Genomic DNA, 72,089 nt, shown 5'->3' on the forward strand with positions numbered 1-72,089 from the left:
TCTAAACTTAAGTATGGTTATAAGCTGTACATTGTATACATCCATTTACCTAAAAATCCCAAATCTTTCCAATATTCCCAAAGACATCTAATGCAATTTTATTGTAAAGCAGATTGTTCTGAAACATATTCACCACATAGTGCGGTTTATTTCAGAAGAGACACTGACTACGGATAATCAGCGCGTTGTCAAAATTAATCTGATAAACGTCATTTTAATGTTTCTTCATGAGTCTCAACACGGTTCACACCAATTACATACCGTTGGCTTTCTTTGAGTCACACACGCCTTACCATACCGTTGCCACACAACCTGCACAATTTATCTATTTCAGTACCAGCGTCACCGAATGAACAATTTATCTATTTCCGAGTGAACAACGACAGCTTCTTTCTCGTCAAGAATTGAATGTTTTTCATGTAAACAGGCCGAGTAGCCACACCTCATATTAAACCCGATTCATTTTGCTCAATCATTATTTAATGGCAAGCGATTTAAGAGTATCCAATGGGGTGTCTGGTTTCTAATAGTACCAAAATACACTCAACGAAGATTGAACGAAAAATTCTCTCGCTTTATTGCTGACAATCAAACTATAAGAACGGTAATGTTTATGACATGTCTGCAGTTTTCCCATGAAAGGGAGTATAACCACATTTGTTAGGTTCAGACATGCACCTGCTAACGGGTTTTATATTTAATACATTCTCATAGGAGTAAATTTCATGGCTGAGCTGAAAACAATTTGAAACGAAATTCATAACAAGAACGAGTTGATGTCAGAAAAGTGCTTAACATCCTCGCATTAATAACAAAATCAATCATGGTGTTTGAATGCAGACACCTTTAGTATTTATATCTGTTCAGCAAAAATGTAACATTTTAATGGTTTGATCTTGTGTAAATATATTTCAAGTTCACCAGCATTTAAAAATTCCAAGTGCTATAACAAATAATTTTAGGGTATATCGTAGGTTTCATTCCATAGTGGCGTAAGGATAGTTATGGTACTTTTCTAGATTAGCACATATGTTTTAGTGATGTTCTTTTTCATTTCGTCAGCAGTCAATTAGCTAATAAATTAATAATTAGTTTTCCATACTGACGTATAGCTCGTACTTACTGTTTTCAATTTGCCAATAATAATATGTCATTATTTCTTATATAAGTTATATAATGATAAAATTTATTTATTTTACTACAGAAATTTCACATCAAGTACAAAATATAAAGAATGTCTGATCTACATTTCTAGGCATTTCATCCATATCAATTTGTAAAAGCTCTTTAGCAAAGTCATAGTTCATTGAATTTACAACTGTATGACAAAACAGACGAACATTGAAACCTCTTGCACAATATTTGCAATTTAAAGAGAATTGGCCATTGCTCATTCTGACAATGACATAAAATTTGAAAAATATTGTAAGGAACCCTTAAAAGGGGTTGACTTTTAAAACCTACATTTTGGTCAAAAAAGTGCTTGGATAAGTAGTTTTCAACAGATTTCCATATTCGCCTTGCTATAACATTGAATTGCATTATCTGTTGACCTAGTGACGAAAAGTGTTTTAGGGGGAAGTGTTAGCTTTCGTTTGATACAAAAAATCACATTGGATGAAGGGAACACTTTTAAAAGGTTTCGACCAGAACCACTGCTTGTATCGAGAAACTGTGCGCATGATGGTTTATAAGAGAATCGTTTTTGTATAGAAACCTTTCCATATGAAACCCGATTTTCTCGAAAAGTTGTTTATTCTCGGTGACCCACTTTACGCCATTATGAAATGAAGCCGACGATATGACTGTTAAGAAATGAAACAACTCGTGAATGAAATGGAATTGAATAGATGGTCCCGATTTATGAGAAATCAGCGGAAATAAACCATATGAGCTAAATTGGTCACCATTATTGTATATTAAGCACGAAAAGCGTTCCTGTTAGGCTTAATATATTTTCATCGCTTATTTTACGCATTTAAATGAAATTCTATTTACAGTCGAGTTGCGATTTTCAGTTTTGCTATGCTCCTTATGCCTTCCTCGAGGTAGTAAATTAGATATTGTTTTTTCATTAGATCTTACAATAATGATATGTATAAAAAATTATACATTTTCAAACAGTAAATGGCGCAAAGGATCCCAGTTAGTATGAAAAAAATGAAAAAAATCACAAAAATTCGATTCTATATATATACTTTACTGCCTCGAGGAAGGCATGCACATAGATGAAATTGTTATAGTGACTGTAGGAAGTAAGATATATCATAACTACGTAATATTGATTCATCCAGATCAAAAATAACTTGATCAAATGTCAAGTTTGCATTTTTTCCATTTGTGACTTATTTTTATAGGTTATAAAAATAACTGACACATATTGAATTCAATATATGCGATGTGATCAAGCAAACCAGTCGGAAGTCGAATATATTGATTTTTAGATATAGCCACACAAAGACAATTATTTCTTTTGCTGCATAATGTTCTGGAAACACTTCAACTATTATTATCTCTGGAACTAAATGTTCACTTTCAATGGAGTTTTCAGCAAAATGTAGCTTTACAAATGCTCTATGCTAGTGGGGGTCAAAGAATGGTGATATTTCATTGATGCATTGATTATTAATGCAGTATGATCTCCTGAGCATTTTGAAAGCTTTTCCATCCAAATCGGCCAAAAATGTCTAGGTGACCTGCTTTGGTCCAAGTATTTGGACAAGGTGGTTTTTTGTGAAGGGGGGTTCTGAAAATATAAATATTTTCATCAATCAATCATTATGTACCTGATTTTGTTAAATCACCATCATCAAAACCATGACCATGGTCGAAAATGAGTTTGACTAATTATTCATGTAAAACGTCATTGAATGTATAAAGATCATCAGACCAAATACAGAGGGGTGTTTTTCAGAATATTTGATTTAACAGTAGAGGATCATGCACTTTAAAACGTGACTTAGATAGTGGCCCTCCTGATCGTCCACATTCAAATGAAAAGTTGGGTCCCCAAATTTGCTACGATATCCAGATTATCTTCAGATTATCTGGAAGAAGTGATCATTAATCAATATTCTGATGATGCTTATCGACCATGAAAAGCGAAACCGTCAAACTAATGAGTAAATTTTGGATTTGATTTGATGAAAATATTGATTTCCAGACTCCCAACAGACAACCACGCTGTCCAGATACCTGTTTTGGCCGGCACCTACTCATGTTGCGGCCGATTTGGATGAAAAGGGTGGCAAAATGCCCAAAAGATCATACGGCATCAAATAAGCGGGTTCCCTATGAAATATGAAATATCACCCTTCCTTAAAGGCTGTTTGACCTACCCCTATTTATACGATCATGTCAACAAATTGAATATGCCCGACTTCAGACTGATTGGCTTGATTACACCACATATTTTTAAAATTAACTCTTTTATTGTTAGTTGTTGTATTGATTCTTCATTTTCAGGCATTGAGAAGGAGTGAGAAGGATATCATATTTAATAGAGACGCCGACATGTGAATAATGTCTGTCATTTTACATAACGTGATCACCGTCATTGCTGCAATAACTGATGAAACAGTCATCGACAAAACAGCCAAAACTGATGACAGAACCTAGAAGTCCTAACTGCTATAGGCAAATTTGCAGTCCCTAGGGAAAATAGAGACATTCTAGAAAGTTATTAATACACATAATAATTATAATTTTGCAAACTAAACGTCAATAACTATTGCACACTTTTACGATTATTGATTAAGAGTAAATTCAAATATATCTGTTTTTGAATTAACATTGATTTTTCATCATGAATGTTTTAGCAACATTCAATGCTTTATCGGCAAGTTCATTATGATCAGCCAGAGCCCTCTTTTGTGGACTTAAAACTGTAAGATGCTGCAGCCTATTAAAGTAATAGAACAAATAGTCGCACAATGGAGATCGTCATATTCTTTCATATTGGGTATCAAATGTACTGAATGGTCAATGAAAAGGAAATACATTATGATGTATATACATGATTTAATACAGCGATGACCCAAGTCGTACTTTCGATTAAATGAAAATTGCCAACAACTTGGGATCAAAGAGCCAATTTATGAGGGTGAAAGGTTTATGAATAATCGTATTGTTGGCCTCAATTCGCATTTCTCGGGGAATTTCATTTATAGCAATGTGAAATCTTCTGCCCTATTTGATACAGGTTGTCTACGTACAAAATAATTACGTCTGTCTTTCTCCTTCTGAAAACACATGCCATGTACAGCTTTGAAGGCAATCAGTTTGCAGTTTTTGCTATAATTGAAAATTTTGACCTTTCATATTGAAGATATGGATTTTTTCTCAAAAGACCTAATTTTTTTGTGTGTTTTGGGAAAAAAATCCATATCGTCAATACGAAAGGTCAACATTTTCAATTGATTGTCGGCTTTTCATCCCACCTACATACACTTTAGGTAGAAATCATCAGATTTATAAAGTTTACTTCGAGTACTGTTTAATATCGAAAATATCAATTTTTAATGATTTGCCATAAAATGTGTATTACATTGCGAATTTCAAAAATCAAAATTATTTGATATCAGAAGGCCATTCTTCGTATTCAGAATGCAATTCGATATGTCTGATGTGCTCTAATGTCCCACAATAAATACTGTCCAAACGTTCATACCCCTACCATTAAATTGTACAATGCAATATGAACTGTGCATTGTGTCTTTTTAATAAGAGAACTTTCTATAAGCGAACATTTGTAATTATTGTAGTAAGTGACAACAGATACGTCGTATGTAACATACTTGACCGAAAACAGATTTTTGAGACAGATTGATGTTACTGCTCAAAATATTGAACCCGCTGATCAATAGTCTCATCCTTGAGACCAGATGAATTGTTCTCAACAGGGTTTTGTTATGACATTTTGAATTTGACCCCTGTATGAACTTTGATGACCGTTTCCCTTACAGCCCATATTTTGTTAAGCATAGAGCTATATACATTTGTGCCAATTTCTGTGCTTTTTAAGTAAAATGCACAATAGTATAAATTATGCTGCACCTTTTTGTAGTATTAAGGGTAGACGAGGTATTGTTGGTCGAAGCAACCTCAAACTCGATTTTCATTATCGAAATCAATATATTAGTAAAAATTAACACCTTGATGTTTTGCAAAAGTTCATTCTACAAATCGTATACTTTGCAAACTTGCTTAATTTATTGTTGTTAATTAGTTATGCACGTTTTACAAAAGTGTTGTTGTTTCGCCCTCTTTACAACGTAACTCAAGAACCGCAGTACCTATAAAAGTATATCTGTGATATTTTAATCCTTCTCCACGCTCTCTATGAATTATTGAGCAATGCAGTTTTTGCCAAAGCTCACTACCATTCGTAAGATGCTGTGAACTACCAAATCACAACAGTTTAAAATAATTAATAACCTTAAATAACACAAGACCCATCGTTTGTCGAATGTGCCATGCGACTTTTTCTTGTGAGGACAACTGTTGATGTATAGTAGGATCAAAATATGACACAGCTACCCCTAACCCCAAAAAAATTGCAACAGAAGCTTTTTTGGTATTTTCTTGCAGTATAAGGTCTAATGAATAACATATCAAAAGTTTACAAAAATTCAACTTGGGCGAGGGGTCCAACAGTGACGTAATCAAAATGGCCGCCAAAAGCTGGAAAAATACCAAATAATCTACTGATTTCATCCATTTTTCACTCGTTTTTGAGGGTTCCACTGCTGACAACCTTGTTCAGAAGTACATTACTGGATGTAGTAATGAATCTTTATAGTGTGGTATTAAGATTGATCGATTTTACAGCCATAATGAATTTCAAAATGGCCGCCAGTTTGGTATTTTAGCATATGAAATCAAATCAATTGTAACTTTATGTAAGGCGAAACTTAAAGCGTTGCATTTTCTAAAATAGCCAATATCCTTTGCACCCATATTCCCATCAAATTTTATATAGAGGTAGACATACGAACCAAATTAGCAGCAACAGCGAATTTCAAAATGGCCGCCATTTTGGTATGTTGGCTTATTGACTTAAATTATGCACGTATTGCAACTTGAAACTTAAAGCGACATAAATTCGAAAATAACCAACATATTTTCGAATATGTATGTTGTATTTAGTTATCATCATCATCTGAGAATAGTTCTTGATCCATGTTCTCACATTTAGCCTATGTGTGCACATGCTCCAGTGCAATTGAGTCCATTCTTTCTGCAGCTACATTTCATTGTGATGCATTCTGTAGAACAATTGCATCGAATCATCTTCAGCAATGATTCTGCCGCTGGACTTCTTTTCATCATGAATGGAACAAATTTGTCACCTTAAAGAATCCATCCCCAGTCAATTGGATGCATACCATCACTTTTACACTTCCGCTGCATGACCTATAAGATACATTCTCCTGGAGTAAAGCTTTGCCGCAGACTTCAAGTTCAAGTTTATGAGGTTGTGAGTGGAAGTCTTTCAGGTTCAACAAAGCTCTTTGCTGTGCATTTTTTGTGTGGAAAGAAACCGGTAGCGTAAGGATTCCAAATACTCTGATTGCTGACCATTAAACAGGGACGTCCACCATTGCTTTGCAGCCTTCACTTTATACATATTCTTGATCCATATTGGGAGTGCGAAATGCCTTGGAACAAACTTGTAATACAGGATGACCATTGATGATTTTGTTAAATACAGACTTGCCTACCCCAAATATTCTTGAAGTAGTGTCACAATCTGAAAACGCATGGGCAAACAACAAATCCGAACAAATGTCATAACTGAGTAAGCGCTTCGGATCTTGATATCATATACATATGGTTTATCATTGTCACACCGAAAGTACAAGTCCTTACAGTCCTTTTCTGCATAATGAAGAAGTAATACCAACAGATGTGTCTTCTCCAATTAGGGTTATTAACTTAAATGATGCCATTGCGACTGCTGCTTTCACTGTATCAATATCGGTATCAATATCAGATGACATCCTTCCTGTTCCATACAGTCCCTAATGTATCAATCAAAGACAACCGTGGCCTTGCCATAGTGATCAAATGTGAAAGATGTATAATTATCAGAAGATACCTCCATCAAGAACATAGTGATCACTCAGTCCTTGGAACTGTCTCAGGGGCATCACCCTCTGATAAGTGAGTCACATGCAAAACCGGTTCAAAGTAGGTAAACAAAATGGAAGGACCTGCTGACTTTTCATATAGCTACAAACGGAAGACTAGAGTCAAGACCCTTGCATCTGCACGGACTGTCAAGGTCACCGATGACCAAACCATTGATCCAGCTCTGTTCTTTCAAAAGTTTCTGGATTCCAGATAAAGCACCACTACTACAAGCCATACAGGGTCATGAGTCCTCATCAGAGGTTGATGGCCCTGAGGCAGTTCCAAGGACTGATCACTATGTTCTTGATGGAGATTCTATTTTACATCGCTTGAAGTGGACAGAAGGAAGCACCTATAGTTCCCTTGCTGATATTATTATACATATACGGTTGTCTTTGAGAGATACACTGGTGGACAAAACACAAAGGATAACACGAATCAGCGCCGCAAGAGTCGGGTTGCAAATAAGGTAGACATATCAGATACTGGCAATTTGCTGGCAAAAAAAAATGATCTGAACAAACAGACACTCATTAAACTAACTGGAGAGCGTATAAGGAGATGCATATGTTCCGAAGCGCTTACTCAGTGATGACATTTGTTCGGATGTGTTGTTTGCCCATGCGTTTTCAGGTTACAACACTACACTACTTCAAGAATATTTGGGGTAGGCATGAAGTCTGTATTGCACAACATTATCAATGGTGATCCTGTATTACAAGATTGTTCCAAGGCATTTTGCACTCCCAGTATGGATCAAGAATATATAAAAAGTGAAGGTTGCAAAGCAATGGTGTCCTTGTTTAATGGTCAGCAATCAGAGTCTTTGGAATCCTTATGCTACAGGTTTCTTTCCACACAAAAAATGCACAGCAAAGAGCTTTGTTTAACCTGAAAGACTTCCACTCACAACCTCTGCGGCAAAGCTTCACTCCAGGAGAATGTATCTATAGGTCATGCAGCGGATGTGTAAAAGTGATGGTATGCATCCAATTGACTGGGGATGGATTCTTTAAGGTGACAAATTTTTTCCATTCATGATAAAAAGAAGTCCAGCACGAGAACCATTGCTGAAGATGATTCCATGCAATTGTTCTACAGGATGCATCACAAAGAAATGTAGCTGCAGAAAGAATGGACTCAATTACACTGAAGTTTGTGGACACATAGGCTATGTGTAAGAATATGGATCAAGAATTATTCTGAGATGATGATGATGATGATGATGATGATGATGATGATGATGATGATGATGATGATGATGATGATGATGACAACTAATTCCAACATACATACAATGTGGTCGATGAATACTACTGCAAACAAAGGAATCGCATCGTCGTAAATATGGCTGTCAAATTGGTACATATGCCTACTTGAAAGTATAATATTAATGTTGGTTATTTTAGAATTTCTGTCGCTTTAAGTTTCAAGTTACAATACGTGCATAATTTAACTCAATTCGCCAACATACCAAAATGGCGGCCATTTTGAAATTCACTCTTGCTGCCAATTTGGTTTGTATGCCTACCTCTATATAATTTTGAATGGGAATATATGTGCAAAGGATATTGGCTATTTTAGAAAATCTAATGCCTTAAGTTTTGCCTTACAATTACGTGTATGATTTCACTTCATAAGCCAAAATACCAAAATGGCAGCCATTTTGAAATTAATTATGGCTGTCAAATTGCTTTATCTGAATACCACAATTTAAAGATTCATTACAACATCTAGTAATGTACTTCTGAACAAGGTTGTTACCAGTGGAACCCACAATAACGAGTGAACAATGGATAAAATTAGTTGATTAATGGGTATTTTTCCAGCTTTTGGCGGCCATTTTGATTACGTCACAGTTGGACCCCTCGCCCAAGTTGAATTTTTGTAAACTTTTGATATGTTATTTATTAGACACTATACTGCAAGAAAATACCAACAATCCTTCTGTTGCAAGTTTTTTGGGGTCATGTGGTAACTTTACTCTACTAGTAGGTATATCACCTCAAAAATAAGGGCAGCAGAAACACGTTATTTAATGTTTCTACATGAATGACCTTTATTAAAGCATCAAAATCAAAAACCGAATTGAAATCGGTCAATGCATTGTGACGTAGTGTCAATTTTAAGATGCTCATAAATGGAATGCAAATCTGCCACAAATTGCTATAATGACAAAATTGGCACATTTCGAGATTTTGAAGGTTTATTTGGACACTTGCTTGAAAAAGCAACGTTAATTTAAGTATCATAGGTTAATTGCCTATCTTTTTTAACTTCGTCAAAGAAAACAAAATTAAAAAATCTATCATTGAATAATTATAATAAATTAACCAAATATACTATTTTAGCAATTCCGGCCAATCTGCAGACAAATAAAAGTTGAAAAAATGACTAAGTTCAGCTAATTAATATGCAAAATTGATGCCAAAAGAAAACCGTACATGATATCAGGGTGCGGTTTTTCACAAACATATGTATACAAAGCTCTTTCAATTGATAACAAAAAATACACAAAAAGTAATCAATTATGCAAATTAGCTTATTACAGCTAATTATGTATTCATGATATTATTATGTAAATTAGGCATGAGTAATTTTGTTTTTTTTTCGATATTTAATGAAAGTCTTTTCATTCATCATGAATTTGTCAAGTATGAACCTGTTATGATGTTGAGTAAAGAATCTGCAGATAATTACTTTAATATAATACAAAAAATACAAACTTTGACATTTTGACGGTGTCTGGAATAATATTTTCATTTTTTCTGTAAATATGGTATGTGTCACCATTGCTCAAAGCCAAATCCGAAAAGTAAAAATAAAACATTCATTTGCAATGAGACTTTAAATTAACATTTTGTTATCTGGATTAACATGGGAAGAGAAACGGTAAAAGGAACAGCCCCTCAAAAAAAAACGAGTATACAAAAATGGTGTGGCCTTGGACACACACAATGGCTTAGAGCTATTGTGGTTTGGAATATTACTCCTTTAAACTCACTTAAAAAATGTTTTGTTTCAAATCGTTTTCCTCAAGTGTGCCATTCGTTGTCGACGGAAATAATTTACATGCTTAGAAAGATTAGTATTTCAGCTAAATGGTGGTAGATCTTGATTTTTCAAAAGGCCTATATTTATTGATTTATGAGGGATCTTCAACAATCCATAAAAACAGGTAGTAGCTCTTAAACGAAGCAATATTTATTTTTAAAAAACCGATGGTAGTCACAGAAAGGTTTCACACACCATATATCAAAAATTCAAACAATTGTGATAAATAGCACATATGAGGAAATTAATTTTTCGGCATGGATGTTTGCCAAAATTGAACAACTTTCATGCGCGCGCTTTTCAATTTACTGTTATGCTTGCATGCACAGTGTGGCAGAAGTATCGTGCAGCCACTGTGACATGCCTACTACTAGTACGCCCAAGTGTACGGGATACGTGCGTCTCACAGTTGGCAATATTTTATGTTATTAATCAAATTTATGATTAAGTTCTACACTGACTTCTTAAAACAGTCGAATCACATTTGAAGGGCGTCCGTTGACATACCTGGAACTGGAACCTGATTGGCAATATATGTACCCGCTCCATTCCCATTTCAATCCATTTTGCTAAAAATCAGAAAATATAATGCAGTAGCAGTAGGCTTACTAACCATATGGAATTCCTGATTAAAAACTGTAAAAACTGCGAGTGAATGACTCTATGAACTTACAGTGTCGTGTCTACAGAATGCAATCTGTGTGAAACATCTGCAATTATCGCTCAAAAACAATATGTTAACAATTCTAATCGATTTGTTCAAATATAGGTGAACACCAAACCGCACATAGACATGAACAGTGATGAAAGAAGACAGTGTTTTTTCTAGTCTGGTGCTTAAGGGGTGGGGTATGAACTGGGACATGAGAGCACCTAAGCCACATCATGTATTCTGAATACGGAGAACGTCCTTCTGATATTAAATAATTTAGATTTTTTGTAATTTGCCATATAATTTTATGGTAAATCATTAAAAATTAACATTTTTGTTATTTAACAGTCCTCTAGTGTTAAAGATATGAATTTCCCGTAAAAAACACCCTAACAAAATAGGTCTTTTTGTGAAAAAATATTTATCTTCAATATGAAAGGTCAAAATTTCCAATTGATTGTTGGCTTTTCATTCCAGCTACATACACTTTAAGTACATATCATTAGATTAATAAAGTTTACTTCGAGGACTGTTATATAAATATTAAACTATCAAATTTTAATAATTTGTCATAAAATTTGTATTATATCGCGGAATCAAAATCAAAATTATTTGATATCAGAAGGACATTCTTTGTATACAGAATGCAATTCGATATGTCTGATATGCTCTCATGTCCCACAAACGATACTGTCCAAACGCTCATACCAGAGTTACATTTTATGATAATAAGGGGTTACCACCATCTCAGTTTCCCTACCATCAGGCAACTCTCCTGAATTTCGGACACTAACTCTAAATAGATCCTAGTGACTTATTAACTGGCAATATTTCTCTTTTACACATTTCCATTATCTGAACATTTTGCACAATGATTAACAAATATTGACCCGGAGAATAATAACTCAAATAACAAGTATTATTTTCATGCACATATACTACATGCTGCTTTACATGGATCTGACCAAGGGTGTGGCGCAAACTGCACGTGAACTTTGATATAACATGTAAAAAGAGCTCCGAATAAAATGCAATGAAATCAACACCATTGTCTTCTGTAATCGTTTTCCATATTGCAATTTTCCCACTGATAACCTTAATATCACCATGAATACGATGGTGTTAGTAACTTGTACTAACGTGTCAAAAGAGAGATAGTGTATCTGACAACACTATTTGACAATTTGATAGACCCATTAACAAGTTTAAAATTGTTTGTCTTACGTCAGCTTAATAATTGTGAAAGTTGAATTAAGAAAGAAATGGGAATTCCCTTCATTGCATTCGAACTTTACTTGAACTGCCTTCATTTTCGCTTCTTTTTCTATATACCTAGAAAGACGATTTTTAAAATAGTAAAACACACCGTTTTCAGTAGCGTCCCAGCAAACACAAAACGTTTTCGACATCATTCGCAAAAGGTTATAAAAGGTTGTCAGAAAACGTTTAAATGTCGGGTTATATAAAGGGTACATTAATGGTATAAAACGTTTTTATAACATTAAATAACATTTGTTGGTAATGTACTGCACAGCAAACACAAATGTTTTACAGAAAACATTCAAATGTCGGGTTATATAAAGGGTATAAAAACGTTTTAATAACATTCCAAAAACATTTTTGTAAACTTGGTACAAATCATTCTAAACAGAATGTTATTTTGGGGTTGTAAAAATATTTTGCAAAAAATGTTTGCCCAAAATATTTACAATAACGTTTTTAAAATGTTTTCACGACCTTTATATAACCCGACATTTAAATGTTATTAAAACGTTTTGTAAAAAACATTTTAAGAACATTTTGTGCTTGCTGGGTGCAAATATTTTAACATAATGATACTTTTAAGTGTTGACAAAATATTTGGCCAAAAATGTTTGCAAAAATAGTTTACAATGACATTTCAAAAACATTTTAAAAATATTGTTGTAGTGTGTCTTCATACAAAACATTTTAAAACAGTATCATGACCTTTATATAACCCGACATTTTAATGTTATTAAAACGTTTTTACCTTAACCAAAACCCAAAATATAACTTATTTAAAAAGTTTTAAAAACGTTTTTGTGTTTGCTGGGGTGGCGATGGGGAAATTTGGAAGCTTCCCCGCTGTGAGAAATATTTCCCCCTCTTCCCCTGTTGATGCCGGCCACCCTAATATTTCTGTGGTTCTTGCACATACCCATATGAACAAAATTAACAACTATTATCGCCGGCAGAGATAAATTCTCGTCAGGTCAGATGATCGCCGTTATTGTTTCCTGATCTGCGCAGATCTCATCTGACTAGCAAGACGTCTGACCAACATTCAGAATTCATCTCTGTCGGTGCTGCATGATGACCCAGTAGCTGTGACAAAGTTGTAGATTATCACGATTTGACCGTCACAAGTTCGTAGTAATCGTATCGCTACTGCACAATGTACTATGAGCGCCAATTTCTCCAACATTAAAATATTTGGCACACAATTTAAGGACAAATACAGGGTGAGTCAAAAAAGTGCAATAGAGCAAAGAATCGATATTTATGTAAGAACCACTTTCAACTTTCCCATTATTGAAAGTCTCTATAAATGCAACTTTCAATAGTCACCTTCTGTGAAAAAAAAAAGAATCACAACTGAGGCAATCCATGTCAACTCCAGGGATGTGCACCGCAGCACCTCTTCAATGTTTTTCTTTTTCTGTGTGGTGCTAGATATTGGTGAGAAAGTAAAATCCTGAACATTTGAGCTTCATACTCTATTTCGTTATCCCGTGGTAGCAAGTTGAAATTTAGGGGGGTCAGCGTAAAAAATGTGTCGCTGTGCGAAAGACGATGTTTGGAGGGCCATAAATGTATAAAGGGAACCCATACAACTTTTAAAATATGTATCATGGGGTACTTCTTTGTGTAGAATTCAAATCTGCCATCAGCAAACTTGTAAGTCCTTTACTTAAAAAGATATAGGGCCCTCAAAATGCAACTTCATCCATACAGGACCAACTTCGGGGGGGGGGGTCAGAACTCCAAAAATACAAATAATGTTATTGTCCTTTGTTTGGTCAGTCAAAGCCCTTTGATGGTACATTACTCTTATCCCATAATTATTGAGCCTATTAGAATACTATTAGCTGAGATATTACCCATGCAAAACCCCAATTGTACATTTTGTGTACATTTTGACAAAACCAATGTCAGACATTATGACCCATCATCAACTTCAGGTATGTTGAAAATATGTCCTTGGACAACATTTCTGGGAGATATTGGCTTGGGGTCTCGATGGCTTTAACACATTAGTAAATAAAAATGGATTATTATCTCTGTTGTACTCTTTTGACTCATCCTGTATCTGCTTTCATCACTGTTTTTTTCACCTTGGTCGAGCTCATGTGGCCAGAGTTATATTAGAGTTATTGGTGAGAACGACCTTGACTCGCATTTTAACTCCGTTTGCTATGAGACTCAATACCGTGCAAGCACCCATAATATAGGCTACTGAATAAATAATAAGTTGATTAAATATGGGGGTTAACCCACTTTAGACACACTTTGGATAACAAAATTCAAGTTTAACTAACGTGATTGAGAATAAAGTATTGCATCATGTTGGAGAAATTATATAAATTGGACAAATTAGCGCAGTGATTTATAGTGCGCTACGCACAGACACAACGGTACCAAAAATATTCACTTTGGAGAACAAAAATGTACACATAAATTGCAGAAATTATTTAACTGCGTGCTCAAATATTTGCTTGGAATAGTACACTGTAATACTATGATATCACGGTGGGTGTTGTTTAATACCACCACTTCATCACGCAAGACCGACTGTTAGGCTATATAAATAAGAGAAGGCTTATCTTTACGCACACGACGTTATGGTAAGTATCGCGTATTGCCAGATCGTACACATTTTACCCTGACATCATGCTTTGGCTGATATCAATTCGTGCTGTTTAAGGTCCCGCCTATATAGTAATGATTGGCGGCCGAGTAAAAATTGGCATAAACAAAATATCTTAAATGTGTACGCCTATCTAAACGTTAGAGGCCAGAGTAATATGACATTTGGCCCTTTTTTCGCATATAACTCTAGTCTGGTTAACCGTACGTCACGGATTATGTGAAACTGTATTTTTCTGAATCCTTATGCTCAGACGAATAGTTCTTAACAAGATTAGTATTTGTTTTAATATTTTGAATTTGGTCAATTGGAAATAAATTAAATCGGGCTCTTAACCAAAAATTAAGCATATCAAGAGCAACATCTGTACCAAATTTTGGGCTTTTCAGGTGCATGCACAATAGGTTGGTATCCTGCAGCATTACATAGCACATGACCCATAAACCATTTCCCATCATGTACTATTCCTGGGGTAATGACGTAGTACATCAACCTCATAGATTTTTGCAAATGGTTATATTTTGAACAGCATAGTACAGTATAGATCACACTGAAGACACACACTGTATATCACTGCGTATCCCGTCATTAGATTTGCACCGTCATGTCTGTAAAATAAATCAAATTAGAGGAAACTTTTGTTCCTGGCAACACCACGTCAATAACGCCTAGAAATGTGTTTTGCCTCAGAAAGGTATTTGTCATCAGCGCCATTTAGCAGTGATTCTTTTTTTTCCGATGAAGGTACCACACGAATTAGTCATATTTTATCCATGTAATAAACATAGCTCTAAACTCCCGGGGAGATCATGTGTGTGTCGACACTCGGTAGACGGAATGCGGCGGAATTACCAACCCCTATTGCATGATGGGAAGTGATCGAAAAGATTTACAATCGTTTCTCAAATCAATTATTCTTCAAACTTCAGGCGAACAATGGTTTTTACAAATTGAACTGCATGTGTTTACGAAAGGTGTACGTTATACGTCCATCCCAATCGTTAAACGATAATGAAGAAGGGAAAACCCCCTTTAATATTTGACACATCTGTTTCATTGCACAATCACGTGAATATTATTGCAACATCATTCGGGTTTAAGGATAACGTTTGATACAGCAATCGCTTGCATAGTCGAACCAAATAAAGACGTTAGAATTGGTGCCTATAATGTCCTGAACAAACATGAAAAATAACAACGGGAGAGTTGCGGTAAGATAAATATGGACTTTTAGACAAGATCCCGGGGACAAGATACGGTTTATAATTATATTGGCTGTAACATAAACAAATTCCGTGTAATGCAAAGTCGTATTTACATTAATTTTGTGACGAATATTGTTTATTCGTCATAAAAAAAACGCGCATGTCTACGCCCAAACGACCTAAGCTGCTTGTAGATCTATCCTTTGCGGTCATTTTAGTGATAAAATTTGTTTGGTTTCTACAGTAAAATCCATGATTTTTATTTTGCTCTTGAAAAATTATTCCAAGAGGTATTGACTTTATTTGTTAGCTCAATAAGGCTCGATAAGGCGTTCGACTATGGTGCGATAGGTTGCGGGTTCGAACCCTGGCGGTGCCTAGTACGCTCTTGTGGAAAGATTGAGTTAGCTTGAAATTCCCCTGGACAAGGAACTTACTGCTAATTTGTCTCGTTGTAATCCGTACGAAACTCGGGGAGCTGATTCTGGTTGCGAAGGTTATTTGTGGAATGTCTAGGGTGTGCGCTCTTGAAGCAGCAAAGTCCCTGTATTGTTGTTTAATGGTTTGTGGAATGATGTGGGGCCGTAGTGGTCAGCGACATCCTGTAAAGTGCGCTGAGGCTTGTAGATCAACGTCTAGGCGTTGTGCCTGTGCGTAGCGCACTATAAATCACTGGTTGTTTTTTTTGGTTTTTTTAGTTAGTTAGTTAGTTAGGTTGAAATAGTCATTTGCTTTTATATTTAGTAGAAAATTCAGTGAAAATCCCATGGTAGTAGAATTTTTGTACATAGCGAGAATTCACCAAATTTGCTTGGACACGCTAATAATTATTACGACGTAATAGCGACATTATGCGGGTAGTGTTTGTACCACTGACCTGTATACATGGATAGCGAGCGGCGACCAAAAAGTGAAACTTGGCCGCCATATTTGTGAGGGCAAAAAAAATCACCTCACTGATGAGTAAAACAAAAAATTAATTAATGAAATTAATATTAAAATTGAAAAACAAAACAAAAACAAAAGCAAAAAAGCCCCCCCAAAAAAAAAAACCAAAACAATCGCTTCCACTAACCTTCTACCATATTGGTGAGGGAAAAAAGCCATAGTCAGTGGTTTCAATCGGCGACTATCCTATTACGTACGAGCCCTCTATCCATTTCACGCATTCCTACACCTCACTGGCAGCAATTACAGGGCCCCTAGACTTCCCCATAGTCCCCTTGCCCATTTTGCCTACTCTGGCTATTACATTTAAGTATAAAACGCTGATTTGTATTATTGTGTGTGCAATTGATAGATTTTCACATCTGATATTTTCAGTCACCGCTCTCCATCTGTTTGTTAGCTTCCCAAATGGACTACATACTTTGGGTTGCGGTTAAGATTCTTAACACGGGACTCTATGGAGAGTTAGGCCAATTTCTGGCCTAACTAAAATTGACCATGATGTAATGCATCTTTAAATGAATCTGGCTTGTGATTGGTCGCCCAATATATGGAATTCGCGGGACGTTTGTGGTGGCGCGAAAGTTAAACTCTCAGTGGTGCATGGACGTACATTTAGTGCGTTATGTACTACCATGCTTAGTACTTGCGGTTAAATTGGATTGATAAACAAGTGTGATTGACAGTGTGTTTTAGAGAACAAAGTCCCGAGGTAAATTTCTGCTTAAAATCCAATGTACATAGTCACTCAGGCTTTCGCCATCAATAAACTGGTAGATTCCAAAATCAGAATTGTTTAGTATTGAAGTGAGCCAATATAGTTATGCAAGATATGTTGCATTCAATAACTTTTATTGTCACAAATCATTTAATTATGTCAACTCTTAATGATTATTTTACTATTGAACTCTTTAATTTTAATAAACATCAGTATAATTTTTGAGTTCAACGGAATGCGTTCATCATGATTAATAATAACATATGTTTATCAATATTCGACTGTGGCATAGTCTACTGGGTACCCGTCGGCTATAATGCACCCAAAATGTGAAATGATTCGGCCTTGGTGGGAATCCCATCACCCGTTTTACACCTGCGGCGAAAACACACATAGACAAAATAATGATGAAAGTTTACAACACAGTAGAATTCCCTTCGGCAAAACACACAGCTTCTACATGGTCTATTGCCTTTTACGTGCGGAATTATCTCTATTGTATATATTATTCTATTAACCTTCCTCGTCCTTGCATCTTCTCTAGCCGTTCGGTGGCTTTTATTCGCACAACTGAGCGGTCAAAACACCAGTTTCGTGCAGCGGGGACCCAGTAATGGCCGACCAAATCCTGACCATGACTTGGCTCGCGAGATTCGTCTATACAATGGCACCAAATATAACGTTTCATGATGTATGTGACGTTCATAATTAAAAATTAGGCGGTTAACGTTGCAACAACCCTTACGCAGGACGCAGGTACGGCTTTCTTGCAATCTCGAAAGTGTTGAAAGCCTAAAAAATTTAAAAAAATTACTTTCTTGCATTCACATGACGAAATTACAATCGGATTTTTTTTGTAAGAAAAACAAACCACAAAACGCAAAGGCTTATGGGATTCATCGAAATAGTTTATTACCTAAACGTGTCGTGGGGAAAAGCTACTTCCTTTTAAGGGCGGGGCTATATTTATAATTGGTCAAAAACAACGAGCACGTGATTAACCTTGCACATAACCTTGTAATACGTACATATTTTTCAGCGAGTGGAGGGGGAGAACTTGATTAGCCCATGGATTATCTCATCATAAATATGCTGGTATCGGAGAACTCACATTATTCTTTATTATAATTTTGGCGCCAGCACATGAGGTTACTTACGATGTATTTCTTTACCAGAGCTGCTGTACTACTTGCCTTTCTAAATGTGTGTGAATCATCTCACTTTCGTGGAGGAATAATAACATGGAAACCGACCAGCAATCAAAATGTGGTAAAACTACTTTTGAAGCTTTAACACGTGGTCATGTGGTATTTACTTTTGTTTTATTTTAAGCAATTCAAACTTTATTGGTCTTCAGATCTTCTAAATCGTAACAGGTGGCTCACGTGGGGAATCAATATTTTTCAAAACTCATTCTGAGTTTTTAAATAGTTCTCTCTTCATCTCAAGTAATTCCATCCACAGCTATATCGTGCAATATCTACTCGTATAGGGCGCACAATTAACATGTCAATGTGGGAATTTTTCTTTTGAGGGGATATCCTTAGATCGAACCGTTTATCAAGGATATAGTCGAGGTTTTTTTTATTATATCCTGAAGTGGTACTGACGTATAGAAAAGTTCTTAAATAGTTCAACGTTTTTCGTTTCGCCAAAAGGTAAAAGGTCGCTATCGAGAATCGAAATCGCAAGTTTATTGTTTTTTGTTTTTTAAATAAAGGATGCTGCACTTTTTGGTTAAGTTTATTTTCTACCCTATGAAAGTTACTATACGGTTTGTTGTCATCCTTGTTATCTTAATCTTCATTCTTTTAAGGACCCGGTGCTTAATCTCGCCGATTACCTCTGCGTCGTCTCGCAGCATTTCGATGGCTCTACTGCGTCTTGCAGTTTCAAGCCGCAGCACGCCGATGAATTAATATAGTGTAGCCATATACCTGGTTGCGAATTCGCGAGCAGTTATGGGCATCGAGTTCGCAACATCTTGCCATCTTCTTGCTCTGCGGTTTGCCATTCATTACTCAAAACCTTTATATTAATGTTTATTGTAGTACGTACTTGAGTTTACTCACTTTGAGCAATTTGCGGATCAGTCGATATAATCCGGCAAAGAATCAACGCACTCAAGGACACTAATTTGTAAGGGTATTGTTGTCAAGTGTTATAAGCCGGTTGCGAGAAATGTAGGAGTTGGGCCGATCAAGCCGATGAACGGGTGACTGAACATGGCTTTTCATCGAGCAGACACATATTTTGTTGGTGCATATCGCAACAGTATTTTATTTCTCAGCATAGGCGCATCGGCTTGGGTCTGCGTCTTGGGTTGCGGGCACGCCGCAGACTTTATCGGCGAGATTAAGCACCCAGACCTAAGTTGATTCGATCTCGTTTTGAACAATTTTAAGCATATCACTTTATCAGAAAATCTTTATTCAAAAGAATGAAAGATATTGTCAGATCACTTTGGCAACAGAAAACTGCATTTAAATACCTTATAACTTTAAACTATAAATGTTTGAAATTTTGTGGAAAGAAAAAACGTTTGACATTTTTTCACATTTTTTGGATAGTGTTATTATACTTCTACGCCACTCAAATTTGGTACACTCACCGGAGCACTTTCATCGGGTCAACTGCAGCGGGTGTTATTGCTGTGAAGATTTGTTGTTGCAATTAAATCCGCCGGTTGACCCAATGAAAGCGCTCCGGTGAGTGTACAAACGTTGTGTAGCGTAGAAGTATAATTTTACTTTCTAACACCAATTTTGTTTTTAAAAAGTAATTTTGTTTTCATTTGATTAATGACATTAATAAAAATGCCGTACAACGATAAAGTAACCACATATCCACCATGTTGGCATACAAATATTCAAATTTGGGAATATTTTCGAACATGTTCCTGAAAATACCGAAGGCCATGAATTCGGCCCGAACATGCTGAAAATGTGGAACAAATGTTAACATGTGTATTTGTAACTGTCTTTCATGTTCTGCATATAATTCAATTTCGACAAAAAGTGTATTTAATTCCTTTTGGAAACAAGCTTTTCAAATGTGAAATTCTATCCCGAAGCACGCTATTTTGTATTAATATGTGTAATGTTATGCGTTGAGCATGGTGCATTTAGAATTGCCCTTCTAAAGTAATGGACCAGTGAAATCGGAATAAATACATAAACACATTTAATTACCAGGCTTACTTAATTATTTGAGTATTAATATGTTCCATTCTTCCCCTTTTTATTTATTTTTTTCAGATTGAGATTTCTTACCGGATGTCTTGGAGAAGATCATTTTCCTCATCATATTATTGTGATTCCCATACTATAGCACATAATCACCTGATTGGTGCTGGATACTTGTACAACAAACAAAGCAGTGCAAACATCTGTAGTTTGACATTTTACTGCACAGACTACAGTGTACAGGAAGATTGGACGACTGGGGTTAACAAGTTCTATTATGATACGAGTACTACATCTTTGACATCATTTGATATGTAGTGAGTGTTAAAAATTCAAAAAAATTCATAATTGTAAATTTTCATGAACATATTTGGAATCAGAATGCAAAATACATTAAAATGAATACAAATAAGCCTAGAATTGGTTCAGTGGTTCGTAAGATAGCTCTTGATATTTTGAGAAAATATATCAAAATTTGGACTTTCTATGTTGAAGCATCTGGCTAGCACGCAGAGCATTAAAGAATGAACATACAATATGATACTCGGACCCAGTAGCGTGCGCAGGTTTTCACAAGTCGAGGAGCACGGATCTCGATACCCCCCTCTGTTCTAAAATTCGCTCGCCGTAATAGCTAATTCCTTATTTTTCCGCCGATTGCGTGCATCCCCCCCTCTGACTTTTTGACAAAACTGGGAGGCACGTGCCCTCACCCCCCTGAACTGCAATCTCTAATACTAATATGTGACCATATTACGGTACGTACCGAAATGATGGTTCGTTTGTAAATCGTTCGATTCGTTTCTGTGGTTCCAGAGAAACGGGTGATTATGTAAAGCATGTCACACTGCAGTTCATTTCCAAGTTTGTCCATAAACAAGTTCATACTCGCTCATGCTTAATTCAGTAGTTGAAGGGTGCTGAATTAGTTTTGTTGTGCTGTGCACGGGAAAACCTGACGAACTACGCATCGCCCACTAGCACATTTCGAAGCATAGGTCTTCTTTCGAGGTTAGTCGACGTAATAGAGATAGTAGTAAAACATTTGAAATCAAGCGTCTTTTAATGCCCTTTAGATATTCCATCATACTATATTTATAATATTCTATATAAAATTAACAAGCTTTTATGCAGCCAAACATGTCACCTCTCCCATTTATACAATACTCATTGTATTTTTATGGGAAGTTGAAAGGTGGAACTCTGATAAAAAAATGCTGGACAATACTAATACTCACAAGTTGGGCAATTTACAGCTACGAAGCTTTATAACCCATTGGCCAGTCGGGATCACGCGAAGGCGGCTGTGCAAGAAAGATGAAGAACCTGACCACTGCCCCATGAAACTAAAGTAACCAATGTTTTAATTCCAGTTTTAGCTCATGTTGCTGGATTTCCATCAACAACGGTGGCGGTAGTTGGAGCTTAGAGGCATCCGTCGATCTAACTCGCAGGAGCGATACTGGTCTGATCAATTCTTCACCAATTACGGCTATGACACCGATAATTCGTGTTCAGTACGGATGCAATTATAATCTTCATATACCAAGTAAGAGAACAAAATTATATTAAGGTATTTTGTATTTGTTTTGACCTTTACGTCAAATAATACATTAAAACAGGTTGGCTCTCTTGATGTAAAATGGAAATATAAAACTGACAAAGCTAAATTGACTATAATCAACTTAAGTATTTCTTGGCCAAACTGGAACACTGTGAACGCTAGTGGGTCCGCGATATACACACGCGAATATAGCGCGGTACAGAAGAAAGTATACACGCGCCTTACACTGCGTACACGCTTATACACTACATGGACACAACGCGAATGTTCCAGTTTGACCAAGAAATACTTAATTTGATCATAAGACAAAACTTTAATAATTGAGTCTTTATCAAACTTATTTGTCTTTCTCTCTAGTTCTCCATCCAGTCAACTCTCAATCTCCATCTCCCCTACCCTCTCTTCATCCCTCCTCCCCTCCCTCACTTCGTCCCTTCTAAATTATTTCTTGCTTGAAGTGTGCCTAGCCTCTCTCTCTCTGCTTGCTTGCTAAACTTCCTATGCCATTCATCTTTAATATATTATGATGTGTAATCGATCAGCTTTGTTAATTGAGATATTAAACTTGGTAGTACTTAATCCGGTATTTGCCGTGGACAGTGTACTTCGGTTATAGCCTATATATTAATGCGCTTTTATAAATGCACACGTGACCCTCAGCGCTGCCATAACAGCTTATAGACAGTAAGTCTCGAAGTGACCTATACATTTGAATGCAAAGGCGGAACAACGTGAGACTGCTGTGCAGCAACATTGTCTAATTTGTTCAACTTTGTGTAAATACGTTCAAAATGTTGTTTTTGATAACATATTAAAGATTCGGAATTGCAAAATAAGTAATAATTTTGCAATTCAATTAATACTTAAAGTTGACGATATTTATCTACAAAGTTCCTATCCCTTTCTGTATGCATGAGGATTAGCCACGCTTGTTGGTCTTGGTATGTCGTCCCCATGGGTCACGTGCGTATTTATAAAAGCGCAGATATAATCGAAACACACTGGTGGACATAATAATCCACTTAGCCGCCACAATGTTGATGTTCATACACATTATGTAATTCCAAAAAACAAAACATGGGTGTTGTTTCCAAATTCAGTAGTATAGCCGCATCACACTGGCTTGTTTGGCATACATGTGCAAACACGTGCCTGTTCTACGCTTATTTTTGCCAAATGTATTGGTGTTTATATTTACTTTAATGATGTTGTTTTTAAGTCTTTAAGAGACCTTGTGTATAAAAATCAAAGATGTGGTGGCAGACTTCAAAAAATCGATTTTCTTTATACATTGCACATGGTTAGACATTGAGTCAACATGTATAAATTTGGTTAAAATTTTACCTCTTCATCTATGGTTACCATGGTAACGGCCAAAATATGAATTGACCCAATTTTCACTATTTTTACCCTTTTCACAACTGGAAAAATGCTTAAATATTAGGTCATATTTCTGTATGAAGAACGTGAATTAAAATAATCTTCTCCCATACAATGAAGTATCCATCCTTGTCCTTTCCAAAAATGAAGTAAACAAAACAATTAATTATTTCAATATGGTAGATACCATTTTGTAAAATAGGAGTGTTTTTCATTAATTTAATTATGAAAAAAATGATCTTTTTAAAAATGACGTAACCTCCAAAGTGGTGCTTTTTTTAAATTATTTTTTGCAGGGTAGGTAGATAAGGTATTGGTCTACATATCTATAGAAAAAAAAGTTCTGGTAATTGTTTTACTGGAGAGCAGTGTTGCCAGAAACTTTGAACTTTTTAGGATTGTTGACATTATAAGGTAGTGTGGAAAAATATGGATTTTGAGCATTTACTTTCACTGAAAATCCTGATTAGGGTTGATAATGTACCAAAAGAAATTGGCATCAATACACCGTAAAGTGAGACACGATTTGATAATATTTTAATGACAGTGTTGCCAGAAAAACGTCTCTCAGTGAAGCTGTTGCTCATCTTGTTATTACCTATCATACAGCTATGCTGAAAAACAGCCAAATAGACCAGGTTAAAAATGAGGTCCCACACATGAAAGGAGAAACTGAGGAACAAGAATGTATAAGGTAAAAATCCTGTATCAGTCCTGAAAACTTTCCTGTGAGGGCGCTTTTTTTTCAAAATGGCTGCCAAAATCCAATGAAAAGCTATTATGCTCTTAAAATAGGCGGATAAAAGATAGAATTTGTTAGATTATGGATTTGTATTTATGAAAGTAATGTATAAATAAGTCGGTATATTAATAAGAAGGTACCAGGAGGTAACAGTTGGGGACGCTTTTCAAAATGGCCACCAAAATTCAAAGAAAAGCATTATACGGTTACCATAGTCAATTATGAGGTATAATTGACCAGATTTTGGTTTAAGTATTGATGACAGTAATGTAGCGCTAAATTAAGATTTCAATAGGTAGCTACCAGGAGGTCACAGTTGAGGACGCTTTTCAAAATGGCTGCCAAATCCAATGAAAAGCTTATATATATATGGTACACCGTCACTTAAGAGGCATAATTGAACTGAATTTGGATTAATATTTATCAAAGTACAGTATAATCAGCCACAAAGCCTCAGATAATGTTATTGAAAAAATATTTGAAACATTGAAATAGTTGTCTTTGATGTAATCGTAGTCTTCAATCATTGTCACCTCTAAGTTATCGTTTTGAGGGTGCAAAAGAACGAGTCACCAAGTCAAGATGACCACTAAAATGTCCACAGGAATAATTTATGTTCACGAAGGGCAACATATTAACTAAATATACTGCACTAAGAAAGTATCCTTACCCTAGGGGGCCACTCAACTTTGGAAGCGACGATATGTGCCTGTCAACCCTCTTTTAAACTCGACTAATACCCGATGACCCCCTTTTTTTAAAAGTCATACCCGATGACCCCCCTTTTTTTTTAAGTCATGCCCGATGACCCCCCTTTTTGGTTGCGGCTACCCAATGCCCCCTTTTTCTAGAAGAACATCATCAAAATGCAACAAAATAATGTCAAAACTTTCAAATTTTGCTCCATTTTTTCAAAATGTCTACCCGATGACCCATTTTTGAAATCTTATACTCAATGACCCCTTTTTTCAAAATATTATACCCAATGACCCCTTTTTTTTATTTTGTTTGTACCCAATGACCCCCTTTTTAAAATAACGCTTTGTTACCGATAGGCCCCTACTTCGCGACACCGGTAGGTACATACCCGTCACTTCTAAAGTTGAGAGCCCCCCCCATCCAAGTTACACTTGGAAAAATAAGCACAATTATTTCAAAACTTAACCATATTGGGGTAAATTGGTTTTTGTAATAGATGCACTATCTAATCCTGCACATTATGACACCACATTGAATCAAATGTGACCTCAAGAAGAAAAGTTAAAAGCAATTGAATAGACGAAGGTCCAGTTTTAAAAGTGACAAATTAATTGGCCTATACGATGTGCAAAAGATTCCAACAAGCGCAACAAAGAGACTACACAGTTTCTTCGATGAAGCTTTATTTTAAAGCAATATTTATTTCAGTTTTACTTCTCTGTACTTTTCATAACTTGTATTTTTGTCAGCTCTTTTGTTTCAGTTTTCTTTTGTTCCTTTTCTTTTAAATCAAAGGCACACACAAATTAGCCATTTACCACTCTCAAACCAGATGTCTAGCCAGTGTTGTTTTGAATAGGCCAGTGTGTCACTTTTAACTTTGCTTCTTGAAGTTACAGCAGAGGCAACTGGCATTGCATGTGCCGTTGACCCGATGACTTTAGTCAGGACATTTACACCTACCAGTCATGTATGAGGATTTCGCTTTTGCCAGTAGGCCTATATGCAAGACAATTGATCATTGTTGCATTTTTCCTTGACATAAAGCATCAAGTATGTTGAGAGACAAACAAGAGGTATGACAATAATGACATCCAAAGTTATCGCCAGGTAATCACAGTTGTCTTGTGATTTCAACAGTTTCTTTACCAACATCGAGAACAAAGCAGTCTATTGGTGTCAAAGAAGGAAAAGGTTTTAGCAGACTCAAAGTGCAGCTATCTTCTTTTCAGAGAATGCAACGTTTTCACAAAAGAAGATATATATGACCTATATGCCGCTTTGATTTCAGATAGGCTAGATAATGAAGAATAATTTTCTTAATGTAGTGATATCGATGTGAGTGATCTCGAAGATAAACACACAATAAAAGAATTCAGTGAAACCAAGAAGAGTATGAAGTAAATATCCTGCCCTTTGTCAATAGTCAATACATAGGGACAATTCTCTGGTGGTCATTTTGGAGATTTGGTGATCATATTAGCCATCTTGACTCGCTATATAGCACTTTGTAGCTCGCTATATAGCACTCTGAAACACTTGCTTAGAGGTGACAATGATCAAAGACAACTATTGAATGATTCATCAAAGACAACTATTACATTCTCTTATCAAAGACAACTTTCTTTCTTAACACTTTTATCTGTGGCTTTGTGGCTGATATCATGCAGCTCTTTTTGGTGGCCATTTTGAAAGGCAACCTCAACTGTCGACCCCCGGTATCTTCCTATTGTTACATTGACTTAATTTTACTGTACTGGGATCAATATTAATTCAAGATCTGGTCAATTATACCTCTTTTTAAGTAACTATTTTAAGTTTAACGGTGTACTATGTTGGTCCGACATTTTGAAAAGTGCCCTCAGCTGTGACCTCCTGGCACCTTCCTATTAATATCTTGACGTATATTTACATTACTGCTATCAATGCTTAACCAAAATCTGGTCAAGCATATACAGTGGCGTAGCACCAGTTATCATATATGGGAGGGGGCACCAACCAATATGGGTGGCAGTCCGTTTTTTTGGATTCTTAAAATTCAGATCGATTGGGGGCCATGTAACCCCGTGCCCCTATGACGTTACGCCACTGCAATCATACCTCATAAGTGACTATTTTAACCATATATATGCTTTTCATTGGATTTTGGCGGCCATTTTGAAAAGCGTTACCAACTGTGACCTGTTGGTACCATTCTATTAATACCTTGACATAGTCATACATTACTTTCATCAATACAAATCCGAAATCTAGTCACTTTTATCTTTTATGCGACCTTTTTAAACGTATAGTAGCTTTTCATTGGATTTTGGCATCCATTTTGAATAAAGCGCCCTCACAGGAAGTTCTCAGGATACATGGTTTTTATTTTTACCTCATAAATTCTTGTTGCTCATGAAAAACTGGTCCAGAAAAACTATGTGAGAATGTTTCCTTTCATGTGTGGTAACATTTTTAACCTGGTCTAACTCTTATTTTATGGAAAAATACCTATCTTTATGGCAACACTGTTTGTCTATATTAAAATTACCGGAACTTTTTTTAAATTTATTTGGGTACAGTATTTTCTAGTCCAGCCACACTGAAAAATATAACATATAAAAAGCACCACTTTGGGGGTTACAGCTCATTGAATATTGCTATATTTCAGAAAGTCAAAAATTACGAAAAACACCCCTATTTGAAACAATGGAATATCCCAAGTAGGACAGACTGTTTGTTAAAACAACTGTATTTTTAGAAAGCTTAGATGTTGCCAATTATGTCGTGGAACTCTCAAGGTTTACTTCTATTTTTCCTTTATATGGTGAATCCTGAAACTTGTTATTTTTTTAGCCTTGTAAAAGTGGCGAAATAGTCTAAAACCGGTCATTTTGATGTTTTGGCCGTTGCTATGGTAACGAAGGTGCAGTGATGAAATAATTTTGATTTTTGTAGACTTTGACCAAAGTTGCATCCTGATATAAAGTAAGAAGAAATTCCATTTTTTGAAGTCTGCCAACTATTTTTGATTTTCTTTGATTGGTACGCAATACTACTCTTAACTGCGCCAAGATTTAAAACTTTAAAAAGTTTTAAATAATTACACTCAAAAACAAAACTAATGTTACTCACCTGCCTTGTCAAACTTTCGGTCATTTAAAAATAATTCAAACATAACTTTACAGATAATCGCGGTGAAAACGGTATGGACGTTATCATTAAGCATTTGATAGCAGGAGCCTTGGGAGGGACGTGATGTGCGTTTCGAAATACAAAGTACTTTTTTCATTCAAATCGGTATATGTTAGGGAAATAAAGGCGCATCGCGCTGAATGAGGTATGAAAATATGCAGAATAAAAGTCTCCATTAATCTTTATTTTATATTTTGCTTTGTTTTGAGCACAAAGATACATTTTGTGCGCATTATTAAATTTGTATAATATATATTTATTTTTATTATTAATTCTTGTCTAAGCAAGCGACCCAGATGGCGATGAGGTGCGATGCAGATGGCCAATAAGTAACTATGAAAAAGGGGATGTTATTACGCCTACAGGAATATCACTAAACCAGGTAAAAGCGTTTAGATTATAAAATATTTTCATCTAGTGAATAAAGATAGGTAACACCATATTTTGACGATTAGACCAAATTATGTTTACTCCTTCAGCGACCATAGGTAATATTCACTGGCTGGGTTCCTGCAGGCTAATCATTTCCGTCTCTTTTGAATCAGCAATGGAATCTTAACACAGCTTGCACGGCGATCAACAATGCGCCTTGTCACTTTAGTCATAATGTGTAACAATAATGATGTTAATGAAAATCGGTCAAAAATTATATAATTTCAAAATTGATTTCATTTCATTTCGATTTTATTTTGCAGAAAGCGTGTACACTCTCATTTAACTCTAACTCACTCGGATATGGGTGGATAGGGGTGGCTATTGTTTTGGAGGATTTTTCTTCTTCGTCTTCAACCACTCCTCTTAGTAAAATTCCACTGCAATTCCTCATTAACGTTCGAAGCAGTTCAGGCGCATGTTCGAGTAGACCAAATATTGTAGACCCTAGTCCAAAAGATGGTGACATTAGGTATATCTGGTATGATGACACTTTCACAGTCATGATTCGCGCTAAAGGTGGATCACAGAATGCTTAGTAAGTATAATGTAAACATAAATCGTTACCTGAAGAAGTGGTCTGGATTTACAGAAAATAAAGCCGCTGCCGTTATTAGGCAGGTCCATCCCAGGACAAAATTAACATTTTCCAACTAAGACCATACTTGACAAAATTCTAAGAGATTGCAATTTTTACGTGAAACGTGTTACCGGAACGCCAGCCGCATGTTACACTAGTCGAAAATGAGTTAGGATGCCCTCTAGAGTGTGAAATCCATTGTGAGTTGGTCAATCGTATAATTACCGTTCATCATGACCAAAAACCGCATTCGGAAATACAGAAAAATCTCATGTTTGTCATATTATGAAGCGATTCAATGTAATTAAATTGAACCAAAAGAGTCCGATATGTAACAAAATCCGCTTTGTTTGTTAAAATTTGACTTAGTATAGATGAAATGAGTTCAATAGATTTGGAAATTTTCGACGCGAATTACCTGTTCATTTGTGTGTGGAGGATGCCGTCCAAAAATCACCTTGCGAAAAGGCGTTTTGTTTTAGGCAAGATCGTGTCGTTTTACGGCATAATGCGGTATAACTTGTCTGTTTTGGACGGGCAACAGCAGTTCGTGTAACATCGTTTATCACCATCAAACTACTCGTCTACGTCCAAACTGTTTTGCTTATGGATACTATCCAACAAACACCAAAACATTTTTAAAACATGATCATGTGTTTAAAACACGTTATACTGAAAAAAAATAATACTATAACATTTATAAAAAAAAAATTATAAAATATTATTTGGCAAACATTTTTGCAAAACATTTCATCAACACTCTTTTAAAAGTCTATTGTGTTAGGAACAATTCAGTTTAGAGCAAAATGTTTTTTGAATGTTATTAATTTAATCCGACATTTAACCTTTTCTGTAAAATATTTGTATTTGCTGGGTAGTAATCGGACTAGGTATTATCTATATTTATTTTGCTTTAAAACGTGAACAGGGTACTATATAAATTATGTACATGATAATGGGGCCTATTTCTTGTTGTTCGAATAATATACTCCGTGGCGATTACTTCCAAAGCTTTGATGTGCCATCCAACACCAAACTCTGTTTAAGTTATTTAAACATGTGGCATACACGTTTGAACAATACTCATTTTCAAATAGTCCGCAAAACTCAAATATCGCTAAACTGTACTGAATGCTAAACGCAATAGATACAGTCAGTCATATTTGCATATCAATACCGAGGAAAGTGGATTCGGTCAGAGAAGATGATAATCTATTCTCACCTTCTCTGGTTCGATGCATTCAAGGCGAATAAATGAGTGCTTCCGATCGCTTTAGATCTATTTGTCTCAGTATAGCGCCACCTTGAGCTTAGTGTAATTGTGTTTGGATTTAGTCTCGGACCAGACTGTATGCAGCTATCACGAACATACTAGAGAGATTGCGAAATTTACGTAAAACGTGATACGGCAACGCCAACGGCAAACTACATTAGTCAAAAATAGGTTAGTGTGCCCTCTATAGGGCGAAATCTATTGTGAATTGGTCAATCGTGGAATTACCGTAAGGCGATTACGTTCCAAAAATGACGTTCCAAAATGACAAAAAGACGCATTATAAAATGCAGAAAAATGTTATGTTTGTCTTGTTATGAAGCGAATCAAAGTATCCTAATAGAGCAAGTAGAGTCCGACATGTAATAAAATCCATTTTGGGGGTTACAATTTGACCTAGTATAGACCAGAAGAAGTGAATAAATTTCGATTTTTTCCGACGCAAATTCGAACGGGAAGATTATCTATTCATTTGTGTGTGGAAAATGCCGTCCAGAAAGCATCTTGCGAAGAGGCGTTTTAGGCAGGATCGAGTCGTGTTACGGCAAATTTGCCGTTGAATTTTATTTTTGGACGGGGGACAGAAGTTCATGCAACGCCATTTTTCGCCTTGCTTTTTCATTGTTTTAAACATGTTAAACAGCTGTCAAAGTGTTTTGCTTATGGGATTGAAATTTGGCTATAGCCGGGGCCTATAGGGTAAGCACAGATTTGAGGTCAAAGGTCATTAAGGGTGTAATTCCAGTACATAACAAAGAGCTTTAAAATGCTTCTTTTCCTGCAGATTACATGGTATACAGAGGTGCAACTGACACATAAGCATTAATTAGCTGGTATCTATATTGTAACAGATTTTGAGTTCAAGATCATGTAGGTGTCAAACATAGTTTATTACTGAAAACAACTTTGAAATTTTTGCTGCATATTAAGTGCTGTGATCATCAGAACAATGGCATCATGTGCATAGGGTTATTACAGTTGGCTTAAACATGGGGAGGGGTCTGTTTTTGGGGAAATTCTAAAAGTTTATCCAATTTGAATGAAATTAGTATTATGTGATGTTGATATGATTCAAAACACGATGGAGGTCATTTTAAGGTCACCAGAGGTCAAGTCAAGATCAAATTGTCATTAAACTTAGTGCCTATATTTTTTCACAAAAAGACAATTTTGACCAAAGCCATTTCAAGGTCATCAGAGGTCATTTCAAGGTCACGACTGACCGCAACATATCGATCTCTATGTCTTTTTTTCGATCAGTGTTCCGGGGGAATTCGTTGTGACGACGAGTCATAATCGATGCATGATGCACGAAGCAGTAAGCGAGCATGAAAAAGAGCAATGGTGGACATAAGAAAAAGATTCACCCGTTCACTCAATCATGAACAAATAGAACTGGAGCACGCATTATATCATGTCTAGAGTTGAAAATGATATAAGAATAATAATAGTAGTAAATCAATAATAAATATGAAGTATAAATAAATTAAATTAAAGCAAGGAGGATATTTATAGATAGAAAAAAAATATAATTGAACAAAGTGCAAATAAATTAATTGATCCATGGATAAGTAGTGTAATAATCAGCATGGCAAAAAGAAGATGGTCTCACAAACAGAGAATTTGCTCTGAAAAAAATCAGTGAATGGATGGTACATCTAGCAGGTGAAAAGGGCAGTAAGACCAAGCAAAAAGGGTGCCATTTCCATTGTTCTTTGCCCTACAGTGTGCGTACGCATCGTAGTTTGCTCAGGGCACGTGCATTTTAAATCGCCTACCGCATTTCATATAAATAAAACCATGAATGAAATAAGATTGTATAACTATTTGCCGTCGTAGTGTGATGTCAAAATCGATCGATGCCAAGTTAACTGGTTTACTCACGGAACCACGATCAAAACGAACACAACACAAAGCCAGTGGATTTAAATTGGCACAAATTCGTACAAACTGTATAAACTCCGACACCCGACACTTGTTTTGGTTATTTAGACAACTAATGACATACACCTGTTAAAAAATACTCGTTTAAAAAAACCCCGCAAAACATCGATGCTATGATCTAAACTGACTGAATGCAGCCAATCGTATTTCATACCAATACAAATGTGGGTTCGATACACCCAAGGGTGAAATGGTGATTCATATATCTTTATTGAGGTTGTGCATATAACGTATCATACCGTGAATATGACGGACTACTCAAATGCATTCAACAAAAGCAACCGGTGAAGGACACCGGTTAAAATCCTTTGTTTGGAACCAATCGATAAAAGCATGCAGGGCATCTATAGATATATTTGTTTCAGCATAGCGCCACCATAAATTTATTGTAGTTAAGTTTCCAGGCGAACGGCCTTATGATGTCCGCCCTCACAATGCCGTAACAGGTAACCCGTATGGCGTTTCCCGTGAACGCCTCTTCGCAATCTCTCTACTAGGAACGACGAGCGTGTTGACACAAGAATGTGTGCATTTGAAAACGTCTATTCAGCAAAAGCCCGTATTATATGGTAGAATTATTTACATATGTTAACCTTTTCTTGTAGTATTACAGAGATAGACACCGTATCGCCGCAAGGCATGACCAAATCACATGTACAACCGGTATTCAATTCACCGTCTGAATTCTACAGCATCATATCATGGGTACCTAAAGCATCGCAACAGGGACCACATATATTCTGTTTTAATGCAGTCGATGTCAATGGGTAGGTACCAAGATAAAGTGTTTATAATATCATTGTTATGTAACAACTAGCAACTATTACTACTACTACTACTACTACTACTACTACTACTACTACTACTACTACTACTACTACTACTAATAATAATAATAATAATAATAATAATACTAGGGCCTACTACTACTACTACTACTACTACTACTACTACTACTACTACTACTACTACTACTACTACTACTACTACTACTACTACTACTACTACTACTACTACTACTACTACTACTACTACTACTACTACTACTACTACTACTACTACTACTACTACTACTACCACTACTACTACTACCACTACTACTACTAATAATAATAATACTACCACTACTAATAATACTACTACTACTACTACTACTACAGCCTTTTGCATTTTAAATAATAATAATAATAGTCATAACTCTAACCCTAAACCCTAACCTTAGGCCTAACCCTAACCCTAACGATAAACCATAACCCTAACCCTAAATCTTAAACCTAACCCCTAACCATAACCTTACTTTTTAACTTTTTACCCCATAATTTCCCTTATTCTGCAAGCCCTGCCCACCTTTAGCGGGGGCTAATTTATAGTTTAAGCTTGTTGGATATCAATATTTCGCGGTTAGTGCTTCTTTGTAGCCCCGCGGGGCAAACTATATAGTTTGATATCCACATTTTGCGGTTAGTGGCTCTGTTTTTAACGTGTATGATTTAGATATAATGAAAATCGACCAACAATACGTCATGTACCCTTAAAATAAAGGAATACACATTCTCGTGATGGTTACCATGGGCCACATGTAATGGGGCGCTGTAGTTCTTGAATAAGATGTGTAAAATTGTACACATAATTGTTCCATGTCTTAGCCTATGGACTTTGACATCTGGGGTCGGGGATAAAAAGGAACCTCCGACGACATGCACATTTTGGAAAGAATCCCAATAGAACTAATAGTGTTTTTTTTTATACTTATACACGTAGGCAGACCAGTGATCAACGATGTGTTACACTCGTCGTATGTGGTAAGTTATGGGCCTCCACCGGTGACGTAGCCAGTGCCCCCCCGCTCGCCATGGCCGTCGGTTTATGTAAGGCCGTCGGTAGACGGGAGGCGTTGGTGAAAAAAAAATGCGTTAACAATTTCTTTTTTACCCAGGGTGACCGAAAAAAGGGGAGAAAATGATGAAAAATTGTGAATTATACATACAAATTTTTAATTTTTATGTTGGTACCGCCTATTATCCTTTTTTTTTCCTTTTTTTTTTGCTCTTCACTTTTTCAAACCATGCAAAAGAAAATATTGGGTCAACAAATCACAACTTCCGTTGGCAAAAAATATTTTCGTCGGTACATTTACAAGTTGTGCCCCCCCCCCGGTTCAAAATTCCTGGCTACTCCACTGGCATCCACCGGGTCAGAAATTACAAACAGCCAATCATCTTAAGTAGTTTAATTGGAAGAAGGGCTTATCAAGCATCCTCGGAAATCAACTTCTAATTAAACAATTACGAAAATGTCCTTAGGGGTCAACATGGGTCTAATTTCATACTTGGATAAAATTTCAAAATTGCTTGGATTTTGTCAAAACACCACGCCGAAGTATTCCTCAGGTCGTCATAACGGTTCAGAAAAATTATAGCTTGACCTATCTGAGACAAACCGATCTTGAGTATTGCAATTCTTGTCACAATTGGTGGTGGTCAGTTTTATTGGCCTCACAGGTATCAAAAACTTTCAATTCAAATGGTCTCAAATTGTTCGCCATGTAAAATGAAGTCAAATAAGGACTAGTTTGCACTGTCTAGATCGCTTTGTTATTGTTAAAATCCGACAATAAACGTCAATCCCCACTACAGCCTCTAAGGCCTATTGACCATGGATTATTTTGCGATGTTTTCTGGTAACGAAATATCCTAGATGGTGAGAATTATTACTTATTTGAGTTTTATATGACGAACAATTTGAGGCCATTTTCATTAAAATCGGAGCACTTTTAATTTTTGACCACTATGTGGCCAATAAAAAAATGACCATCAATCACATGGGATCATGGTCTATGATGGGATACACACGCTTTCAGATGCTTTGTGAATTGAACTCTTTTGATGTTTGGTTCAATTAGGCTTAATCAATTTGACCATTTGTAGTTACCAATATATTTTCGGCCACAAATTGAAAGCGATTCCATAACTCTTACAATGGTGTCTTGACAAGCGTCGTCAGTAATACAAATCTTCAAACAATAGAAATATGGTTGAAAACACAATGTATGATACTTGTCTGATGAAATGTCTAAAAATCAAGACGTGTCTTAAAACGCCCATTATTGACACGTCTGATATTTTAGACATGTCTTCATCATAAAGACATGAATGTTATTCGTAGACGTGTGTGTTTAAATATTTCACTTAGGTGTACAGTGTGTTTCAAAATGATTGGTACCCATGAGTGGTTGAGTGGGCCAAGACTACTGCATGACAATATAAAAAATATCTACCTTATTTGTAGATTAATGTTATGAAAGTCATAAAACTATAACTTGTAGTCATGTCAAGAGGATCTAATGTTGAATTTGGAAGAAGCAGTCTTTCTATTAGACAACAAAGCTGATGGGTACCAATCATTTTGATACACCCTGTACTTTGTCTTGTCTGCTACAGCATTTGGACCCATCTTTGACGGACGGACATCTTATCCTGGTACCGGAGAAGTTATTCAAAACCTTCCAGATATATGGGAAATAGGATTTGATAATACCGTATGTACAAGAAGATGCTTTCATTTTCCTTATACATCCTTATATATTTAAACTAAATATTACAGAGAATTCAGATAAATATGTAATCATTCATCTTCCTTCTTTTCTTCTTCTGTACTTGACTTTGGTACTTTCATTACCCTTCTTCTTTGTTGTTGTGTTCTTTTTGTGTGTGTCATTCGTCTTCAATATCATCTTCTCGTGTTCTTTTTGTTCTTGTTGGTTTTGTTTTCTTCTTGGTGATTTTTTCCATCTTGTTGTTCTTCTTCTTCTTCTTTTTCCTCCTCTTCTTTTCCATCCTTTTCTTCTCCTTCTTGTTATCCTGTTGTATTACCTCTTTCATATTTTCTACTCTAACCGCCATTGTCTTTATCTTTATTGAAACAGTTCTTTTTAGCCAATGAAACTGCTCACATACGCATCTATGATACCAATGATAAAGAGATCTACTCGTTGGATACCGCCACATCACCTTATGTAATTGATGGACTAAAACCCGGCGTTGTATCTTTCATAACACCGGATCTTATTGTGACCGATGATCATGGTGAATATTATGTGCTACTTGACGAAGGAGTCGTTATTGGAACCGACGAGTGCACTGCTGATTCTCCAGCTGTGAAGGACCCTCATGCTTGGCGCTTCATGTACAGTAAGTACCAGTCATCACATTATCCACATACATGTTGTAAAAATCACAGCTGTGTAGTTAAATTAAGATGGTTCCGAAGCTCTGTAAAATTAAGATTTATATTACGCATCTTATCACAGATATTCTTGTGTATGTCCTATGGTTCTTGAGCTGTGTTGTAAAGAGGGCCGAAACAACAACACTTTTGTATAACGTACTTAACTCATTAACAACAATGAATCAAGTACGTTTTCAAATTAAATTATTTGTAGAATAAACTTTTGCAAAATATCAAAGTGTTATTTTTCAATAATATATTGAAATAATGAAAAACCCTTAATAATGATAATTTACGTTTGTTCTTTGACATTATTTTTACAAGCTTGCAACACGACATTCACGTCACCAGGCAAAGTGAAATCCCTGAACCACCCTGCTAACTATCCAAATGACGTTATATGCAGTATCTTAATTATTGCCGGACATGGCCAGAAAGTGTGTCTCTCCTTTAAAGCATTTGAACTAGAATCGGCATGTAATTACGATAGCTTATCTGTTCATGATGGAAATGGGCCAGCAAATAGAGTTATTGGAAAGTTCTGCGGGAACAAATTACCGGCACCAATTGTGTCTACTGATTCCAGTCTCTTCTTGGTATTTCGAACAGACGGAAGCATTACGTTCGCTGGATTTGAAGCGGAATTTACATTTTGCGGAGGTATATATATTATAAGAATCGAATTATAATATATTCTAAAAAAGAATTGCGCATTGAACATTTAGTGGATTCTAATATCCTGTAAAGTTCAATTCGGTATACTCCTCGAATGATTAACTTAATTATTAATTAACATAGTAAGTTAAAGAAAAAAAAAGAATGATAAAGAAATATGTACATAGAGCTGATTAGCCAATAATAATGTTTTAATAGAGGGTGCTGTCTCACAAGGCATAGTGAAAACAATGTGAAGTAACTTGGTCTATTGACTATAAAATTAACCACTTTTATATTGATTCAAAGTGTTTTTTCTTTCTTCTCACCACACATCTCACTATAAAACTTTCATATATCATTAGACGAGAGCACCACACCTGCAGATAGTACAACTCTAGATGCAACACAGGAGTCGACAACAGGTAAAGCAAAGTACCCTTTCCTTGATGTAATATATACCGGCGTACAGGCTTGTATAATATTATTTCTTCATAAATTATGCTACGTTGTGTTATCTAAATATTATTTGGCATAAATATCTTTATCCAAATGATATTTCGCCCTCTCGTACTTTGGACTTCTATTTTTCTTTCATGCCTGGGATAATATTTCTGTTAGCCGAAAGTACATGGGAATATAATACAAACCGAAGTAAGGTTTGGACCAAACTAGGGGGGGGGGGATGTGATTGGCCGTGATTCACTTGTATATTAGTATTTTGGTTGAAGGTAGACGCGGGGGTACATGATGGAAAATGACGAATGGAGGACAGTTTTTCAGACATCTGCTACTAAAATGTATTTATAAAATGTTTTTAAAATTCTGTAAAAATATTCTGTTAAACTTACCTGTTAGCCCTAGTGTGTCACGATTAAGTTTAATATTATGATATAAATTTGACAAATAGTTCGTTTTCAGTTTTATGTGTAAGAATAAAACCAAATGTCATTTTTTTGTTTTGTGTCAGATGCTGAAACTACAACAGATCAACCATCAGCCTATATGACATGCACAGGCAATACCATGACCGTGCTTGTTTCACGCAGCATCATTGGTGACGTCAGAGCGGATAATTTGCATTTTCTGGACCCAAAGTGTAGAGGCACTGATCATAACAGTACACACGTTCGTTTAGAAACGCCATTTGATAAATGTGGAACCTTAATGACGGTAACTACTTAAACCAAGGAAGTTTGAATTATGGGAATGGTGAATGAAATCATGCCACGATTTAAAAATATATCTTAGGTCTAGACAATAGGCGCAATCAGCGGCCATTAGGTTCCTACCTGATGTTATTTACGTGTTGCAATACTTTGGTACAAAATACATTATATAACATTTTTAGATTTTAGTTTTAAGTTGAAATATATCCTGTAGTAAATCGGTGGAATAAAATGGTGATGGTTGAGTTATATCAGTGGCGTAACTTTGGGTCATGGTGCCCTGGGGCGAAAGTAGATCGGGTGCCCTTGACCAAGGGTGTGCATGGTGCAGAGCTAATCAATTTTGGTATTGAAAGCCATGACCTAGTGTTTCAGATCAAATTTATTTCATGTTTCGATGTACTTCATGTTTATAAAAAAGATGTTCATCTTCTCCAATGTCTTTACTTTTGAAGATTCGTCATTACCTGTAGTGACGTAGCTAGGGAGTGTGGCGCCCAGGGCCACGAATATCAAATACCTCCTCTTCCTAAAACAATTGCACGCAGGCGCGCGAAAATGTGCATAAATACCACAAATTTGCTATAATCAAATGTATGTATGGTGGGTAAAGGTTTCCACTTCATTCCTATAACAAAGTATTATCGTGTTGAAAGTGTATCCGGGCGTGCACTGGGTGCCCCCTTAGCCCGGGTGTCCTGCAGCGCATATACATTAGTTACACCACTGAGGTATATGCTTGATAGAATAAAACCAACTAGTATTCTCCTCCGCCGTCAGTGTCCGATTCCACTCAATCCACATAGTGAGATAAAACTCCAACCATCCAGTCTTAACCAGGACTAATACTTTATTTTATAGTTGCGCCCTGTACCTAGCGATGGTGTCACTGTAAGTTCTTATTTATTTATGTATTTATTTATTTTGCACAGGTGGTAGACAACTACGTTGAGTTTTCCAACATAGTCATTGATGATGCCCTCCCAATAACTCCTGATAAGGTTATAACACGTGACCGTGACATGGAAATCCCATTAAAATGTCATATGGATAAAGAAGGTTTGGGCTCTGTTAGCTTCGATCCCGACACCTCCAAGATAATCTTCAGAGAAGAAGGGTACGGCATGTTTAGCTTCCAAATACAGCTATACCAAGACAAACAGTACAGGACTCCGTACCCGGGTTCGGCATATCCTGTAGATGTGAATCTGAAGGACATGTTGTATTTTGAGGCTCAAGCTTCTGCTGAACCAGGATTGGAGTTGTTCGTTGAGACGTGTGTGGCTACACAAACATCGAATCCAAAATCAACTCCCCAATATTACTTCTTGATAGACGGGTCAGTATTATAATAATTATTGTTTTAAGAAGTCTAATAACATAGCTTTTTACAATTAATATCGTAACAATACATACATTTTCGGTGATCCGTCTAGGTCGAAACGTCCGTTTGATACACCAGCAGCCGGCTGGTTAATTTTAGCGTTAAAATCAAGAAGACGTGCTGTAATTTGTATATTCTATATTTTCATAAACGAAAATATCCACTGGGTTTTTGTGGAATGTGTCCCGTTATTGAGCAAGGGAGTAGCCTATCGTGTTGCCCATTATCTGATCTCATTCTCCACGTGATGACGCGGGATTTGTTTGCTTTAACAACATCAGAATACTTCTTTCCCGCTCATGTGGCTATAGATAATGTTTATCATCACTGTTATCGATATTCTTGAGCGAACTCCATACAACCACTACACTGTTCAATAGCCTTATTGTCCTCATGCAGTTATTGTTAAATACGTGTATGCACACAACACAGGGGCACTCACAATAGGCAATTGACCCCTACTGGTAGCGCTGTGTTGTAGATATAGGAGATGAACTAGTTAGCGTCATATATGACAAAGTATAAAAGCTATGATTTTAGTACTTGCTCTATGTTTCAATTACTTATTCTTTTCAAAATATCTGCATTTTCAACCCGGTACAAGCTTTAGTAACGGGAGACCATACATTTGTATGAGAAAGAAATATACCATCTATATCCAAACTCTTGTGTTATTCCAATGCACATTTTGCTCCACCGGGACGCCCTGGCTTGGTCGCATTTGCAAGAGGGGTGTCACGAAACCGATATAGGTACAAATTTAGTACTTTCTGTCCATCAAGTATGGTTTATTCTCTACATGTCAATCTTTAAATTCATTAGTATAGTCCTTATAATAACGGGGGACCGCCTTGATGAGTAAATGATAGCCAACCAGTGAAAAATATCCCAAATGTCAGTGGAGCTCCGCCCGTACATGTCAATAGAGTCATTATCGATTGGATTAGTCGACCGTAGCGGACAATTCGATCGCTCATTGGATTAATATTATCACGTGGTAATAAATTTGCATTGGACAATCGATTACTATAACGGTTTAGTACTGCATATCTCGGTTTAATCTTCACAAAGCGGGTTTATTGCTGGAAAGGTCACGGTGAATTTGCCGTGGACATACATACACTATGTGATGTGGCGGGAGTTTTAAAATCAAGGGCCCTGGACAAAATATGACGTGGGCGCATACTGTCCGAAGTCATGACGTCAGAAGTCAACTCATCTATAATTATCGCAAATATTCTAACGTATGCTTTTAATCCATAGGTGTGCCACTGACAATACTTATCAGACTTACCCAACCAGTGACCCGGCAATTCAACGTTTTGGGCTGGAAGCATTTGCCTTTGTCGGTACAGGCAAGCCGGTAAGCATAAATTATTCATAATGTGATGGCAAGAACTACAGGACAGAAAGGGAAACTTGAAAATAACATTAAAACAAACTATTTTTACATCTATAAGCCTATTATAATTCAGTAATAATAATAATAATAATAATAATAATAATAATAATAATAATAATAATAATAATAATAATAATAATAATAATAATATTAATAATAAAAATAATAAAAAGGGGTTGGTGAAAAAACATTTTTTCACCACAAAAATTGGTTTGGGGAACTTTGAAGGGCATAGGCGTACATCAGAAACAAATCTCATGGCCCTTCTTGGCAATACAAGAAACGTTGCACGCACAGCCTTCTCTACCAATTAGGCCTATTTGTACTTTTCCTTTCGGGTTGGCCCTTTTATTGTCGTTTTACTTTTTACTTCTCCAATTTACAATTAACGACGTCATTGAAATGGCACAATATCAATGTCCGAAAATCAATGTCGAAAATAAGTGTCACGAATACGAGTTCACAAATTTACGTACTAACAATGTAGATGACAACCTAAGTTTGTTGTCTGGGGTAGTTCTAAGGTTAAGTGATGCGGATAGCACGAGAGTGAAAAAGAAGGTATTATATTAACCCAGTTAATAATGTGCATTCTTAAACACTTGAGAATGTTCTTGCAATCTTATTGGTTCTTGATATGACACGATATCATACACTTTAGTTCGCATGCGTGTCGATGCGAAGCTCGTACGCGCTATTTGAACCAACCGGAGATGCATAGCAACAACGGGACTGATCGATTCTAAGCCCTATAGGTATTGCTTGTTAAATGTAGGATTGAATTGATTAAAATTTGGTATACCTATAATTGATAAATTCATTTGAATTGAATTGAAGTGTACAAGAATGAGAATAAAGGTATTGTTTTATCATCTATCGTCTCATATAACACATCGATTTTTATGGCGTAAATAATGATGTCGCCTGATGTTATAATGAGACGATAGATTCACTCCAGCGGCTAAAAATAATACCTTTGTTCTTTAAGTTTATCACATTGGTGTAAATAATATCGTTTTCTAAAAGTCTGGCGTTGTACCTATCTCTATTAATCGGGTCAGTACTTTTCAAATTTTATGAAGGCGAATTTACTTCATTTTTACACCATTTGGAGAGCATTGATACATATTTCTTTTAGCGTAGCCAGATTTTTTTCAGAGGGGGAAATGGGTGCAAGTTGACGAAAACTGTCAAAACGCTATAAAAACGTCTAAGAATCTAATAAAAGCGTCCAGCATATTCCTCAGACCCCCTTAGCTATGCCACTGATTTGATACAAGAAACCTATTCCTTGTTAGTGGTAAAAAATAGAACAATAATATAATGGGATTTTGAACACCCACCATATTAAAAAATATTACCAAAATGTACATTGTTAAACAATTTATATTCATAGGTATTCGCCCATTGTTATCTTAAACTCTGCAACGTTACTGATCCAACATCAAGATGCGCCCTCGGTTGTCTACCGTCAGGTAATAAGCGAGATGTGAACAAACGTGAAACTGCCTCAGGATCCAAGTCTTATGTGATGTCCAGAGGACCGTTGAATATTATTGAAGACCTCCCTCTATCATCGGATGAGGAACATGGTAAGGAACACATGAGGCTGTCAATAGAAAAACCCATATAATCGGTACATCAATGATAACATTACCCTATTATGGCCCCAAAACACTGGGGCCAAAAACTAAGATGCACCGGCCAATAATTGCTTTATTTTTTCTGTCCTCCCTCCCCTACTTCCTGCCGCTATGCATATGTGCAGTGCATTTTCAATGTGACGTATTTCACGATAGTGAACATTCAAATTTAGTGGTATTTTCATTTTGCATGGGAACACTTAACTAATCAATATCACTGTCTGTGAGCAGTAATTTCAAAATTAAGAGATTTTTAACTTGTATTTTGGTTACTGCTACCTTATTGGCCCTATTGGCTATTATTCAGTTTTAAGTTGGGAATGCATAATGTCATTGATTATAGGTATCCGTTAGCAAGAAATTCTTATACCGTAAAATGGTTAGCATATGTGCTTACTGTCGAGCGTGTTTAAATCATACAAACATGAAGCCCCATCCACAAAAGTGTAAAGGGTTTTGAGCAAATTATCGATACGAACAAATAAACCTGCACATTTGTGTCTCAACCCCATTAGCTCAGTTGGTAAAGCGCCGGACTTTGTTACAATTTCATGTTTTCAAAAGCGCTCGATAGTAAGCACATATGCTAACTATCGAGTTTTTACGGTAATAATTTTTTATACATTCTTATGCATATGTTTGGGTGCTTATTTGTTTCTCTGCTCATTTGATTCAGGAATTGATGCTGTAGGACACCCATCTGGACTAGGTATACTGGTTGGATTTATCGGATTCTTGACCCTATGTATTATGGCTGCAATTGGTACTGTAATAAAAACGAGTCAAATGTCACCGCCCAGTGGATACACGCGTGTCCCAGATGAGCAATAAGAACAATGTACACATACTAACGCTATAGTATGACAAATTGGATAGTTTTACAATATTGGTTTCATTAATTTTGAAACAAAAATCAGCTGTTTGACACAAAGCTCTTGGTTAGTGACAACTAAAGAATTGTTTTCCCTTAATCATTCGACCTAAGATATAAACCATGAATCCACACGCAGAAAACATTCTTAGATATTGTCCGAGAATACCATTAACAGTTAGCCACTCTGTCTCGTACATGGCATTTGCTTTTATTAGAAAACAATAGTCGTATCCATACCATTTACAGTTTTGTGTTTCACAGCATCACCATAACCAAGTGTAGATGCACGATTACTCTGATTGAGGCAGAACATTTTGAATAATTCTAGTATATATTTAAGAAATAAAGGGTAATGCATTATCCTTTACACTCAAATAATGTGTCTGAGGCAGTAAGAACGTAAATAATTATTCATTATCATTATCATTATTTAAACGTTTTTACTATTTTTTTTTCTATTCTATTACCAGAAAATAGTGCGATTTAAAGAGAAAATATCATTTTTTGGCACAAATATTTTAGGTTGTTTACTTCAAGGTGGAGCGCGTACGCATAAGTGACAGCGCGTATCGCGGAAATATTGCACGCGTAACCAAGCGTAATGCTGTGCGTAGAATGTGTTACGGCGCTTGACACATTATTGCAGAATAATGGGCTCTCACGTGACGTGTTTTAACAAATCACAGTGCGCGATTTTGAATAATGGAGTAATAGAATTAAAATTATAATGATTGTAGGCCTATTATTATTTTGTTTATGTCTACTCCATTATATGGTTAATCAAATCATCACTTTATAGGAAAGTCTTTACACAATTAAGTACCCGTTATAATAATTATCCACACTTTCACAATTTCTTATCAGCTGATTATGCTTGTACACATCTTGGTGGTGGTATGTATAGTTGTGTAACGATATAAATAATTAAAGTTGAAAATACCATTGTGATACATGTATATAATAATGTGTAATCGAATTTATAGCAACCTTGATAATATACAAATATTGAACGCATAGGAGTACAAGGTTAGTTGCAATATGTTCTATTCAACCAGGCTTTGCCGCGTTAAATAGGGGAATTCATATTCCACCTTCTTAATGCTTCTTAAATCCTTCTTAAAACCTTCTTTCCATTGAAAATTTCTTTTCGTCCACTTAATTTCATAAATCAACATAGAAAATTAATCGAAAATACCTGATATTAATTGTAGAGGCAACACTCACTGGTGCATGTTGTCACTGTGTGAGAAACGCCATACACTGGTGTTATTAGCATTGTCATTGTTGCGTGCAATTGAAAATAGACTATTGCACTTGCACTGAGTGCAAGTCTGTTTGCTGCTGACTCTAAAAATAGCAAAAATATTCAATAGTAATTGAGTAAATGACAACAATTCTTAGTATTGTTTATAATATAACTACACTTTATGGATAATTCCCCCTTCTAATAATTCCAGTGGACGTAATTGTATCATTATGCTACTATTAAAAGCAGCAGTTAAATGGTAAAACTAAAGCCAAGAATTCGCATTTCTGAGAAAAAAATAAAAAAATAAGCAAAAATGACCTAGAAAAATAAAAATAAATACAATTGAAAACAAATAAATAAAATACTAAATGAAATGGGTTTCAAAATTCATCAAAATAAAGTAAAATCCGTCATAGATTTACCGTACACATAGCTCGATTATCCCACAATCCTTTACGAAGGTAAAATTCTTGTGAAATTTTATTATGTCAGAAATGGGCTAAAATTACAAAGCGGAGAAAAGCGGAATTTAGCATTTGTAAAGCAGAAAATTCTTGGCTTTAGGTAAAACTGTTTGTAATATTCATTGTACTTGCCGTATAGTATGTATCATTATTATCACCAGGATTCTGTTTACCAAATGAAGTACTAATTGTAATAGTCCGTACTTTTACAATTTCTTGTCAGTTGCATATACATGTTATGGTGGTGGTATTATAGGGGTCCAAAGGTACAAATAACTTAACATCGTGATATTTCGATTTGTTGGGGTGTAATGTTTGGTATAATCGAATTTATAGAAATCCTGTTAAATGTATAAAAACATCAGCTTATGGATACCCATTCTTTCCAGTTGACGTAGTTGTGTATCAGAAATATTCGTAAAGATATAAATTGCAACATTCTTGAGAGCCATATCGATGAAACCAGCTGTTAAAAAGTTTACATTTAACCTCGGTCAATCATTATCAGTCTAAAACAAGGTTAACATATCCAGATATATCACGCGATTCCGCTTATCAAGACAAATAACCAAGCCCGAGATGATACATCACACGCAGTTTGCCATCCGTTAAAATCACATTGGTGCATGAATATTGCCATATCACAGTCATAGTAACCCAAAATCCATTGTAATTTTATTAAGGGATGGGGTACAAACGTTTGGACAGTATTTATTGTGGGACATTAGAGCACATCAGACATATCGAATTGCATTCTGAATACGAAGAATGTCCTGATATCAAATAATTTAGATTTTTTTTAAATTCGTAATGTAATACACACTTTATGGCAAATGACTAAAAACTTTTATTTTTGACATTTAACAGTACTCGAAGTAAACTTTATAAATCTGATGATTTATACTTAAAGTGTATGTAGGTGGGATGAAAAGCCGACGATATTGAAAATTTTGACCGTTCGTATTAAAGATTAGGTCTTTTTAGGAAAAAAAATCCATATCTTCAATATGAAAGGTCAACATTTTCAATTGACCGTCGGCTTTTCCTTTCAGCTACATACACTTTAAAAATATATCATTAGATTTATAAAATTTACTTCGTGGACTGTTAAATCAAAAATGTGAAAAATATCAAATTTTTGATATCAGAAAGACATTCTTCGTATTCAGAATGCAATTCGATATGTCTGATTTGCTCTCATGTCCCACAAAAAAATACTATCGAAACGCTCAAAACGCTCATTCCAGATCCCTTAAAACTGTTTACATAATCATACTATACCAGGCACAAAAAGAAACTCGTCAGTTATAGTCATCCTTGCTGTTCAACAACCTGATCATTTTGGATTATTCTGAAATACACATTTTATTAATTGGACTTTGCTTTCTCATTTGACACCCTGTTCGTGAAAATCGAACAAGAATGGACCAAGATATGCGCTTCATTAACATTAACATTTAATTGAATACACCCGGGAACAGGACACATAATGCAACTTCATCGGTATAGTTTGCATTACAAATGAAATCTATTTTATGTTTTTAATATTTTATTGAAAATTTCTCATGTGTCAAGAACAATTATTTTGATACCACTGGTAGACAATGATGATATTAGTATTTACGATTAGATAGGCATCAATGTCATGCGTGTCAAAATGAATATATCTATGATTTTCGTTTATAATCGGACAATAACAAGTAACTTCGGGAAATCCCCTTTTCGATAAGGGTAAATATTAGCAGCTTGTGTTTCCCACCATCTTCTCAAAAGGTTAATGGTAATCAAAAGGACATGTCGCTTATATTGTGACATAACCTAAGAGGAATACATTCCCTCATTTCAAATTATATTGGTTTGGTTTCTCTTTTGTTCAGAAACCAAAAATCAAGGGATTAAAAAGAAGATCAGATCTTGTCTGCAATCATAACACTATTATGCTGAAAGGACACCATATAGGGTATATAACCATAAATATATAATAGCATATTGTGCTAACACAATTATTATCATAATATCGTATCAAATATCTATCCCCGCCGGCGACAGTTGATGCTCTCTGTCGTACTTTCTTGTCACCGTATAATTACACCCCGAGTTCTAGGCCTAGAAATCATGTGCGTATATTGAGGGATGGGGTGGGGCTTTGTTTGTTTGTATGAAACATAAACGATGCATGGAGATGATTTGATTATGAATTAATTTATTATCCCCGATAAGCACAACCATACCACTTACATAGGCTCCCCTCTCCCGCACCTATATAACCTCCTCTTCTTTTTTTTCCCCAAGTGTCTCCCCCCTCCTCGCCTCCCCTACATTCGATGTCACCCCTATCTCGAGCTCTCCTCCCCTCTCCCCTCCCTGTTCACTTCCAATGCTCTTCCATCTGTTTTTCTTTCTCCCTCCCCTAACACCCCCCCCCACACACACACACACACACTCTTTCCCCCTCTATCTTCTAATTTTTTCCAGTAAAATTGTTTCAGTAAAAGTCATCTTATATTGGAAGTCATATAATGGCCTTCCATCGATTCTCGTACATTCAATTAAGGACATGGATTTTGTTTATATCACATGAGTCGCCCCTTTTGTAATGTCGAATGCAAATATTTCGATGGTCTATATTTTTTCACAGCTAAAATAGCCATAGCTTATTGGATTTTTCTCCTTGTGAATATTGCACTGCGAAATTTAAACATTTCTTTCGTATACTTAGATCAGGTAACTTCAAACCAAGTGATTTCATTCTTCACACCGTTATATAAGAAACTGAAATGAAAACCAAATTCCCTTGATACAAATACAAGTTTCTAACCCAATGTTAAAACAAAGATATCAATAATCGTGTGAGTCAAGTGATTAGGTAGGATAATATGCAGGATTATAGGAAACCACGTGACCAAAACCAAAACTAAAACTCAATATTTGAAATGAGGCATTGTAAAGGAACAAATAAAATATTAAGAGGAATAACAACCCAATACCAGAAATAATTATTTGTGTTGATGCGTGATCTCAACATCAAACCAACTGACATCACAGGCCTAAACACTACACATTATTTATGTCAATGATCTGTCTTGAACGGTTTTACATAATACACCGAGCAAAAAAATGTAAAATAAATACTCCACAGAGGAATTTAACTCAGTGGTGTGCCACTTTTTGTTATCGTGGCAAAGGAAAAAAATGCACAGTCAACATTAGTTAGGCACAACACTTTTGATCTCAAAAAAGGTTTGGAAATTTTGTTCAAACATCTAAATCTCAGATTATTTGTGGCATATTCATATCGTGTTGCATATCAATGGACAGCTAATTTATTATCTTTTACAATAACACCATAACAATTACCCCTTTCACGGCTGAGTACAAGTCTTGTGAATGTAGTGGGATCGATTTAAATTAAACAATTGACAGAAATTAAACCATTGAAATAATGTGTAGTGATTAGGTCTGCGATTTGAGTTGCTTTAATGTTGAGATCACGCATCAACACAAATATTATTTCTGGTATTGGTTTGGTATTCCTCTTAGTTGTGACATGTTCATGTCGTGTTGCATATCAATGGACAGCTAATTTATTATCTACCACGAAACGTTTCAAAACGTAAAAAGAGGCAACAGTTTAAAAAATATTTCCTGTGTGGCTTTTCACCCTTTTTTTAAACTTGGTCCCATTTAGTATCGTCATAAGAACAGGTCATAAATTAAAATATTTTCAATCTTAAAGTTTTTAGTTTTCATAATTACAATTCGTTAATATGATATAAATAGCACGTATAAGTAAGAGTATTGGATCATTTTTAATGTTAATGATTGCAAAATGCCGGCGGGAGAGACAAGTAATAAACGGGTATCTCAGGATTCCTGCATTACCGTTTATGAATAGAATACAAAAGCGGATTTCAATAGACTGGTCAATAGATTTGAATGGGAACTCTATTTCAGGCAAATAAACCTCGGTCGCGTTGCTAAATTTCACTTATTCTTTTTCATTAACTAACCGTTATTTTTTTAAACTTTGGGAAAATCACCATCTTCACGGCTGAGTACACGTCTTGTGAATGTAGTGGGAGCGATTTAAATTAAACAATAAAAGCAACAAAACTGATTAATCCTGATTAATATGATATAAAAAGTTTGAAATTGACAATCAAAATCTCTAATATTGCTATTATATACCAAGAGAGATTTTACAATTCAGAACAAAACATTTGAACCGCATTTTACGAAAAATGACAAATTTAAATAATATTGTTGAAATCCAGAACGGGAACAAATTTCGTTCATTCAGGTTGCATGAGATATGATGTGGATAGAAATGGTCAAAGTTTACTTTTCTAGCACTTTGGAGAAAATTGTATTTTCAAGTTGATACAGATATTAAGTTTTGTCGGTTGCGTAATCCTATAAAATGTTAAACCTTTTATATTGATAAATGATTGATTGACTATCGATAATGTATAATTGTTTATCGACATTCGGTTATCGAAAATAATTCCCCCTCTCCTGATACACACAAGAAAATCATCCTTAGCGATAGCGATTGAACATGAGAGAGAGTATGTGATCATCATAGCAGTAGCGGTAAACGTAAATAGAAACCAAATTATACTCCTACGCTACTCAAATTTGGTCCACTCACCGGAGTGCTTTCACCGGGTCAACCGGCGTCTTCAGCGGACATATGTTGATGACGTCAAACAGGAAGATATTGTGCCGCTCCCTTAGTTCCGGGGGTCATGAGGTTGTTCCACACAGGGTCGATGTAAAAGGTAAGAATAATCGATATAAAAGATGGTAGGTGGTTCACAGAAACAGTGAATGACCAAATAAGGACTTTGAGGTCCGAGGCCACGGACTACACGTCCGAGGCCAAGAACTACATGTCCGAGGACCAAGGACCTCAAAAACTGTCCTCGAGGGCAAGGAGAGTACTCGAGGATTACAACACTGTATATTTAATACAGTAGTATTAAAGTTAGAAGAATTATTTTATTTAAATAAAATAACAAAACAACATAAAATTATCAAAGAGATTTTGAAGGAGTAGTATTAACAACCACACCAGCTGTAATGCCATTGTGCTTGTCAACGACCACAATATTTTTGTATACGCACAGTAGTGGAATGACTGTTCCGTTCATCATTTGTCCTACCGTGTTAATCCAGATTTGAAAATGTTAATTTAAAGTCTCATTGCAGATGATTTTTTATTTTAACTTGTCAAATTTGGCTTTTCAATTTGTGGCAGGTTTATTCCATTTACGGGCATCTTAAAATTGACGCTAATTCACAATGCATTGTCAGATTTCAATTCCGTTTTTTAAAGTGTTTATGCTTTGATAACGATCATTCATGTAGAAACATTAAATAACGTGATTCTGATGCGCTTATTTTTGAGGTGATATACCTAATACCTGATATACTAATAGTAATACATTGGTATTTTTTTCTAGTGTTAAAAATTGGCATAAAATTCTTTAGTGTAATATTTTCGATTTTGACAGGCTTGAACTATTCAGCTTTTCAAACTAATATGGCTCGGTAATACAATGTTTTTCACATCTCCCATATAAACTTAGTTCCTCTCAGATAAACTTAGTTTCTTTCATATATAAACTTAGTTTTAAGACTTAAAGTTTCCCAGATAAACTTCGCTTATCTCAAATAAACTTAATTATCCAAGTGATAAACATAGTTTTTCAAGTGATATTTTTTCGCAGATATTTAATTTATCTGAGATAAAGTTATTTTTTTTAAACATATACCGTTTATAACTTACACTTACGTTTAAACTGTGAAGTGACACGAATCTGATAATGAATAGTCAAAAAATATTTCTTTTTCGCTCGTCTGCATATTCAACAATATAATATAGATCTATGTAGGTTAAACGGACAAAAGTTAACATAACACGGTTCATAGACTTCAGAGCTGAAGTTACTTCCCTGCCACTGAACATACAAGCTTTAACTATATATCTGCAAAATCGCAACTGCATTGTAGTTTTACACAAGGTCAACAGTGATCACCCAGGAACAGAGTTTGCTACTCCAATAAAGAAAACATCGCATGTATGATTTATGTCGGCTCAAACAGGCATCGAATCTTCCTATAACGTTGATGAGGCTACTGTGATTTGACAAGCTAAAAACCAGTTCATCACCAGCCGACTAAAGATGCCAGTTTTATTCGTTAGCCTCCTCTTTTTAACAGTTGGGGTAGCCGGAAAAGGTAAGCGTGCGATGGACCGTATATGCTGTGTGGGTATTAATAGCTGAAGGGTAGACTAGGTATTGTTGGTCGAAGCACCCAAAAAATCGATTTTCATTATGTAAATCAATATATTATTGAAAAATAACACTTTGATGTTTTGCAAAAGTTCATTCTACAAATCATATACTTTGAAAACTTGCTAGGTTTATTGTTATAAATGAGCTATGTACGTTTTACAAAAGTGTTGTTGTTTCAGCCCTCTTTACAACATAACTCAAGAAGCACAGGACCTACAAAAGTATCTGTGATATTTGAATTCTTCTACACAATGATCAATGCAAGTTTTGCCAAAGCTCACTACCATTCGCAAGATGATGTGAACTACCAAATCGCAGCAGTTTAAAATAGTAGCTAACCTTAAGGTACTCAATACTAAAATTGATGCACCACTAGAATAAAAAGGCACTGATTAAAGGCATTTTGAATAATCATGTATTAAGTTGGGTTGCATTTTGCTCTTTAATAAGTGCTGCAGACAGTTAATGAAGGTTTAGTAACCACTGCACTGGGCTACTATAATAAGTGAGTACGGAGCCACAAAGCATATTTCCTACCAAAGATATGAAAAACAAATCATTCAGAAATATAGTTTCTTTAGACGATTTCTTTTGGATACATATTCTCTGTGTCTGCAAAATTATTCATTTTTATGGATAAAAACACCTTTAAAACATGCAGTAAAATAACCACGGTGGAATTCCCCTAAAAGTCAGAAATATTCAAGCAACGCATTTCATTCAATATTATTTGCTTTCATTTATGCAAAAATGGAAAAGTTCTAGCTTTACCTGCAACGAACCTTATTATTTCTTATTGCAATGGGTCATTGAATCACAATGGAAGTACCCACGCTAACCATTGCATGGACAATACTAGTATTTGGATGTGTACACATTTAAACCTTTGAATATTTTTTCAATATATTTTGTACAAATATTTGTAAGATTTGATCAAATGTACACACAATTAATAAGTTATGAAAGCATGATATACACTCTGAACGATGGTCAACAATGGCCCTATTGTTGTACAAGGCTCACTCAGTCATTTAATGAGGCAATACAAACGATCGAATTTGGTGTTGAAATGAGCAAAATTTTGAGTTACACCTTTTCAATGTAAAATTAATTTTCTCGGCCAAATGAAAAGCAATAATATTTATTTTTTCAGTAAATGTCAGGAAAAACTGTAATGCTTGATACTGTCTGTTTTTTAAATCCTAGTGTTAAACTTCAACTCTTCCCGCGAGCCTTGTTTTTGATCAACCTTTTAGCTTTTCAAAGTAATATAATTCGCTAATGAAGGACTTTTCCCAACTTTCTAACGCACATCACCGTGAGCGATATATCATAGTTTTGTCAGAATTTCCGTTTTGATTTCATCATTTTTTACTGCCGGCTGAAAATTTTTCAAAATCCACGCATGAAATCTAAGGCTAATACTAGCATTGTGGATCGATATCTCTGGGTGCCCGGCCTGGCTACAGTGTTGCCAGAACTTCAATATAGCGACGAAATTCCCAGGCCTAGCGCTCCTATGACACTGATCATGTTAAGCACGATAAAGATCTTTCATCACGTGAGTGATTAATTATTTGATTTCATCATCACCGTGATCATCTGACCAATGTGTTGAAGTTGCTTCTCCTCAAAACAACTTTGCCCAACATTTGGTAAGAAAATCAACAATCTTACATGCAATTGGGCAATATTTTAAACAAAACTTTCATTTACAAAACATAAATATTACGCTGTATGCTTTATCAAGCAAACTGTTTCGAACACACTTCCAAATAACCTTCGTAACATCCCCAGACTTTCGTTATTTAAACGCCAGCTTAAAACCAATCTTTGTAAATTGATTGTTTTTATGTTTGTTTGTCAATTTCGTGCTTTACGCGCTTTGAGTTCCTCATCGGAAGAGCTTGTGCCTTATAAGAACCATTCATTATCATTGTTAATTTAAACAGGTTTTTGTTTTTTAAGGGGGTACTACACCCCTGGCCAATTTTGTGCCCATTTTTGCATTTTTCTCAAAATCATAGCACATTGGTGACAAGTAAGATATGTATATTATAGGGGCAAGGACTACAACTACTGTACTGAAAATTCAGCAACTCAAAGCAAGTAGTTATTGATTTATTGATCAAATATTGGGTTTCCCTCATTTTTGACTGTAACTCCACAACTATTGTATGTACTGAAATAAAATTTCGAGTGAAGTAGTTGTAATCCTTGCCCCTGTAATATACATATCTTACCTGTTCCCAATGCGCTATAATTTTTGAGAAAAATACAAAAATAGGCACAAAATTGGGCAGGGGTGTAGTACCCCGTTAAACAAAAACCTGTTCAAGCAATTAATTAAAAATTGCTTGCCTAAAAACAGAATAACTTGGATGTTAATACTTGACCTAACGTTTCAATTGTCATGAAGGTGACTGGGTATGGTCATAGAACAATACCTGGAAGCGGCAATAGAAATTAGCATGAGGCGCATTGATATGTAAATAGCGTATTGTTATTGAAATTTGTGCCCAGGCTTATAGAGGGCGACATTCATGTTAGCCAGACGGAGAATGGCTGGATATGCCGGGCATGTCAAATTGCTGAGTGAAGGCTGATAATCACCTTTCTGTATAGGTAATACGCTAGTATATTTAGTGTACCAGCGGGATATAACAAAAAATTAGTATCATATTAAATATATTAAGTGTATAAACTTTGAAATTTACATGAATTTGAAGAGCAGAGCTTCGAAATCTAGCTAAGTCAGGTGGTGTGAAATTCTGCTGCTGCATATGTTCATCAACAAAGATAAATAATAAAGAGTACAAATGGCAATTAACTAGTAAACAAACCTGAAATCTTAAAATGTTGCCACGTGATTTCCTGAACACATGATATGTCAACATGTGACCATATTAGTCGTATAAAATCAATAATTCATGCTGGGAGCCAAGTAACATTCTGTCTGATTAGTGCAGATTGGTATGTTATTTTACTTGAGAGCATAAATAGAAAACACATCAGACGCATAAGGTGCCATGATGGAAGGTCAGGTCGGGTATCAAAGGTTATTGTAACTTCAAATACTACTTGTATTTCATACCTTGCCTCTGTCACGTATTTCCTTCATATTATTGACAGCAAGTCCTAATTTTGACATTGCTATTGCAAAATGTCATTTCATATCAAATTAGTAGACGTTCTTTGAAAACACATATCACTGGTGCCTGATGAGAAATACCTGTCCGCCATTTCATAAACTGGATCGTGTTCGCCAGGTTTGTGCCCAGATGTATTGGGGCGCGCTATGCTCTCATTGAACAGGCAAAGTTCGCAAAACTAACAACGTTGTTATTTGCCAATCTCAATTAACATGATCCAAGGGGTCGAACATGAATTATTCATAACGGATCGATAACTGGCCTCATTTTCTACCTAGTAAACCAGCGGAATTTTTTATAGGTCTTGCATTGCTAATAGAACAACCGTGAATTTAGTGTCACCCCCTTGGTATGGTGCCTTTTGATCAGCCAAAACAATACAAGGTTAAACATGGAAGTTTATAAAAACCTATTAAATGACCTTAAGGAAAACACATTTGTGGCAACAATGAGCCTTGCATTAAAAGACATGGTTAAAATGTGTTGAGTACCACCCCTACCATCCCTACATACACCCCCACTACCCACCTCACACACCTCTGCACCCACCCCACCCCCATAGGCCTACATAATATTACATACTGGTACATAATAATATTTATATAGCACGGCTATAGCTATACATTTAGAGAGTAGGTCCTATAGCGCTAAATTATGACAAATACAAATAGGCCTACATGTCAAATTAAAAACAAACCCAAACACAAGTCTGAAGGGTGTAATGAAAATGCCAACCCGTGATGGGGGGTGGGGGGTCATACAAAATTCATCTGGAGATAGGAGGGACAGAAAATTAAAATCCCCTATAATAACACGCTAATATTTCTAGGTTTGGACAGTGGATTTTCCCATGGACCTCATCCTAGGTAAATAAACAAACAAGCAGACAAAATGGTTTTCATAATCATGGAATCCATAGACCCTATAAATTGAAATTGCAGGCTATCACGGGAGCAAATTTCCAAAATTCACCTCATTTACCAGAACACCCAATTGGATATTTGGGCTACCAAATCGCTGGTCGGGCAATCCTGGTTTTCAATGGAACAGGGACCTGGTTGACAACAATTGAAATATCGATTATTTCTGCTGGTTGCTCTCGAGATAAAGTACTGAGTTTGACATTTTTTAGCAGAGCATGAACTATTCTATAGAAATAGGTAGAAAAGGGTAAAATAAAAGCGTTTGATAAGATACGGAAATTGATACACCTGACAAAACTATAATATATAGACGGCTGATTCCCACGCGTCCACGATGTGCCTTACAGAGGTGGGAAATATCTTTCTTTAGTAAACTATATAAGTTTGAAACGCTAAAAAATGAATTCCGTAAAAAGCTCGCGGGCGAACTAAAGGCCTATAAAAATCAAAAATATCACACTGAAAGACACAATTTGATGCTTAATCTTAACACCAGGATTTAAAAAAATGTATATCCAAGCACTATGTTTTTAACTGACATTACTGAAGAAAAGAAAATATTGCTTTATATTTGACCGAGAAAATAAATTTCATAGCAAAAAGGTGTATCTCTGAATTGTGCTGATTTTAACATGTATCGATCGACTTTTAGCGCGACTATGCATAACAAAAGAATTTTTGACCATCGTTCTGAGTGTATAGATGTCATAAATAATCGGGCGCTGGCTTAATTTAAGTTTCATAGTTCTTTGAAAATAAATAATATGCATTAAGAATTTATGAACCCTATTGTTAATGTTAACAGGCAAAAATAATGTACACACAAGGAGAATTAGAAATAAATCTTGTTTGACTGGGATATTAAACTATAATTGTGGCGGCGCAATGTTTAAAGGGCATATTCATTGCTCGGACAAGTTCATATTATTGGCAAGCTGATATTATGACGACAATGAAAATGACCATTTTTTGAGAAAATAGGACGTTTAAAATTGATATTCCTCACAAACCAACTGTAAGCGGTGAGTTCCTTCGAACGAGACAGATTTGACCTAGAAAAAAGTTGACGTCATGAAATGAAATGTGCCCGCTTTGAAAGAATGGACTGTAAACTCGGGGAAAAAAACTCTAATCAAGTATTACAAATTATGGTTTTTAAACATATGGATAACATATGGATCAGCCGCTTCTTTATTAGTAAATTGTGATATTACCATTCATATGTATATCAACATCATGAGAAATCTTTGGAATAAAAAATAAAAATAAAATATTTTGGGCTTAGAATTTGAGTGTCATCAGTCGGAGACTAGTATATTCAGGTATACTAGTCTCAGTGATCAATATTGAATTTATTATGCAAATAAACAATTTCAATGGGCCAGTAGCTAACTTTTTGTTGACCATTGAAGGTCGCGCTTTATACATGAATCATAGATCATCTGGATGATCTATGCATGAATGAACATGAAAAGAGCTCTAGGCCATTGTGTTATCGTGAACATAGGAGAACGGCGGGTAATCCCACTCTTGATATTGGTATGGTTTATTCTATCTCACGTTGTTTTAATGTGTAGTAATAGGCTTAAATGAAATGATGTTTGGGATTATCTCCCCTATAGTGGCCGCTTCATTTACTTACGTCATTCAGGCCGCTGCCTTGAAAATTAATTTAGTTTCGAACGGGAGAAGTACCCGTACGAGGCCGAACTTTACCAACACAATTTCTCTTTTTTCAGGAGAAATACGCATAAAAAATTACAACGAGTGTCAACTTCTAATTGGCAAAAAATGTCTCATTTTTTTTCCTGAACAGAGGTTACGGAGGAATCAACCACATTTGTAGCAACGATGGCTACCAATACGGACTCAACTATGGCTACCACCAAGGACTCAACAGCTATGTTATTGGATCAATACCCCGGTACAACTAACTGTACGTTAACAATTTCCAATGATTCTCTCTCCGAACTCGAACTTTTAATGACACTATCGCCAGCCATCATATACATGAAGTTAAATTTCACCGATTTAGAATTTGCGTCTGAAACCGCCTATCTGAATGAAACTCCAAACATTGTGGATCCATTTACGTGGATATGGGCAAGTAAGGGAAAAGGTTATCTTTTACGGGGGTTTTACGATAACTACTTGGTCGCCTCCTTTGGAATCTTAAAGTCTGACGTTTATTCTACAAGTATTCAATTAGATACAACGGACTGTCCAAATTTTATGAATGTTTCTGACTCAGCAAGACTCGGAATTTTGGCTAACTGTTTGACGCTGTGTAGTAATAAAGCAAGAACAGGTTTAAAGGGAAAACGTGAAACGTGCAATGGTTATCAGGTTTGTCAATCTTTCTTATCTGACCATTTCTTAGATGTAACGGTACTTTTCTATTCACTTCATTATGTATTACTAAGATCCATTTATAACAAATGCTGGTCAGTGGCAAACAGGGATCTGGTTGAAACTATGCACGAAAAAGTCACAATCGATAATACTTACTATTTGATTATTAATACCCTAACACAACAACTGGTTCTCGTGTATTTTCCCCTGATTATTTTAGAGTTGATAAAGCAGAAAAAGGAACCAACTCATATTTCATATTTCCAAGTATGGATAAGACCAAATGATAGTGTACCAATTGGTTTGAAATATTGGCTGTTTTCTTGGAATGGTGGCATAAAGGGTTCCAGAATGGTGTCTTCGCTGCGAATTATAATAACTTTCCTATTTATAAACCTGGTTAGTTTCCTAGATTTAATCCTGATGTATTTCACTGATGACAGGTACCGCGTTAAACGTGCATCTGTATTTCGGTATATAATTAGTTTTAACACACATTTGATATTTCTCGTGCTTTTTTGTTGTTGCACCCTAGTCTTTATTGGACTCATTTTACTTTTGCTTTGGAACCATCACAGACATTTAAAAGGTGCTGTGAAATATGCTGTGAAGGTGCATAGTACATATTTTGTACCGAGTATGAAAGGTTCCACAGACATGAATCTGCAATCGCATATATCCTGGGATATCGAAGTTTGGAATTATATGAGACGTTGCATTCGGGTACCGTTTAATAAGCGATATACGTTCGACTTTGTAAATGACATCTCCCCTTTCCCTGCCTGGATAAATTTCCCCTTTTCTGTAATTTACACAATATATGTATTCTTCTTTAGTTTACCATTTGTTGTCATTAATCTCACATTACTTTGTGTTTTACGGTATCTTTTTATTCAAAACAGGTACAGTAATGGTAAACAAATCTTATGTTTTGTTCTAGTATTTGTCATAGCGTTCTTGGTTGAATATAAAATCTCATCTTGCATCATTGCTATGACAGATTTTATTATCTTTACTTGGGCAGGTTTGGTGCTAAATTTTGCACAACTTGACCTAGGAATACTGTTAATAATTGCAATGTGTGGATATACAATATCTGAAATCAACAACTTTTATTATAGATACTTCAGCCTTGCCCAGAATATCATTAACGAAGCTAGAGAAATTGACAAATCAAGAGAAAACTGTAACCCTTCTTCATCATCAATGATTAGTTCTGAATTATTTTGGTGTGTCGTCAATAAATGCCAGCCTGTAGGGTTTCGAGTAGTATTAAGTGTATGTATTGTTCTGTTTAAAGGTTCATATCTTTGGCTTGCTTATTCGATGCTATATTTAGCCGATGCCACCGAGCAGGTTACAGACACATCTAAGCTCGTATACACATTAACCGTTCCGCTGGTGATTCCTCTTCTTCAAAGTATAATCAGTTCAAAGCCAGATAGAAAAACGAGGGCATATGAACTAAAGTCTCGAGTACACAATGCAATGTTGGAATTCAATATTCAAAATAACAATCAGAGATTGACACAAGAACCAGATGACCTGCAAAATGAAGACGAAGACTCACAGGAAATACCAGTAGTAGTCGCAATAATCTAATTATTATACTATGATCATTAACCTTCGACATGAATTCGAACATTGCCAGTTTGGGTAAAAGAATAAAAAGACTGAAGAGGAAGTCATTTTGGAAAAACGAGTACAATACTAATATGGCAGAATAGCAGACACTGCGAATAGCCGGTTCGCACAGTAAATAAAGAACCATTGAAAATAGAGTTAAACACTCTGAAATGAGGACCTGAAGGGACTGATTTTACTTCTTTCGAGTTTTAAAGAGTTTTTGAAAATGTAATAGGGGCTTTATATAGGTTAATCTGGCCAGGATTTTGCTTTTTCCACCCAGTGTGTTTTTCCAACGTACCAACCTAGGTAAATAACCTCACCTCACCTCACCTCACCTAGGCTGTTTCATCCTCTGTAGTAAGAAGACCTCTTGCGCATCCCTTGCTCATGTGGTGCCTCTATATGCTGAAAGTCGTCTCCATCTTCGTCTTGCCTTCCTCTTCTACGCTTTCCTGTTCTTGGTTGCCACTCGGTGACTCTTTTTGTCCATCTGTTATTGTTTTTTCTTGCCACATGTCCTGCCCATCTCCATTTTGCTTCACCGATCCTTTCCATGATGTCTTTTACTCCAGTTTTATTTCTTATGTCACTGTTTCTGATTTTGTCACGTATAGTTATTTTCAGCATACGTCTTTCCATGGCTCGTTGTGTCGTGGTGAGTTTTTGTTCCAGATCTTTAGTTGTCGACCAGGTTTCAGCGCCGTAGGTCATGGTGGGTAACACACATTGATCATATATATGCCTCCTCAATGTCATTGGTAGCTTTTTATCACAAAGGTAAATAACACGTGAATTCAAATCGTCCAGGGATGTCGCACGATCTATGGCGCGATTATTGGACAACAATATCAACTATGGTATGAGCTACTGGTTCATCCAAAGTGAATACATGACATCATTTCATGATCAGATCTTGATATCAATACATCCATATAGTAAAGGGATGCACTTGTCGGCTGCTACATCTGTCTTTTTTACACAATAGGCCTAGCTACAGTGGCGTAGCCAAGGGAGTCTATGAGGTTCCCCGTAAGAAGCCCCCCCCCACAGAAACTGGTCGCCATAATATCTATGTAATGTAACAAGAAAGATAAAATAAAGGATTTTTTAAAACAAATGTCACTTAATTCGGTCAAATTTAAATTGTTAAATAAATCAAACTGTTTATTGTTTTAAATATGTTGAACGAAACAAACACATTATAGACGTAAGGTATTGCCTGCTGGCGTTTTTGCTCCTTCGGCTAGTCATCTAGGACTGGCTGTAAAAATTCATTGGCGAAAGAAATCGGGACGAGCCAAGATGTTTTTCTAATTATCAAAATTATCAATTTTAATCAAGCTTTCTGTCGAATGACCTTCATCATGAATACTGAATAATACTACAGGAAATAGCTAAATGTATTTGGAAATATGTTAATAGTGTACAATTAAACAGAAAATGATGCTGTGAAACGTAAAAAAATACATAGAGGTATCACGAAATGTATCGCAAACTGAAGGGATTGCAACGAAAATACTGCTAATAAAGAGTTGTCAAAATTAAATCAATAAAAGTAATTCCGCGCCGGCACATTGCCTTGATATGCGCCGGTTGGGATGTGTGTTAATTTGTTGTTTTGATTTGTTTTCTTGTTTAATTGAAACACTTTGGGTTGGTAAACTGTTCTTATATCCAGTTTCCTCCTGTAACGAACAATCATTCTTCATTATGTTTATATGTTCATGTACAGGATGAGTAGCCCCATTACCTACTTTAATTTTATAATGCTGCTGACACGATTAAACATCAGTGATAATCTCCTGTTGTGTATTTGCGTAATATTTATTTGTTTGTGTATATTGCCTACATTAATACCCAGTTTTAACCACCGTCTATATGTTGGAGCTAGTGGCCTAATGGAGAGGGCGTCCATCTAATGGTCGGAATGTCGTGGGTTCAAATCCTGCGCAGGTACATTCCCGGTTGTGTAATGTACTGGTTAGGATTATTTTGTGTTTAATTGTAACACTTTGGGTTGGTAAACTGTTCTTTCTTTCTTATTAAATTGATACATTGATTTAAAGCATTCATAAAACCAATGATATGCATACAGAAAAGTCCTTAACCATGCTAATGTAGCGTGGAGATAAAATAAGCAAAAAATAGCAAATTTCCTATTTCATAGGTATTTTGCCTTAGTCTTGAGAACAACAAAATAATGAATGACCAGGTGAATTTTAAAACACACCTGTTTGCAAATGATGAATAAATGAATCTAAAAAATGACTTATAATGTATATATTTTGTCAATTGTGTTGAGTTTACTCGTCCTCTTCATCACCCGACATCGATACATATCCGTTAGTCACAGAAGCTCTAAGGACTATCCCCAATGCTGCTAACAGACAGATGATAATTAGCGCAAACGATGCAACAAGAAAGCTAAGGATGTTGGTCTGTGCTTCAAGATTCCCTTTAAAACAAGAGAGAAAAAAGAACACCGTAAAAGTTTTATTCCTATAGATAATGATACAATAACTAATTATTTTTGTCCTATTAAAGTGATCCCTGCGTCATTTAAATGACGATTAAGTCGTTCAGATTGTCATTTTTTGAAATGAAAAATTCGGCAAAAAACTAGGAAAACAGCAGTATTGACGAAATTGAGCCCAATTCAAATACATGTGGCTAATTTCTCAAATTCTCTACTTAAGTAGAGAAATTACATATTCGTGTAGAATGTCTTACATTGGCTTAGCCACTAGCAGGCTATGTTAGCACATCTGTGACACTAACACACCTGACTTTCCGATGAGCAAATCACTAAATGGGAGTAGTAAATACGCCTTTAGGACCTATTTAATATTAATGAGGACTAGAGGTCAAAGGTCAAACTGGTCCAAAATCACGGCGGTCACGGCGGCATTCATGTTAACCCTTTCAAAATGGCGGTATTTCCTGTTGACCTTTCAAAATGCCGGCATTGCCGGTTGACCTATGACCACTTCCGGTTGACCTTTAACCACTTCTAGTTGACCTCAAGACCCATGATCAGGAAGTGACCTCGTGACGTTTGCCCCGGTTTGACCTTTGACCTCATGACCTCGTAAGTAGGCCATAAAGGCGTAATTACTACTAATGGGCTCTTAAGAACACATTTTAGAACCAAATCAAAATGCAACAATTGTTTAAGACAATACCTGAATCAATGCCTTTCTTCTCCGTGTCAGTATAACCTCGCACAAATTGCAGTGGGCCCTGTGTCGTTACATACGATTTGGAGACCGACCCGTCTGGACTGACGTCACGTTTACTGGTTCGTGGAAGACAACCTTTTGAGCATCGTGACGTAGTGTCGGTTGCATTGCACAGCATCAAAAAGCAGTGTACGTAAATCTGATGAAAAATATCAGCAGTTATAGCAGTAAAGTTCAATTTAGACAAACATGGAATTAAAATTCTGGAGTCGCCAACAATTTACAGTATAATGCTGTTACCAGTTCGCCGGGTCTTCATCGATTATATTGTACAGAGATCTGACGGATGGTTTGATCATATGGTACTCGGCGAGGACGTTGTTTTATCTTCCTTCTAATTAAGGGTAGACGAGGTATTGTTGGTCGAAGCAACCAAAAAATCGATTGTTATTATCTAGATCAATATATTATTGAAAAATAACACTTTGATGTTTTGCAAAGGTTTATTCTACAAATCCTATACTTTGCAAACTTGCTTAATTTATTGTTGTTAATGAGTTATGTACGTTTTACAAAGTGTTGTTGTTTCAGCCCTCTTTACAACATGACTCAAGAACCACAGGATCTACAAAACTATATCAGTGATATTTGAATTCTTCTACACGCTCGCTATGAAATGAGCAATGCACTTCTTTCCAAATCTCACTACCATTAGCAAGATGCTGTGAACTACCAAATCGCAACAGTTTAAAATATTTAATAACCTTAAGTGCTTACTGCTCAGTTCATTCCAAGAAAATTACTAGAATGCTTGTAGATAGTAGCTATACTATGCCTATACAAACAACTTCCTTGCTAGTTACCATCATGTGCCCAAAATACCAGTCAAGTCTCTGCACAAGTCTCTAGATGGACCCATATTTTTGATAAAGATTTTCACTTATTTTTACCACTAGATGACTCAAATGATTCCTGACTTTTGTGAGTTTCAAAAGCCTCGTCCAATTATTTAAAACTCATAGCTCGACCAATAAATTTGTGTATTGGGTACGTCACTGATGCAATACTAGTTTTCATTTTGCATTTACCGGTGTATCCTTGTCTATCGATCCCAAAGCCTCCCAGCTGAAACGTTTAATCAAAGCGTCTGCTGTATTATAAAACTCCAATGTGCTATCCCTTGGACAGCTGTGGAGAAAAAAATATCAGATTGAGTAAAAATTTAGATATCCTTTGCGATGATTAATATCAATTTTTCCGTGGTCATTTTAACAAGAATGTTTCCGTTAATTCCAACCATTTTATAAAAATTGTTCTTACATTGACGAAAACCATATAACTATATGTCGTTTCTGTGTATTAATTACAGAGGGCAGTGCCGTTATTATTATTATTATTATTATTTTACAGTTCTGTCAAAAGTGTTTTTGCATGGTCGCTGCTCGATCGCGACCACAAGACCCTTTTAAAAGGTACTTCACATGTCACATACCTATGGGTGCGGTTTGCAGTAATCGGGTATTCGTAGGTATGTGGTAATTACTAGACTATAGTTTATTCAGCTCGTAATCGGCAGGAATTATTAGGCTTTTACCACTACGCCGAAAAGTAGACCCACTTTAAGAGTGATATTGTTGACCTGTCTGGTCTATATTGCCCGTGTCTAATAAAGTATAGACAAAATATAAGACTTAAATAATAATTTGTGATACTTCTGACGAGTTGTCACAAGATATTTCTCGAAATAAAATATATTGATATTAATCCGCGATGTTATAAGGCCCGCCGATTACGAGCTGATGAAACTATACAGTAGTGTGTACTCGTATGTTTTTATAAATTTGTTTCGGTTGTTATTTGTTTATTAATCAACATACATATAATTCATGAAACAAAGAGTATATGTTACCCATTTTTGATGAATTCAAATCTAGGATAAGAGTTGGGATTTTCATTTTCAGTAGCAACACAGGTTTCGATGAAAATTTGAAGCCAATCGTCAGCGGAGACGCTAGCTTCGAAGTATAACCTCTGTTGTAGATGGACTTCTATGGGGTAATCCTCAGGTAAATACGGGATATTGTATCCTTCATCTGGGTACAACTGCAACTGAAAGCTGAATTTACCAAAACCTTCCTCATGGTAAATGATTTTTGAAACTTTAGGATGAAAGCTGATGTGGCTGTCACCTTTTCTGTCTAAAATGCATTCCACTGGGATTTCAAGACGGCGGTCCCGGGTGAACCCGATATGCGGTGATATTGGACGAACTTTGGTCTTGACCACGTTTGAAAACGCGACGTAGTTACCCCGCATCTACAGAGACAAGGTAAAGACAGCACCATTTTAGCAGAAACAATAACACTGAAAAATGCACGTATCAATTGTATGGTATTATAACATGTGGGAGTTACAACTTTCAGTCCGTACCGCTGCGCCACTTTGCCCTCTTGTCTTGACTAACTGGAATAAAATATCTAGTTATGCACCAGAGACAAATTTGTTCGATCTTTGGATCGACCGTCGATGCTGCTTCGATGCTTGTTATCAACTAATTAATAAGAATTAACGCTAAATTTATATTGGTCAATATCACTACAGGTACAAATTACTATTTTATCCCAATTAACAATAGTAAATTAATTGATTTCATAAATAATAGGGATCGACCAAGCACCGATCATGACCGATGCTCGATCGAAAGATCGAACTAATTTGTTTCTATCGCCATAGATATGCTTTATTAGCTGACATGTTATGAATATAAACACTAAGCGAGATAATACTTTTGAGCTGATCACCTGAGAAACCTCAATCGTGTTAGTTTGTATTACCTTACGTCTATTGAGCTCCAGCACATGTTATGCGGAACGCGTCCTATTAAAATGTTCTCCTACGCACCATTCCCCAAAAAAATTTCCCCAAAAAAATTTCCTGTGAACTTACTCCTCAATTTCCTGGTGTAACATTCGGGAGGGGGATGGGCATTCGACTTTGTTAGTGACGGTGATGTGCGGACAGCAGTTCAAAACTAGGGGATGTTTTGGTGAGCGCCTAGACACCAAAAAAGGGGGTAATTTGGTCAGAAGGCCCCCAAAAGGGGGAAAGTCTTTCCGTGAGAAAGGGGAAAAATTTACAAAAAGAGGGAATCTTTCGTAAGACTGGGAAAAATTTGAGTCAAAATTTAAAGGTTGATCCAAACTTTTCAAAAATCATTGAAATTTGAATTTGTTTGACAAATTAGAAGGAAACAAAATTGAAAACGGGGTCACTTGGTAAAAGATTAGCAACAATTTATCCGAAAATTGTGACGAAAAACATGTTTGTTTGGAGACAGGAAAACAAAAAGGTGGGTCATTGCATGAGAGGGAGTTCAGTAAAAGAAAAAACGGGGTCATTGGGTTAGAGAGAGTTGAAAAATGGGAGTCGATGTGGGCGCACATACCTGTCACCTATTTTTAGTGAGTGCCCTCCCGTAGTTCAACACTACCAGAACTGATCGGCGACCTTTCATTTGGGTTATTCCAGTTATACACATGTTAGGTACACGGAGACCCCTTTGTTGATTAGCTAAACATTTCTCCCTTAAAATATTTCGACCACGTGTGTTTTGTCACTGGATGTATCTTACCTCTGCAAGCGTCCCACACTCGTCGTAAGCAGACGATATCCGGTAATGCGTACTATTGAAATTTTCTCCGACACACGATTCATCAATAAAATTCAAATCGTCAGCTGAATCGCCTGCCATATGCTTGAGGACAAACACTGTGAAGGTGCCGTCGTCGCATTCAAGTCCCGCTGGTGTCTCTGCTGCACCTGTGGAGGTGGAAAGAATACGCTTAGTTAGTTAAATGGTTCCTTGGAAACATTTTGTACATACGTCGTATATTATGATGCTGGGGAGAGAGGAAGGCAGTTTACATAGCAACATCCATATACTAAGTTGTATGACAATTCCCCAGTTTTCTCTTTTAATTATCCTAATATCTTAAAATTAAAGAAGCCTTGTATATCTATAATATACCGTAAAGCGTAACACAAACGAAATTTTGGTCGAAATGCACAAATCAGTAAAAAACATGTTATGCCTACTTATCAATTTTAAGAGGTTATAAGTCAAAAACCATAGGTCGCTGAAAAATGTTGTGATTGACATTTTAGATCTAAACATCTATCTCAATAAATGCCTATACAAGTACATATTTTTTGATCAAAAAAACAAAAAGGTACATTTTCACCCAAAAAACCAAATGTCTTAAGTGACGATTTTCTTCATAATACACGTGGCTTGATGTTTTTTTACGATCGTCCGGATGAGCAAATCATTGAATGGGCCTTTAAGTAAATTCATTAAAGCTCATCATAGCGCATAACAGGTGTGTTCCCGTACGTACCTGTGGTAATATCTCGGGTGGTAATCTGAGTTCCTGTTTGCATGGTACTCGATGTTGTCTTTGGCTTTGACTCCTCTGTTGTACTTGTAGACGGTTCCGTCGGGACGACTGGCCCGCATGGATAGTCTTGTATAAATTAAAAACGGAAATCATCTGCGTAATTATGTCATTAGCGCTGTAATAAACCCATCCCAAAAAGAAAGTATCCAGTTTGATTTTAGTCCATAAGTCAAAGATGGGGTCTCAAATCAAGACCTACCAAAAGTATGTTACAGATCAGTTTATTCCGTACAGTTTGATACCTCATTTGTCCAAATGGATGTAGAATTGATGACACAATGACCTTTTGAATGCACCTACACAGGATTTGGAAGTTGCGGAAATTCATTTTGATGTGGTTTTCCTGCTTCTCAAGATTCCATAACACCATAACGGAGACGGACTAAGACGGTCTGGTTTCACTTCATGTGCTTTATTCAATACAGATACTCGTTTACTCCTTCCTCAATGTTTTATCCTTCACTCTTCTCAGTCAATATCTGGTATGTCCTTCTTCTGCATCAATGACTGCCAGACATCTGCGGCGCATGCTCTCAGTGAAACAAAATGAATATTGAGCAACAGGACCAAATCGATAGCAATTACTGCAACTTGAGGTGATTGCATTCAAATGGTCATTTTTGCCATCAATTCTGCATCGATTTTGACTACTGAGGTATCAAACTGTGCGGAATAAATTTATCTATTACATAGTTTTGGTAAATTTTGCTTTAACACCCTTTCTTTGACTTATGGGCCAGGTTTATGATTGTTGAACAGGCTCATCTATCTATCTATGACTAATAGCATGGGCTTTGCCTCCACCTTCCTGATCAAACACATCATAAGGCCTGGGTGCTCAATCTCGCCGATTAACTCTTCGGCCTGCCCGGAACCTAAGCCGCAGACCCACGCCGATGCACATATGCTGAGAAATGAAATACTGTTGCGATATGCACTAACAAAATACCTGTGTCTGCTCGATGAAAAGCCATGTTCAGTCACCCGTTCATCGGCTTGATCACCCAACTCCTGCGTTTCGTAACCGACTGTTGCTTATTTTGGCCCTAAATGTAATGGTGAACAGCTACTTTGATCCGCTCCTGCGATTTCTCGTAACCGGCTTATAACCTTAATCCCAAATGTTTGAAGCAAACTGCAAGCTCTTTTAAATTCCAATAAACATTAATATAAATGGTTTCTGATAATGAATGCAAACGGCAGAACAAGAAGATGGCACAATGTTGCGAACTCGATGCCCATTACTGCCGCGATTTCGCCCAAATATGGTTAAATCATTAATTCGTCAGCGTACTGCGGCTTGAAATTGCAAGCAGTTTCAGAGCTCTGATCGAAATATCACGACGCAGAGTTAATCGGCGAGATTGAGCTCCATGGGCCAACGATATCAAAAAACTGACAGGCCAGTTTTTCGGTATACTTTCCTCCAGAATTACCTGTATGGTGGGTCCTTGGGGACGGCGTATCCAGTAAAGGGGTTTTTCAGCCTGTTGTTTTTGGCCCTAAAATTTCAGGTGATCTTTAGAAAATGCGCGGTCAAACTGCTGGTCTTCCCGATGAAGCATACTCTGTATGATGAGTTAAGTGTCATATCACTTAATTACGGGTAGGGTCGACCAGGTCAACTGCTGGCTCTTTTTTGATTAAATTGAATAAAGGCTGTTGATGGACCATAAGGGAAGATCAAATCCACCGTAGGTTTGATTTGATATCACTTAGTTTGCTCCATGGGCCAATATCAAAATGAAGGGCCTGAACTTGTTTTTCCTCCAGAATTGTGGTGGGTATTTGGGAGCTTTTTATCACTTCACAGCCGGTTTCTCATAGTTATACATCGCCAGTATAAAATCAGCAAACTCGGCCAGGGACTAAGATTGGACAAAACATACCTGTTTGTGACTATAAGCTATTAGATAGGACCCAGTATTGGCACCCTACTGATAATTTAAAAGGAAATCTGAAAATATTTCATCATTTTGTAAAAAACAGATGATACTCTGTGATTTTTATGGATGGAAACTTTTAGAAAATTACTGTTCATGGAATACCTGATATATAAACATACATTTGTTTTGTCAACTATGAAACCATGAACATAAGTTTTTAGTCACCAACTTGACATTAAATTTCACCAATACCGTTTTTTGAATACTGATACAAACGATTAGTCTGTCTATCCACAAAGTAGGCATACTGGAAAAACGGCAACTGATAAGGAGTTGACACCAGCAGCGATTATCTCGACGTTGTTGGCCACGGGTAAATCAGACCTCTCAATCGTCCCTAACTAGGGTGTCTGTACCAATAAGTTGATGTTCTGTGTTATGCAAATTAAATAAATTAATTAATAATACTTTTTGATTAGAATTTAAGCCATTTTGGAAGAACATTTTTGTAGCATTATAACAGAAATCAATTATAAACAATTTGCAGATGTTTTATATTTTATAGCCACATTGAGCGACTAACATTACACCTTTTATTCATGGCAGATTGGTACAGGACTTTTGATTAAAATTGTTTTTAAAAGCGTTCTGAGCCTGTTCAGAATAAGTATATTGTTGGATATTACTCAGAATGATTCTAATTTATGAGCTCATTAATCTGACAATTTGCAATGTCTTATATACTATAGCGGTTGATTGCAGTACTGCCGATATTTGAAACAGATAATAGTTATTAGATTTTATATTAACCTTTTTAGCAAACTCATTTGTTGTAGTAATGTAGTCATACATCATCCCATCATTTTGCTGAAGGACAAAACCCTCTTACTTTTTTATCATTTTATCATTTTGAATCGTTAATTCTGTGATTGACCAAAAATGTTGAAATCGAATTGCTGAAGCATGACAAATACATACTATAGAAAAATGGCTGTACATTTATCACTAGATAGAGGTGACTAATCCATTTTCGGTTACCAGTATAAAAAAGGGGCAAATCGTGCAAATAAGAAATTGACTTTTGACATTCAGGCAAATGAAGTTCGTAAGATTAAAAGATGCTAACCTAGCGAGACGATTAAAATTTTTATCTGAGATTATATTTCATGTTTGATTGTTTTTAATCTAAAATTGATTATGAAAAATTAAAAAACGATATAGTTAATCTTTCAATCGATTAGAAATTAATCTTAGAACAGACCAATGAAAATGCTTAAAACGCGTCACGTGCTGCAGTGACTCTGCATTTCTTCACCGTTGCTGCGACGCCATTTTTGTCGGTGCGCAGTAGCGAGTGTACACGTATTTAAACTGCAATAGATATTACTCGTTCTGCTTTAGCAGGCTTTCCCGATTTATGAAGTGTTGAAGATTTGGACGGTATGTTTGTATGATAACTAGTAAATAGTGAGTGTGTGTTGGATAGACGCGCTGTTGGCTACGGATAAACAGACCTCTGGTTTGAGTTAAGCCGGTGTCTGTCGCATAGAGTTTTTCTTCTGAGTTATGCTTACGTAAAAATCTACACATAATTTAATAATTTTTCAGATTATCAAAAGCCATTTTCCGAAATCTTCAGCATTATAACAGAAATCCTGCTAAACAATTTGCTGTGATGTTTTATTGAGTATAGCCAGCCATTATATTACACCAATACCAAGCAAGGAATGTACATGTAGCGATTGCGCGAGATTTAAAAAGTTAATCCAATATGATTATTTTATTAATCCATTTAGACTATAATTGATCTAATCTATTTAAAGAATTAAAAAAAGTAAAAAAAAGATTACTTTTTAATCCTAATAGATTTGTCCTTCAGGACAATCTCAAATAGATTAAAAAGTTAATCTTTTAGATTGAAATTTTAATCTTTCGAATTTAGAGAGTAAGGATGTTCCTGGAAATTAGTAAATGCACAGAGCACGATGGGGACATAGTACACTGTTTTTGTTAATAATTTTAGCATTTTGAATCGTTAATTCTGTGATTGACCGAAAATGTTGAAATCGAATTGCTGAAGCATGACAAATACATACTATTAGAAAATGGCTGTACATTTACAGGTGTTGCGTACTAATCCAGTTTTATTACTTTCAGTAATATAATGCCGGGAAGGGTAAAAAGGCCCCGTAGTTTATTGACATTCAGGAAAATGAAATTTTCCTATACAGATTAAAAATGCTAACCATTGACGAGCGATTAAAAATGATGTAATCTATTATGATTATGTTTGATTATTTAATCAAAATTGATGTGAAAAATAAAAAGCCAATATTTAACTTATTCTCCAAACTTCTAGCAAATATAATTCTCTAACATGAACTAAAATTACAGCTAGGTTAGATGTTCAGAAATAGTCGCACTTTTGTAAAATATGAGTGAGGGCAAGGCGTAGCTAGCCAACTCCCCGTGTTAATTGGATGGAGATTTGACCGAAAATATTGGTATCGGACCGCTCACTACTGAAGGATGCCACAAAATTTGGAAGCTATGTTTAAACTAACTCTGGC

The 72,089-nt window shown here is 35.9% G+C and overlaps 1 protein-coding gene across 1 annotated transcript; it reads left to right on the forward strand.

Annotated features, from left to right (window-relative positions):
* Positions 1 to 20,416: 20,416 nt before the first annotated feature.
* On the forward strand, positions 20,417 to 43,888 carry LOC140169543 (uncharacterized). The gene is made up of 15 exons (XM_072192806.1): positions 20,417 to 20,434; positions 20,858 to 21,102; positions 22,159 to 22,334; positions 28,629 to 28,726; positions 29,040 to 29,314; positions 33,179 to 33,340; positions 34,335 to 34,375; positions 36,014 to 36,111; positions 36,499 to 36,763; positions 37,125 to 37,277; positions 38,425 to 38,627; positions 39,556 to 39,962; positions 41,271 to 41,370; positions 42,806 to 43,001; positions 43,729 to 43,888. The coding sequence occupies exons 1-15, from the start codon at positions 20,417 to 20,419 to the stop codon at positions 43,881 to 43,883; spliced, it is 2,592 nt and encodes an 863-aa protein (XP_072048907.1). The 3' UTR covers positions 43,884 to 43,888.
* The last annotated feature ends 28,201 nt before the right edge of the window (positions 43,889 to 72,089 follow it).

This window comes from Amphiura filiformis, chromosome 14, assembly GCF_039555335.1.
Source record: "Amphiura filiformis chromosome 14, Afil_fr2py, whole genome shotgun sequence".
NCBI lineage: Eukaryota > Metazoa > Echinodermata > Ophiuroidea > Amphilepidida > Amphiuridae > Amphiura > Amphiura filiformis.

Coding starts and splice junctions, on each gene's coding strand:
- LOC140169543 (XM_072192806.1), top strand. Junction 21,103..22,158: donor TTGACATCATTTGATATGTA/GTGAGTGTTAAA, acceptor TTTTAATTCCAG/TTTTAGCTCATGTTGCTGGA. Junction 28,727..29,039: donor CAGGAATATCACTAAACCAG/GTAAAAGCGTTT, acceptor TTTATTTTGCAG/AAAGCGTGTACACTCTCATT.